The sequence below is a fragment of the Orcinus orca genome, chromosome 9 (genome assembly GCF_937001465.1).
Source record: "Orcinus orca chromosome 9, mOrcOrc1.1, whole genome shotgun sequence".
Classification (NCBI taxonomy): Eukaryota; Metazoa; Chordata; class Mammalia; order Artiodactyla; family Delphinidae; genus Orcinus; species Orcinus orca.
In genome coordinates, this window is record NC_064567.1 from 49,661,164 (window position 1) to 49,733,252 (window position 72,089).

At 41.4% G+C, this 72,089-nt stretch overlaps 1 long non-coding RNA gene across 1 annotated transcript; it reads right to left on the reverse strand.

The window, feature by feature from the left end:
• Window positions 1–11,909: 11,909 nt before the first annotated feature.
• Window positions 11,910–57,264, reverse strand: LOC125965384 (uncharacterized). Its single transcript, XR_007479197.1, has 2 exons — window positions 56,989–57,264; window positions 11,910–12,503 (listed from the first exon to the last, which is right to left on the reverse strand). It is a non-coding gene; the product is annotated as an uncharacterized LOC125965384 (long non-coding RNA).
• Between the last annotated feature and the right edge of the window lie 14,825 nt (window positions 57,265–72,089).

The following is a 72,089-nucleotide window of genomic DNA, read 5'->3' on the forward strand; positions in this document are numbered from 1 at the left end:
TCTGATTTCAGTACTTAGAGATATTTAGCAATTATATTGGCAAGTATCTATCATATGGCAGATAGCTCCAAAATTTAATTTGCTTCCTTGGCTTTAACCCTTATCAGCTCACATTTTTTTTAGGCTATATAATTCAAAACAGACCATTACAAAGGGATTATTTGGCAATCTACTTGGTGGTTTTTCCAAATTTGCAAACCTTTTCAACTCCTTCCAGAAAATGCGATCTGCGTAGCTTTTGGAATTAGGGTAAGCTTCCTAGACACAAAGCCTTGGTTTGGTGATATTTCTGGGAGTGGGGTAAAGGATTATTTGTGCCACAACTCTTAAGTCCAGGCTTAAAGCCAAATTGTACCACAGACAATATATAAGAAATCTCTAAAACACGTCCAATTTTCCTTATTCTTTGAGATCCTTATCAGTCTTGGTTTAAGATGAAGTTATAAGCCAAGGAACAAAATTGACATTTACTAATTATGACACTCCGCCCCCAACAAAAACATAAGTAGAAAGAATGTACATTCATTATAACTTATTTATTCATTCATTACCATACATTAATTACCATGTACCCTGCTGGGTTCATTTATTCATTCAACAGACATTCACTGTGGTGCGTACTGGTTATTCTCCATGTGTTGACTCCACTCCCTTCTCCCCACGCCACACAGATCCATATCTCTACCACTGCTTGAGTTCTGATTGTGCACAGGTTTCTGTGGGTGGTTGTTTCAACTTGCAAAGATGCCAGATTTTCTAGATCTTATTGCTGGGTGATCATTTGTTAGCTCATTTGATGAGGCAATGAGCAGCAGTAAAGATTCTGGAGATTATACATATAAACATTGCAACACAGACAAACACTAGGAGAAGGGTTACAGTCAGAGTTTGCAGTATACTTCTGTGTCAGGAGCCAGGAGTGCCCAATTCAACCAAGAGAATAGATTCCTCCCTTGTCCAAGAGCCCTCAGAACCAGATATGGTGATATTACCCAAATCACCTAATTTTACTTTTTGTTTGTTAGTCTGTTTTTGCTTTCTGGATCTTTTTTAGGAACAGCAAAGATCCCAGAGGCTTCTATGGGGAAGTAAAGATAACATTCTTCTGCTAATACAGCTCCCTTTCCCCCTTGATAGGCCAGTATCATATCTAAAGTGTCTCTACTTGACAGATGATGGGAGACAACCCCGTTGGAAAGAAACAGAAGTGGAAAAAGTGGCATAAGTGGGAAATAGAAGGGGCACAAGTGGGAAAAGAAGGGGCTGTAGTTTGGTCTGGAAATACTACCTGGATTTGATTTAGAAGCTGTTTTCATCGGTGGCTCAGAGACTCTAAAGTTGGCTGGAAAATCTTCTTAACTTTCAATTCTAATATTTGCTCCTTTAGTCCTAATACTTTTAATCTGCTACATGGTTAGCTTGTTTCTTTACATTTTTAAGGCATTTTATACTCACCTCTAATATGGCCCCCCAAATAGTAATGTGATAACATTTTATTATAATTATATATTTGCTTACTGGTCCGTCCTGTAACTGGACTGTGAGGTCTCAAGGGCAAAAGGTGTACCTTAGTCATCGGTTATCTGAGGCATTTAGCACAATGCCTGCCATGTACTATGTCTTAGTAAGGCAGTAAGTTATGAACACTGGTATTCTTCGATTCCAGTAACCCAGGTATTAGCCGGGGCTCCAGGGCAGGCTCAGTTCTTGGCCTCTGCCCACCATGGAGAAAGAATTTGGTACTTTTATTGATTCCCCTAAAATAAAACCATAAGTCACCAGTGAGAAATGAATGTTTTCTTGCAGATGATTGCTTTCGTTGGTGGGGAGGGTTCACTGCATCTCTCTCTCTTTCTCTCTCTAGTTTTATATACATGGAATCACAGAATATGTACTCTTTTTATAAGGCTTTTTTCCTCTCTATACTGTTATTTTGAGATTTCTTCGTGACATTGCTTGAATCAAAGTTCATTCCTTTTTATTGCTGAGTAGTATTCCATTGCACGGATATAGCACAATTTGTTTATCCAGGCTCTTGTTAATGGACAGTTAGGTTGTTTACAGTTTTTGGCTATTACTGAAAAAATTGTCATATACAAGTCTTTGTATGGACACATATTTCCTTTTCTTTTGGGTAAATACCTAAGAGAAGAATGGCTGGATCAAAAGTAGGTATTTAACTTTTCAAGAAACAAATTCTTTTCCAAAATGGTTCTTCCATTTTACGTTTCCTCTGTAGTGCAAGAAAGTTCCAGTTTCTCCACATCCTTACCAACACTTGATATGTCAGTCTTTTTAATGTTAGCCATTTGAATAGATGGGTAATGATATCTCATTGTGATTTTATCTTGCATCTCCCTAGTGGCTAATGATGTTGAGCAACTTTTCATGTGCTTATATGCTATCTGTACATCTTCTTTTATGAAGTGTCTGGTCAAATCTTTTGTCCACTTTTTATTGGCTTTTTCCTTATTGTTTAGTTTTGAAAGTTCTTTATGTATTCTGGATATAAGTTCTTTGTCTGATATGTGCTTTGCAAATAATTTCTCCTAGTCTGTGGATTGCCTTTTCATTCTCTTAACAGAAGAGCAGAAGTGTTTAATTTTAATGCAGTCCAATTGACCAATTTGTTCTTTTATTAATTATAGTTTTGTTGTCATAAGAAATCTTTGCCTAACCCAAGGTCACAAAGATTTCCTCCTATGTTTTATTCTAGAAGTTTCTTTTTTTTTGAAACTATTATTTTATTAAGGAATCCACTTCTATGACTCATGAAGCCCAGGTTGAGTTAACAGTGACAAGTTCTGGAGGTAATGACACCCCACTCTGGACTTTCTGGTTATAACCACTGTCTTCTCTCTCTCCCTCAACTGAAAACCCAGACTCATGAGGCCTCAATCCTGCCCTTCTTTTCCTGGAATATGCCAAAGCCAACTATGTAAGAGGCTTTTTCAGAAGAGAAGACGAATTTGTCTTCCCAGAAGACAAACCCTCTGCTTTATGAGGCAGATAGCAACCCTAAACCATAGACATGTTGGGACCTGCACAGGCCTCAATTAATAGAAGTTTTATAGGTTTAGATTTTATATTAGGTCTATGATAAATTTTGAGTTAATTTTTACATGTAGTGCAAGGTATAGATCCAAGTTCACTTTTGTTTTGCATATGGATATCTAATTGTTCCAACATCATTTGTTGAAAAGGCTATCCTTTTTCTGTAGCGTTACCTTTTTGCACCTGTCAAAACTCAGTTGTCCATATATGTGTGTGTCTATTTCTAGATTCTGTTCTTTTTCATTGATCTATTTGTCTGTCTTTATGCCAAACACACTATTTTAATCACTGTAGCTTTATAACAATTTTTACAATCAGAGAGTGTTATCCCTTTAAATTTTAGATTTATTTTGGCTATTCTAGGTCCTTTTCATTTTCATATGAATTTAGAATCAGTTTGTCAGTTTCTACAAAAAAAGCTTGCTGGGATTTTGATAGAAATTGCATTGAATCTATAGACCAATTTGAGGAAAATTGACATATTAACAATATTGAATCCTCTGATCCACTGTCTATTTATTTAGGTATTTAAAAATTCTATCAGGAATGTTTTCCATTTTTAGTGTATAGGTCTTACCTATCTTTTGTCAGATATATCCCTAATTATTTCACATTTTTATGCTATTGTGAATAGTATTATTTTTCAATTTCCATTTCTGATTGTCACTAGTATATAAAAGTACAATTGATTTTGTATATCGAATGTAATGTATTCCCAGGATAAACCCAACTTCGTCATGATGTATTATCCTTTTAATATATTGTTGAATTAAATTTACTAACATTGTGTTTAGAATTTTTACTTCTATGCTCATGAGGGATTTTGGTCTTTAGTATTCTTTGTTTTAATTTTAATTCTTTTGTTTAATCCTTCCTGTTTGATTTTTGGGGAAGGATTTGTAGGATTTGTCTTATTTCTTCCTTAAATGTTTGGTAGAATTCACTGATGAAGCCATCTAGGCCTGGAGTTTTCTTTGTGGGAAGATTTTTAACTACAATTTCAATTTTTAAAATAGATATAGGTACTAAGATTATTTATTTCTTCTTGACTAAGTTTATGTAATATATGTCTTTCAAAGAATTTCCTATTTCATCTAAACTGTTGAATTTATAGACATAAAGTCGTTTGTAATATTCCTTATTGTCCTTTTAATATCTGTAGAATATATTGTGATATTCACTTCTCCCATTCTTGATATCAACAACTTGTATCTTCTCCCTTTTGGTCCTGACCAATATGGCCATAGGTTTGTGAATTTTATTGATCTCAAAGAAACTTTTGGTTTCATTGATTTTCTCTATTGTTTTTCTGTTTTCTGTTGGGCAAAACAATTTTTTTATAGGCAGAGATAAGGGAACGAGTGAAATATGTCCTGATGATATTTTTGATTTTTTGATAGATTCTGACCTTGATTCTGATTCTTCTTTTTTGCTTAGATTTGTGCTTAATGCATAGCAGGTACTTGGTTACGTGGTGGACCTCTTCTCCTTTTTTTGATTTTCCTTTTAATTTTTAAGGAATTGATTTAATATACCCAACACACCCTATTGGCCATCCCCCATTTAGTATTTTGATTGAACAGAATCATGTACTTGATAGGATATTTTATGCTTCTCATGATTATGTGATTACCTTGAACTAACCTTAATCAAGTTATTTCCCACAGTGTCCTCTGATTTTCCCATGTTTAAGGTGAGGGAGCTGGGATTTTTTTAGTGGGTGATGATCCATTAATGGGTCATGAAACAAATAAGGTAGGTCACAACCATTTTTAAAAAAATGAAATAGAATAGAAGTATCAGATGTCTTCACACATAGTAAGGATAAGTATTATCTTGTGAAAGTATTGTATTGGCCAAAAAGTTCGTTCTGGTTTTTCTGTAAGATCTTCTGGAAAAAACCCGAATGAATTTTTGGCCAGCCCAATATTTATGGGGGGTCAGGAGAAACAAGTTTACAAAACACTGGATTAGATCATCTCTAAGGACCATTCCTTTGATTCTCTAATTCCTGTAATGGATGTGTTTCACTTTATCATTGCATAGTATAAATTTCTACATGCTTCTGAGCAATGTTCTACATGTAAATAAAAAAGATAAATAGTCTTGTGGTTTGGAAGGTTACGTTTGCAAGAAATTGAAGTGCTTCATCAGACTGGTTCTTCTAGATTTTCACCACAGAACTTGGATTTTAAAATATTTGGTCTGATTAAAACCATAGAAACTTTCTTTAAAAGTTTATAAACGAGCGATTTTCTTTAAAAAATTTTAAACATGTTTACTTGCTTTTCAATTTTCTTCTCATCGTTCATGTGTACATACACATTTTATCTGGGTTTTTTTTTCTTTTTCTTTTTTTTTTAGCATAGTGGATACAAAACGTACTTAGTGGTTTCCAGATTTTAAACTATAAGTTAGATGGTTGTGTCTAAGTTTTTGTTCTGTTTCAGCTTCTCTTCCATTATGGTTTATTACAAGATACTGAATATAGTTCCCTGTGCTATACAGTAGGACCTTGTTATTTATGGTTATTTTTTTAAAGCATATATTTATGTTCATGGTCACATTTTCTTATAAAGATTTCTACATAGTGAAAATCGACCCACTTTAGGGTTGTTACAGCTATATAGTATTGAACTGTGTTAATATGTAAATAGCTTGATTTAAAAAGACACAGTAATTTATACAGTCAGGAATTTCTGCATTGACCATCTGTGACAAAAAGGTGAATGTTTTCTTCGGTTAGGCACTGTGCTAGTTTTAACGACTGGCAATCTATGATGTTAGCTGAGTACAGTGTTCAGAAGAGCAGGGATCGATGCCCCTACCCTCAGAGCCATGTAAATGGTTTCTGTCAAGCTGGGATACAGGCCGTGGCAGGGCCAGGAGGGATGCTTAGATGAGGGCTGTGGCCAGGAGAACTAGATCTGGAGGGGAAAAGTCCTTTATAGCCACAAAGTATCAGAGCTAGAAATTGTCTTGAGTACCTCCTAACTGAATCTAACACCCATTTTTCAGATAGGAAACAGGCTCAGGTGGTAACTTTCCCTGTTTATATAGTGCAGGTAACAAAACTTGGATCTTCTGATTATATGATCTTAGCTTGAAGTTTTAGGAGGTAAAAACCATTCAGACACTGGAAATGCAGAAGAGGCAGGAGAATACAGAAGGTATGCAATTAAGAGAAGTCAGACATAAGTCAGGGACTGGGCCATTTTTCCTGGTCAAAGAGAGGGAGGCAGTTGGGAATACAGAGATCTCTCAACCCAGAAAGTAAGGATAGTAGATGTAAGATGACCATCAGTGAGCTTAGCATTTAGGCAACACGTTTTGGGGCTAGTTGCTCCCTCTATACCAATAGGAGCTGGGGTCATGGCATGAACATGCCCAAGTCTGCAGGAAAAGGTGAATCCTTCTGCTGTATGGTTCTGACAGAGACTAAAGCAAAGAAAGTTCGAGGTGGAGAGAGGGAGCAAATTTCTTCTTTCAGAGAAAATATAGGACACCCTGTTAAGCTGGAATTTAAGATAAACCACAGATAACTTTTTTTTTTTTTTTGCGGTACGCGGGCCTCTCCCGTTGCGGAGCACAGGCTCCGGACGCGCAGGCTCAGCAGCCATGGCTCACGGGCCTAGCCGCTCTGCGGCACGTGGGATCCTCCCGGACCCGGGCACGAACCCATGTCCCCTGCATCGGCAGGCGGACTCTCAACCACGGCGCCACCAGGGAAGCCCCACAGATAACTTTTTAAGTGTGTCCCATGTATTATCATAATAAAAGTTTATATATAATAGGCTCAAAATCAGGTTTTTTGGTGCCATATAAAGTATCCTGACACCCTTCATGCTTGCACACAACAAATATACAAACCATTGCTGGAGTTTCATTTCCCTATTTGAATAAATAGCTGATAGTTTTACGAAGGACGCCATTACTAACATGGTCTTGAGGCTGAATATTCAGACTTTTATACATCTCTGTTAGTTTCCAGAATAGTGAAAGTTCACAAACCAGTTATAGAGCCTGCAAATCGGGAAAACTGTTCCCAGTGTGGCGAGGCCAGGGGATGATCAAAGCTTTGCAGGACAAACACTTCCTGGGGCACCAGTTCAAGATGGAAAGCTGGCTTGCAGTCTGTTGGTACTCAATGGATGCAAAAACATGCATTTTAAAAAGGAGGGATAGTAGTTTGCTCCAAGATATTTCTATGCTCTATTAAAGTCAGTTCTAATTATTTTAAGGAAAACTGATATGAAAAAATCTAAACTTGGGGAGTAAGCACAAGAATTGCTGGCCCTTGAGGAAAAGCATACCAGAATGCTTCTTGCAGCATTGTTTGCAGTGGTTAAAAAAATTTAAAAAGACAAGGAAAAAACAGAATGTCTATCTAAAGGGGCACGGTTGAGCAAATCATTAGATGTCCTCCCTGTGGAATATTTGGTAACTATGGCTGTTAGCAAACATAATAAGATAGAATCATGAGTACTGAAGTGAAGGGATGACTGTACTATATAGGTAGGTGGAAAAAAAAGGAATAAAGTGTAAAATAGAACTTGTTTTAATCAAAAGAGTGAAAACAAGAACTAAAATTCCACCAACCCTCAGTAAGTATATGTATGTATTTGTATATATTGTGATGAGTAGAGTATGGAAGGATCCACATCAGAATTTATTAATCACCTGGGATGAAATGGGAGCTGCCGGGAAGGTTATTAGCTTTTTTTTGTACCTCTCTGTATTCTCTGGCTTATTACAACATGTGTGTATTACTTATGAAATTAAGAAAAAGATACTATCAAATAAAATTTTAAAAATATATGACATGTAGATTAAAAAAAGATTCACTGATGGGCTTCTTTAGACAGTGGACTCCTTACCAAACTGCTTCTTTCTCATTTCATCATACACCTCTAAAATACAGGTCAATTCATAACATTTCAGTTGACATACAAGTATTCTAGGAATGGACTTTTGCTCTGTGGTATACCTATACCTTTTATCTAAGGAATTTAACCAGAAGTAGATTTTGGCTTACTGGGAAAAATGCTAGATTTTATGAGAAAACTGAGATGAGTTAATGGTAACAAACTGAGCTTTACCAGGAATCCCAGTACAAAAGCTCTGGCTCAATTATCTGTGAAGCTGCCCAGACGCTCTACATATCTTTATGGCAATGAAGGAACAGTACATGTTTGCATATATTTGTAAAGTCTTATTTTTAGGGATGTGTCCATTCTCTGTTTGTACCATCTTTCAACGAGCCAGCATCCACAGGTCCCTTTTCTCAATACGGAATACTAATTTGGTATTTTATAGGTTAACCCATCACTAAACATCTGCTGTAGAAAGTTTTATGTACTCAGATCCAAAACCAAAAAAGTATTAGATGCTTTTTTATATCTTTGTATATTTTATATATTTACATTAAAAATTATGTATTTTTTCTTTGCATGTTCTACAACTATCACAGATTCTTTTTGGAATAAGAGGCATAAAAGAAAATAAATATGAAACGTATAACAATGTTGTTAATGGGGAAAGGGAAGATGTTCAAGGCGGTTGATAGGTAAACAGAATGAGTGTTATCACCCTTGTAGCTCCCTCAGTTCCCCACTGAACTGAAGTATTGAGTTGGTTTCCAGCTAATAGGCGATTATGGGGAAGAGGAGGTTTTTGCTTCTAACTTACTGCAGATCACTAAGTTTGTCAGGCACCTGCCCCGTCCATAGGATTGCAAGGGGGGGATGTCAATGCCCAAACCAAAAGTTACTGTGAAGACAATGAGATAACAGGTATGAATTGTTCTGAAGTCCTTGGAAATGGCTAGATTGGTCCAAGGAACACTTGTTAATTAGCTGCCCTGTTGGCCTCAAACCCCAATCAAAACAAAACACCCATAGGTATGTATTTAACAATATTCTATTTTGCATTCATTAAAGGTATTTTTCGGTTATATGAGATTTATTAAGACACGAAAAGACTCTGGGCTCCCTCCAGGTTAAGTGCTTACAGCTCTAGGAATGAACTCAATGCACTGTAGCACTTTAAACAATGCAAAGCAGAGCATTTCCTGCTTTGCTTTCCTTCAACATGTGAAGGGACTTGACCCAATCTGTTCCAGGTGCAGAGATGGCTCCTGTCCACGTAGCCCTTTTCAGCCTGAGGTCCTTTCCACAGCTTCCTGGAGGCCTTGTGACTGGACCACTTCTCAGTAGATCCATATGATTTCTAATATTTTGAAGCCATGGGAAACAAATTATCCTTTGGACTTGAACTTTTGGAGGAAATTAAAATATATGCAACTTTTAAAATGCACTTTACATACCTGAAACAGTTTTATGGACACAAGAGAATAATACTGGAATGTACATAATTTGGTTTCCCCATAAAGTTTGGTATTTTTGAGACTGAAAGAGCTGAAATATTTTTTTGTGAGATATGTGAGCTTTTCTTGTAATCACAAGATTTAAGAAAACATTTAATTTATTATTCCATTTTTCCAAAAAACAATCACCTTCAGGATTCCTTTCCTCTATGAGAAGAGAAAGAATTACAGCAAGGACGGCCCTCCTTTAGCAGAGGGTCTGCTGGGCTCATTGCGTCAGTGTGAAACAAGCTGCACGTGTCCGTGGCTGTATCTGTTCCCTAGCTCTGTTGTCCACTGTTGTATATTCTGTTCTGCACCCTTTAGGGTGGGAGGGAGAGGTGGTGAATACATTACCCAAACCATCTTACTATTAGCCAAATAGTACACACATGGACAAAGTCCAGAAGAAGGAACAAAACAGCTCAGGTCTATTCCAACCCATAAGGGTCTACAAGGCAGAGATTTGAGAAGGTCTCCTTTGCTTTGCTCAGTTCACACAAGCTCCGCAGAGGGTCTGGTGTAGGCCTGCCAGATATAATACACGACACCCAGTTACATTTGAATTTCACATAAACAAGGAATGCATGCAGTATTTGGGACATATACAAATTTAGTATTGCATGCATTCCTTGTTTATCTGAAATTCAAGTGTAACTGGGTACTCTGTATTTGTATTTGCAAAATCTGGCCACCCTAGTCTGGGACCTTACTTCTGGACTCCTGAGAGACCCCGCCCCCCGCATTTCTTCATTCACTCACTCATTCATTCCACAAACACTTACGGAGCATTTACTCTGTGCCAAGCTCTGTTCTTGGCTCCAAGAAGAGAGCTGCAAATAAGACAGGCAGAGTCCCTGCACAGTCTTAGAACTTTCAGTCTTGTAGGAAAACAGACCAAAAAAAAAAAAAAAGTTTTAAGAAAGAAAATAAAGAATCAGCAGGATAACTTCAAATGGTGATGAGTGATATAAAATAATGAAGAAGAGTGAGTCTGGCCCAGGTGGTCAGAGAAGGCCACCTGGGAGCATTTGCACTGGCTTGAGGCTTGAAGGATGAGGAAGAGACAGCCATGGTTGGAGCTGAAGGGAGAGCAATCCAGGCAGAGAGAACAGCGATTGGATAGGCCCTGAGGTGAGAGCATGATTTGATTTACAAACAACAGAAAGGAGGCAAGTGTTGCTGGATTTGTGAGCTAGTGAGCAAGTGGTTACAAAAAAGGTTGGGGAGGAACTGGGTCAGAGCGGGGAGGGCAGATCACAGAGAGCATTGTTAGTGCTGGGGAAATTGGTGCTGATTCATGGTTTTAAAAGGTCACCGTGGGACTTCCGTGGTGGCGCAGTGGTTAAGAATCCGCCTGCCAACGCAGGGGACATGGTTCGAGCCCTGGTCCGGGAAGATCCCACATGCTGCGGAGCAACTAAGCCCGTGCGCCACAACTACTGAGCCCACGTGCCACAACTACTGAAGTCCATGCCTACAGCCCGTGCTCTGCAACAAGAGGAACCACTGCAATGAGAAGCCCGCACTCACTGCAACTAGAGAAAGCCCGTGTGCAGCAACAAAGACCCAACACAGCCAATAAAAAAATAAATAGATAAATAAAATTTATTAAAAAAAAAGATCACTGTGACTGCTCCATGGAGAATGCATTTTAAGGAGGAAAGAGCGGGAGCTGGGAGACCCTTCAGGAGACTCTGCCTCTACTGGGTGATGATGGTGCATTGGACCGGGGAGAAGAGGGGCACACAGAGGATCCAGGGTGATTCCCCAAAGTTTCTGGAAGGGAAAACACTTTCTCTCTTCTCCTTTCCCCCTCCCCTTTATTCCTTCCTTTCTTCCCTTATTCACTGGTTTTGTTTGTCCCGGCCCTGGCTTAACTCCCTGATCCTGCTCTTCTGCTGGCCTCCAGGCCAGGTTTTCATTGCTTGAGGTCCAGACCTGGCTTTTGTTGCTGGTCGGGGCTGGAGCTGGGGGAGAGGGAGGTGCTGGATTCTAAGGTCAGAGAAGGAGAGGAGGAAGGGGGGCCCCCACCACAGCTGGCCTTCCTCTGGAATCATCCTTTGTGTGGCCTTCTGAATGTATTGGGTCTTTCTCCCCTTCAGCTATTGTAACTTCACCTATCATTCCAGGCTCCAGAAAGGGGCAAAAGATGCAAACTTGTCTGTTTCATATTTCGCCAAAGACTAGCTACATTTCAAGTAAAAATTCCAGACAAGAGTGAGAAAAGGGTCAGTGGCTGGCACTCATCCCTTCAATCCTAAGCTTGTAGTAGTTCTGTTTGGATCGTGATTCCAACCAAGACATTTCTTTGTCATTCCCAAGGTTCAGGAAGGATGGTAAATATGGTAAAAAATGGTAAATATCCCAGAGAAATAATGTATGGAGGAAGGAAAAAAGGGAGGAAGGAAGGAAGGGGAAAGGAAAGGAGAGAGGGAGAGAGAGAGAAGGAGAGAAAAAGAGAGTAAGAGCAAGTTTTCCCACAATAATATCTGAGCAAAAATTTACTGCTTTATTTTCTTAATCTAATGGTGACCAAACCCCACCAGCACAGACATAAAGCAGAACTAGTCTGAGAGCCAGTACTGATTCATATCTGGGAGAGAGGGAGGCAGTGACTTAGCAGGAAAAAAAAACCCAACAAGATGAGAACAAAACCAAAACCACTCTGACTTGGATTTGATAATGACTCTGTAATGGCTGGTGTTGAGAGCCCAGGAGGGCAGGGCTGCCAGCGTCTCCCCACCTTTGCAGCCCTGTGTTTCGTAGAGGATGGTCCGAGGCCAGCGTTCACTGCCTGTACAAGGGAAAAAGGAAGGAGCCAAGAGCACCTCTCTGGGCCCCATTACCTCATGTTTAAGGGAAGAGGTTGGACCAAATGAGCTCAAAGGTCTCTTTCAGCTTCAACACCGTGTTCCCACACCTTTTCTGTTTTCTCTCTCCTGCTTCACTCACACATTTCTCTGTAGCCAGCACTGTTCTAAAAACTTTCGTCCTTTTCCTTGCCTCTCTTCTGTGCTTCAGGCATTGACCAGGGTTCCAGCAGTTTCCGACTTCTGATGTTGGCAGCTTATTATATTTAGACCTTGGGGGAGACAGATAAATAAAACAGTTTGCTTGGTGGGTCAGAATCATGTACACTAAGATCTTCATATTAGTATATAATCAAGTACCAGAGAAAAGATCTGTGAAATTTAGATTTTTAATATTGGTTCCAAAAATGCAGCAGACTGTGATTATCACATCAAGCTTCCTTCTCCATGAAGCCACAGAAAGTTGCTTTCAAAGACAATGGCTACCAAGTTCTGTGTGGTTTGGAGACTGGCAGCTGGCCAGGGAAATGGCTCCCTCCCCACCATTTACAGAACTCAGGGTAACTGCGTATGTGTTACTACATAAATGAATCAATCCTCTATTGCCTGACCAGGCCTACTCCTTATTTACATCTTGAAAAAAAAGAGAATAGAAAGAAAAAGCGAAATAGAGTATTAGTCAGGGAAGGTATTATCCTACCAAGCCATTTCAGCCACTGAGGATTTTTGTTTTTCCACAGACATGAAGGATGGTGGTATTTGGGGATAGATCAGAAAAGGATTATCCAAATATTTCTCAAATGTCCTCCTTATTTTTCAGATTATAAATGAAGTAGAGAGGTACCATACATGGAGATAACAGCCTTCCGACACTTTGTCGCTAGATGAACCAGTTAGAATACCTTTGTCTACAAGGAACAGGAAATCCATTTATATTTGGCTTTAACAATATCTTTATTTATTTAACATTAAAACCATAATTTTAACATAAAAACTCTGTGGGTTCAGAGGCTCAGATGTGTCATCAGGGACACAGTTTTTCTCTATCTTTCTACTCTGATTTATTTTCTGAAGCCAGATGCCCTCAAGGTACCAAAATGGTTGCCATTGTTCCAGGCAGCACACTGTGATGACAGTATATGGCAGAAAAAGGAATGTCACTTTCTGTCTTATGTTCTATCTGAAGAGAGAGGAAGAACCTCCCAGAAGCCTTGCCACTGACTCCCTCATTTTCGTTGGTCGTAACGGCATTATATGCACACACCCTCCTAGATCCTTTACTAGGTAAGGGAATGAGACCACCATGATTGGCTTAGACCTGTGTTGTCTAGTAGAAATATGTAAGCCACATATATAATTTTAAATTCTCTAGCAGTCCTATTAAAAAAGAAACAGGTGATATTAGTCCTAATAATATATTTTATTGACCCCAATATATCTAAAATATTATTTCAACATACAATTAATACAACAAATGAATAATGTTATATATTACACTTTTTTTAGGAAGAAGTTTTTGAAATCTAGTGTATATTTTACACTCACAGCACATCTCAATTTGGATTGGCCACATTTCGAGTGAGTAAGAGCCACATGTGGCCCATGGCTACTGCATTGGACAGTGAGGGTCTAGATCTAACAAGATTTATTGTGTGGGTGCTGGGAACGGGTCCAGCCTCCCCTGAAGTCAGAGCCCCTCAAAGGAGGGTGAACAAAGTTGGGGTCCTCTTAGCAAGGAGGACGAAGGGAAACGGCCACTGGGGTGGCAGCTAACCTCATGTCTCCAGACTGCACCTCTTCCCATGGCCTCTTGTTTGGAGAAAGGTACTCCCACCTACTTAGTCACCAAGAGAAATATGGAATCATTCTGGACTCCTGTCTTTCCCTCATTCCTTCGACACAACCACTCAGTGAGTTCTAGCAATTCGACCTCCTACATGTCTCTTGAACATGTCTTCTCCTCTCCATCCCCTTTGCCATGGCCATGATTCAGGACCCTCTATCAGAATCCCACCTGGATCTGATCACGTCACTGACTTCTGTAAGGCTCCTCAGTGGCCCCCAAGCTTTCAGAACACAGTTCAGACCCTGTAGCACAGCACATATCAGCATGTGTGGCCTTATTCTCACAAGTACTCTCCGCTCCAGCCCTGCAGTGCCAGAATTCTTGGAATGTCTTTGCTCTTTGATGCCTTCATCCTTTTTCACATATGATTCCCTGTCTTTAGATCACCCTCTCCCTTCTCCTTCTTCCTCTCCCTCTTCCAGGGTCCTCTTCTTGGGAGTCTTCCTTACCCCTCCCCATCCAGGTAGGATTAAGCACCACAAAGCCATGCTCATTTTCTGCTCTAGCACATGTCAAACTGAATTGTGCTCGCTGTGCCCTTTTTCCATTAGATGGTGAGCTCCTTGAGTGCAGGGGCTGTGCTTTGATTTCTAGAACTCCACTGCATAGTACACGGTGCCCACCTGGCACACAGGGAATGCCTAGTAGGCCACCTGGCAAAGTAAAGCCTCCACGTCTATTGAATGGATGGATGGATGGATGAGTGGAGGAATTCTATTCTCCTTCCCAGTCTTTCCTCATCCATGATTGGAAAGCAGCCCTTTCCATCTTCCTCTTGCCTTTGGGAACCATATCATTTTCCAAGGGCTGCCAAAACAAAGTACCACAAACTGAGCAGCTCAAACAACATAAATGTATTGTCTTACAGTGCTGGAGGTTAGAAGTCCAAAATCAAGGTGTCAGCATGGTTGGTTCCCTCTGAGGGCTGTGAGGGACAGTCTGTTCCGTGCCTCTTTCCTCACTTCTGGTAGCCTCAGTCATCCCTTGGCTTGTAGATGGCCACCTTTTCCCAGTCTTCAATATCATATTCCCTCTGTAGATGTCTGTGTGTCCAAAATTTCTCTTCTTATAAGAACACCAGGCAAATTGGATTAGGGCCCACCCTCATGACCTTATCTTAACCTGATCATCTGCAAAGATCTTATTTCTAAATAAAGTCACATTCACAGGTGCTGGGGGTTGGGACTTCAACATCTGTTGGTGGGACACAACTTAACCCATAACAAGAGTCACAGGTGAAGGCAGGTGTATTTATTTTTTATTGCTGTGTAACAAATTACCACAAATTTAGCAACTTAAAACAATACATACTTTTATCTCGCAGTTTCCATGGGTCAGGAGTCCAGGCATGGCTTAGCTGGGCCCCCTGCTTGTTCTCACAGGCTCTAATAAAAGTGTTGGTGGATGTGTTCTCATTTGGGAGGCTCGGGGAAAGAATCTGCTGCAAGCTCATTTGGGTTGTTGTCACGATTCACTTCCTTGTGGTTGCAGGACTGAGGGCCCTGGCTTCTTACTGGCTGGCACCTGGAGGTTGTCTGCAGTTCCCTGCCCGTGGTCCTCTCTGTAGGCAGTTCACAATGGGGAAGTTTGCTTCTTCAAGGCTGGCTGGAGAGAGTCTCTCTGTGGCTCCAGATGGAGTTACTCACTCTCTTATGCTCTCTTTCTCACTCTCTCTCCTCTTTCCAGTCATGGGAGGGACATATTCTATTACCCTATTCAATTGATCATAAGCAAGTCACAGGTGCCTCCCACCCTCAAGAGGAGGGGATTATATGGGGAAGTGACTAATTGAGGTCACCTTAGAGTGTGTCTGCCACAGTAGGTGTGTTTCTTTCTTGGTCTCCCCAACTTGCCCATAGAAGCTTTACTCAGCTTTATTTCAGGCTTCAGATTCTAGAAAATCTAAGGAATAGGGGGAGGAAAGGGGTCATGTTCAAGAGAATCCAGTGGCCCCAAAGGAGAGCATAATTAAAAAAAATTAAACTCTCATTAAATTGATTTTAATTTAATATTAAATGATATGAAGTATTTAAATGCATTCAAATTGCATTTATTAAAAAGCATTACTTGATATTGAAATAACTATACAGACATAATAATGACAACAGCTGATATCGAGGGCTGACCATGCGCCGAGCACCATTCCAACACAACTTAGCATATGGTACTCATTTCATCCCCAGAATTGGCCTGTTATTCCCATTTTACAGATGATGATACCGACATATAGAGGGGCCAGTGGAATGCCCTAAAGTCACACTGCAGTAGCAGCTAGTAGCCATGAGGTTCAAACCTCTGACCCCTAAAGGCTGCTTCATGGCACAGCCCACATACTTAACTATTAAGCTTGATTGGTTGCCCCTGGAATGGTGTTTCTCAAAGGGGTGATGTGAACCTGCCAGCATTTGCCACTGTGATTCTCTTTTCCTTAATCTATGACTGATCTACTCTTCATGAATGATGCCCTCATTCAGTCAAACTATAGAAAAAAGTATAAACAACTTACAAGGCAAAAGGGCCTAGTTTGTATTTAGATATTTGTCAGCTGGTCTTAGAGAAATTCAAATGGTTCTCTACAGTGAGACATCTTTAGTTTTAACTTTATCCAACGTCAACTTTCCTGCCTTGTTTTGCCTCTGTCCACTCAAATTTGGAAATATTTAAGAGTACTGTCAGTCATACCACTCAGGAGTCTAAATCTCTGTGAACATATAAGAATATTTTATTTCATTTTAGAAAAATGAAGACAAGAAGCAAACATTGGAAGGCATAATTTCCACAAGGATGTTTGTGACACTGGAATTTTTCGAGAGCACTTTGTATTTATGAAGTATGTGTAATGGTCACATAGGTGGCTGAAGATTCATTGATACCCAGAAGATAAACCACAGGAAGAGAGGTCAGGAACATCTCTATGCGGGCCTACTTTCCCCAGGCCCTGGGTATCTTACCTGGAAATTTGTGCTTTGACTCAGATCCTAGTTCTAAGTGTGAAATCTCACAATAAAAGAAATTAATCATTAAAATTCTATGTGAAGTTCTAGTCTTTTTAAAAAATCATTATTATTTATTTATTTATTTTTGGCTGTGTTGGGTCTTCATTTCTGTGCGAGGGCTTTCTCTAGTTGTGGCAAGCGGAGGCCACTCTTCATCGTGGTGTGCGGGTCTCTCACTATCGCGGCCTCTCTTGTTGCGGAGCACAGGCTCCAGATGCGCAGGCTCAGTAGTTGTGGCTCACACAACTACTAGTTGCTCCTAGTTGCCTAGTTGCTCCGCAGCATGTGGGATCTTCCCGGATCAGGGATCGAACCCATGACCCCTGCATTGGCAGGTGGATTCTTAACCACTGTGTCACCAGGGAAGCCCGAGTCTATTAACATCTTACATATTGTGGCTACAGTGATATAATTCAGGATCTTCTTAAGAATGGGAAACTTTTGCAAGAAAAAAATATTTTTTTCTCTATCTAGTGACTGGGAACTTTCTATTTTCAATCTGATGAGGTGTCATTTGAGGTGCTATGAGCTTTACATACTCATTTACACATCCCCTGACAATTAAAACGAAAAATGTAGAGGAATTAATCAAAACACAAGGTTGATTTTTTTTTCTTCTTCTGAATGTCAGCTTTGAAAAACTCTTACTGCTAAAGGCCAGAATAAATGTTAATGATTCAAAAGAAGGAAGAAAGAGTTGACACATTCATTAATTAGGTTGTATTTGTAGCTCTACTGTGAAAAACACTTGTTAGCTTGAGTGATATCCTTAACTTGTCACAAGTTTTTTCTCTCCAAATGCAAATATCTTTTTCTTTTTGCTAATTTTGAAAAGTGATATATTACACTCTTTCTCAATCCTCCCAGAGTTTCAGAATCACCTTGAGAAGTAGTAAACCTAGTAGTAGATTACTAGTCCCAGAGTTTCTGATTTAGTAGGTCTGTAGTGGGACCTGAGGTTCTGGATTTCTAATAATACAGAATGATAGAGCTCCAAATGATACAAAAGAACATAAAGGAGAAGGTTATGGGTCACTTAGAATACTATCCCTAAAGACAAACGTTGTTAACTGTTTGGTGTACGTTCTTTTGATACACTCCTGGGGCAGACACTGCCAGGTACCTGGTCTGTACCATTGACTGCATTCAAAACAACAACAGTGTCCAACTGAAAATCAAATCACACAGCCTCCCTTGCAGCTAATCATGTCACAACAGTAATGGACACAATTTTGGCAGTGAAGTATAAGCAGAAGTGTACATGGGGAGGACCTTCTGGAAACACTGTCATCTTCCTGGTTAGAAAAAGAAAGATTCAGCTGGTCTATGCTTTTTGTACTTTGCCTTTCCTTCTTCACGCTGCCTGGAGCTTAGATGTGAAGCCTGGAAGGACAGCTGTCATCTTGTGACCTTACATGGAGGATGATGGTCTGGGGAGATGGAAGGTGGTTGGTTCTTTGAGCAGCTGCACCAGCTCTATACTGCCTACCCTTTGCATGTGAGAAAAATACTTTCCACGTCAATTCAACGATACCTTCTACATTTGTTTTAATGTCTACATAGTACTTCACTGTTTGGATTTACTATAACTGAATTTTTTAAACCAATCCTTCATTGATAGATATTCAAGTTCTAATTTTTCCTTGTACATATGAAAAAGAACACAGTTCCTGAGGTTTGTTCTGGGAAGAGGAAGACTTGATCATTTTCTGCCCCTTCTGCTCACAAAGATTGTCTGAAGTGTGTTCCCTTCCTGTCCCAGGATGATCAACTACAGGAACAGGGAAATATGCACCTGCAGTATATGGTCTTGCTTTTTTGGCTGGAATAAGGAAATCCCAATAATTGGGATATCTAAATATCTAAAAATTGTGATATACCTGAATTAGGGGAGATGTGGAGGGGGGAAGGGTAAAATGATAAAATTCTGGGTCATTTTAAGAACAGTGTGTGTGTCCCTTGTAAATTCAGTCCAGACAAGTTTAGTCCCTTTTCACAATCTGGCATAAAGAGGTCAGAAGGATAGGCCTCCTGGCAACATCCAATCTTATCTCTCACAGGAGCAAATACTTGTACAAGAAGACACACATCCATCCCCAAAACCAATTTTCAGAGATAGTTTAGTCTAAACCCATATAGAAAGGAATTATAATTAAAAAATTCTCCAATAACATGATATTACTTAAAATGAATCCAATTTCCCTCCCTAAACACACCACTTAATCGAACAGCATTCAGAGTTAATGGCAACCTCACAGGGTGTTGTTTTAAACCAATGAGTGGGTATTGCTTTACATTTGGATAAAGGGATCATTTTGGTAATTTTTACCCAAACAAAGGAAGCAGGCTACAAAGGCAAATTGATCTTTTCTTCAGAGAAAAGTTTTGTCAGCAGTTAAATAGATAAAATGAAATTTCTTCAGTTTCAAAACATTTTAAGCCCCACTGGGCACCCCAGTAAACTTATAACCTTTTCTTTTTCACTTTGGCTTCTATAAACTCAAACCAAACTTGAATCCCTCTTTTGAATAATCATATGAGACTTTGTGACACAAGATTCTGTAGACTAATTAGCCCTTAACTACATGTAAGGAAAAATTTTGAGACTTTCAAATGGGCAAAAGCGATTACTGGATATCCTTTCAAAGGAACACTAAAACCTCTGGGATTATCTGATCCTATAGGAATGTATATCCCTGTTTATCTTTGACTAGGCTTATTTTACAACTCCTTAAAAATTTATAGAAAACTGATAGGAATGTGAATAATTCTTGTCCATAAAAATATAAATAGTTTGTCTGTAGAATGTAATTGATTCTTGCTCTATGGAGAAACCACTTTTTGCAAATTCATTTCAACAGTTTTTATTGCATTTGTAGTTTGTAGTTCTTTGACTTCTCCTTTGAACCAGCTGTAATATCTTACTGGTTCCCTCATTTAATTAATCTTTGACATGTGTCATTTTATATTTTTATAGGAGTCATGATTTTACCTTTTTTGGAAAATCATTTTTTAAGCTACATCAAACTACACAAACTTTCTTTTCACTTATTTTTATTTCATTTCAAAAATAAAATGTACTTTCTAAATTATAAAAGTAATACATATTATTTATTAAAAAATTGGATAATATAGAAAAGAATCCCGAAAGAAATTAGAATCATCTATAATCATACTAGCCACATATAACCGCTATTAATATTTGAATTATTTCCCTCTATTCTTTCTTTTTTTAAGTTAAAATTTAATTTTTATCAAAGTAACAGATATATGTGATTTTAAAAAGTCAAATAGTACTAAATGAAAAACTAGAAATTTCCTGTTTTGTCTCTCCCCAGCCCACCAGTCCCACTTCTCAGAGGAAATCACCTTCAGCTCTTTTAGCTGCATCCCCAGGTGTTTATCTCCATGTTTAGAAATAACTTGTTCTGCTTGCTATTTCTTTAATTGTCAGTTTTATATATGAACTATTGACTTTAACATCTTGGTAAATGAGGACTGAGCTCTCTCTCTCCACTCTAGTCTTACCCCTTCCCTTCTCCCTATTTCCCTAATTCAGTAATATCACAATTTTTAGTTAGCATTTACATCATTTTGCCTATACAAATCTTATTTGCTTCTGAGCAAGCAATGATTATGACTATGACTATGTCCCCTTTCTTGTATGAATGACTATGACTTGTCCCCTTTTTTTTTCCTGGAGTTGAAAGCTGCTTATTCTTTTGAATCTGCCTGATTTTCTGTTTTTACATTCCCTCCCTTCAGTGAAAAATTAATCAGTAGTCAATCTAAGAAAGAAACAGAAAATTTCATTTGAGCCAACTTGAGGATTATAACCCGGGAGACAGTCTTTCAGAAAGCTCTGAGGACTGTTCCACCTGTTTGAGGTCAAGGCACAGTTATATAAGTTTTCGAGACAAAGGGTAATACATCAAAGTAACATATTGACAGTTTACATAGTCCAACAAGGCAAGTAGTGGATTATTCTGACCCCTTACAGGATTGAGAAAGGAATGTTATCTCCTAAGGAGTTACCTTGCTGGCGCCAGGAGAAAATTGTGTGTGTGTGTGTGAGTGTGTGTGAGTGTGTGTGTGTGTGTGTGTGTGTGTGTGCGTGTGTGTGTGTGTGTGTATGAATTCCTATGTCTTCTAAGGGGATCTAGTTAATGTGTAATGCAGAGGAAGGGGTTAGTGGCTCAAATGGGCAGAGAGAGATTTTATGTTTAAAAATTATTTTGTCCTGCCTAAAAAAATTTTTATTTCATCAACCACTCCCCTGAATGCTCTGTCTCTACTGCATGCTTATCAATAATATTTTCTATATACTCAGTTATAGCAATTCAATTTTTTCCCCTTGGGGTCTGTCTTCTAGAGCCCATATATACGGAAGGATTCTTGTTATCTCTATTTTAGAGATGGAGAATGGAGGCAAAAGAGGTCAAGTAACTTACCCAAAGTCACACAATTAATAAGTTGGGTTACATGTCCAGGTAGCTGTCTCCAGAGTTTATACTCTTAACTACACTACGTTACCTGCAGTGTCATTCTCTTTCCAATATTTTCTATGTGGCCTGTATTGTCTTTCTGGGAAAATTTAGGTCTCCTCTTTAGTTCTGGAGGTCTCAAATCGCAGAATGATGAGCCTTGGTTGTGAGCATTTCATTTGTCGTGCTAGGTTTTCAGTGGATCATTATTACCTGGAGACATGTTTCCTTCAGTTCCAGAAAAATTTCCTTGATAATTATTATTACTGTTATTATTGCTATTTGATAATTTTCTTTCCTCCATTTCTCTTATTACTATTTGGCAACTCCTATTATGCAGATGTTAGAATTCCAAATTGATCCTTTTCTTTTCTCATCTCTTTATTTCCTTATCTCTTCTTTCCTATTTTCTAACTCTTCAACACTTTGTTCTACTTTCTAAAAGATTTTCTTGTCTTTATCTTTTAATGTTTTGAATGAGTTTTAATTTGTTATATTTTTAATTGCCAAGAAGCCTTACTTATTCTCCAGTTGTTTTCTTTCTATCAAATTCTGTTCTTAATCTCCCTGAGGATATTAATTACTGATTTTTAAAAAATGGTTTTTGGTTCCTTTCATTTTCTCTGTTTCCTCCTGGTGCCTTTGTTTATTCATGTCATGTCCAGCTTTCATAGGTTTTCTTCTAGTGTCTGATTGTCCTTTTGTATTTAAGAGTGAGATGTTAAAAGCTCACTTGAGTTCTATAAACACGGGCAAGAATTGGTGACTGGTAGGAATCACTACAGTATAGCCAGGAATGAAGACAATCTTTTGTTGGGGAAACTTAAATATCATCACAAGATATTCCCCTGATGCTGTTTGGGTCTCCAAGTGTAGAATCTTCCAGCCTCCTGTCTTTGTATTTATATTTCCAGTTGCAGGTGTTCTAAGATCTGGGTAGGGGAAGGGGACTGATAGTTCACAGGGCCTATGGGCTTTCACTAATATCCCTGGTTTTAGCTCTGTGCCTATCCCCTATCCCAGCCCTCTGATAAGCCTGGTGTCCTCTGAGTTGGGCCTTTCCATCTCGATCTCTCCAAAAATAAATCTCCTGGTTCTTTTAGGAGGCTGCTTGGGAAACATGGTCATCTGGCTGTGTGGGGTGGGGAAGAGGCCCAGTGCCTCTGAATCCAGACTGTAAACCCACGTCTGTGTCGAGCATCTCGCCTGACCCCTGCCTTCCCCGGCATCTGGCACCTCCCAGTACAGGGTCTCTGGAATGCTGTGGAGTGATAAAATGCCTCACATTTTATTGGCCTTGAGTTGTAACTTCATTCTTTTCTGCCAGGTCAGTTCCCTCTCCTCTCTCTGCTATCTACCCTCCATCTCCTATCGACTGTTGTCTTCCCTGGAGCTTCTTTCTGCACATGGATAAATAACTTTTTATTTTCACTTAATTAATTTAGTGAGGTTTTAGGAGGATGAATAGATAACTGTGTGTGTTCCGTCTGCTGAGAATTCCCCCATGCTTTCTTCATTTCCCTTTTTGTTATGGGTTGAATTGTATCCCCTCAAAATTCGTGTGTTGAAGTCCTAACCCTCAGTACCTCTGAATGTGATCTTATTTGGAAATAAGGTCATTGCAGATGTAATCAGTTAAGATGAAGTCATATTAGAGTAAGGTGGGTCCCTAATCCAATATGATTGATGTCCTTATATAAAAGGGGAAATTTGGAAACAGACATGCACACCAGAAGAATGCCATGTGAAGATGGAATTATGCTGTCAAAAGCAAAGGGGCTACCAGAAATAAGGAGAGAAGCCTGGAACAGACACTTCCCAAGCTCCTTCAGAAGGAACCAACCTTGCCAAAACCTGATCTCGTACTTCTAGCCTCTGGAGCTGAAAGACAAGAAATTTCTGTTATTTAAGCCACCTAACTGGTGGTACTTTGTTATGGCGGCCCGCAGAAACTAGAACACTTTAAATATCTTATTTGATGTATGTATCTTATAGGTCACCACAAATCTTTTGTGGAAGGTGGGGAAAAAATAAATTAAAAAAAGATTGAGGCTTTGATTACATCCACCAGCAGTTTCTGTTCCTAGCTGGAGAGCGTGCCAGGTAGTGTGTCAACTGTTTCATAGGTTAGCATGGTTCCTGGAACAAACTGTGTTCAATATATTTTAATTGCCGTTGGTGGTAGTATTGTTATTATAATTAATGTATTTGGTAGTTTTCAATTTCTTTCAAAATTTAATTTAGAGAATTGTTATAACTTCTCTGAAGGGACTATTTCATTCAACAAATATTTGAGTCTCTGGGACAAGCAGGCACTGGGCTAGATTCTTGACTATGGGAAAGGGAACTTGGGACAAATACAAATCGGGTGTGGTTCTTTCTCTTAAAAGGCTAATAAATAGCATTGTTTTCTTGTTGGTTTTGTTAAGGGCCTCAACCTCATCCTGGGCTGGGTGAGAGGTTTTATGGAGACAATACAAATCAGAAAACGATTGCATGTTGCCATTTTCTCTGCTAAAGCACCCCTCAAAAGGAGAAGGTCTGGTACACTTAGACATAGAAGGTCACACTAAAAATTCCTACATTAGAGCTGCTGTATGGTACCTAACAACTGTACACATTGGTTATTGGTGATTTCTTAATGCGTCTTTGAAACCAGCTCAGTGGTTGGGACACTTCCACAGGCAGTAATACTGGAAGCACAGGCTCTTTAGGGCAATTGTTAGGGGCAGTCTTACGAAGGCTTACTACAGTGGTGACCATCCTCTCCCCACTCAGTGGGTCTCCCCTCTGGATGGCAGCCCCCGCCCCTCTGTGAGCTGTGGGTTTAGCCAGGCAGAATTTGGGTGGCAGGAACGTGTTGTGTGCCAGATGCGCTCCAGTCCTTTGCTGGGCAGCTGAGGCCATTTGCATAGGCCTGTGCTATTTATGACTGCATATTTGCTCCAAAGAACCATCTCATTTTCTGACTGCAGCTGCCCACACTGGTCTGGCTGCCGCTGGGGTTTTCCAGCAGGCCAGCACGCTGCCACGTCACTTCAGAGCGTTGGTCATGTGTCCTCTGCGGTTCTTCTGCTCTCCCAGTGTACCCAGGTTGCACCCTCGGCCCATTCATTCGTTTAACCACTATGCAATGATCACCTACTGTGTGCTAGACACTGTTCGAAGCCCCGGAACTACTAAGACAAATGAGGTGCAATTCCTCCCCGAGTAGCTTGCAGCCTGCTGGCGGCGGGGAGAAGGGGGCAGGGTTGGGGGAGAGTGGAGAGTGGTAGACGGTTTATTGTGCAGTTTCTTGGCCGCAGGTGTTAGTCTCTACTATCTCTTTCCTCCACTTTAGAGCCAGATCCTTTGCGGAAACCTGTCACCCTGAGAGCTTCTTTTTGTCTTTCCATTCATTGTCAGACTTTACAATGTGATGACACCTAGTCATTAAGAACAGTGGGGCTCCAGCCTAGACTAGGGTCATCCTGGTAAGATCATGAGTCACTCACCTGCTCTCCTCCCCCACCGAGGAGTCCAGTGCCTTTCCCCGGGTTTCACTTATCTTTTGACTGCAGGTATGTGGTGTTTGACCCAGTAAAACGCCTGTTTTTCTCCATAGATGGTGCCTGCTCTGCCCTGGAAGCCTTGATTTCATACTGATTTTCCTTCTTTCTGAAGAAGAACCCAGTCATTTCCAGGTCAACATGGTCTCTCCCCTCTCATGATCATTCATTTGGCAGGTGTCCTGGTTTCTCTTGTGGCATCCTTCATATTGATGTCTTGTAGTGTTATTTTTGTTGTATCTTAATTTCACTTTCTATGTAGATCATGCGTGATCCTTGTTCTCAGAGCTAATAACATCTGCAACCCCTTCTTGTTGAATCTGCTAGGACTGGGATTAGGTTTTTTCCTTTTCTTTTTAGTTAATTGGGTAGTGTGTCGGGTCTGGCTTGTGAATCCTCAGATCCATTCCTTGCCCTTCCCTGCTCTGCATCACAGGAGGCTGATCTCTGCAGGCTGAATTTCCTAGGATCCTGTGTCAGCTGGTTTCTGGCTGGGTTAGGTCAATGGAAGGCATCATGGTGGGAGAAAGGGAGAAGCCACGGTATTTCTTCTGTCCTTCCCTGAATCCATAGATTCTTCTCTGATGGCAGCTATGGCAGCTCCTCCATGGCTCCAGTCCTCAATGGACAGGCCCACTGTGGTTCCAGCTTCCACAGGGTGATCTGGCTTCTGGCTTCTGCTAACACCACCTCCTCTTTTTGACCCTCCATTCCAGGGATAGTAGTAACTTCCTTCTGCTCCTAATTTCTGAGTTGCCTCACTACCTCTTAGTAGCTACTCAGCATTTTTGTTTCTTGAGAAGTCAGAATACTCCGAGTGCTTTCTGTTTCTTGGTTGGACCATGGCTGGTATGGTTATTCCTTCCTCTTTCTTTTCCTCCCTTCCTTCCTTCTTTCCATCTTTCCTTCTTTCACTCCTTCCTGCCTTCCCTTCTGGAAGTGGTAGAAATCATCAGGAGATTGTTCTGGGGTCTTGTGCCACAAATTGTCTTCCCAGGTGTGACTACTACTCTTTGAATCCTCCATCCTTCTTTGTCTCTCCCAACACCATCAGCAAAACATGAAGGAAACAGATGTCTATGGGTTGTTCCGGGAACCTATCAGTTTTATATTGCTTAGACGAGCACCTATACTTGACACTCTGTAATCCAAATATACAGTTGAAATTTTTGGACACAATCCATTTGTAAATGACCAACTTGCTGGGATAACAACAATCACAAGTCTGCTTTTTGGAGAACTGTTGATTATTAAAATTGGAGAGATTGTTGTGCTCTTCCTGGCTGGGTTCATTTCACCCGGGACTGACATTAAAGGAAGTGTATTGTTCACAGTACAGATACAGGCTCTTCACTGCATCTATCTGTTGGGGATGAACTAGAGCATTAAAGTCAACAAAAAGACAATATTATTTCTTTAAAGGTAACTATCCTTTTGGAAATGGTACTTAATTTTTTTTTTTTTTTTTTTTTTTTTTGTGGTACGCGGGCCTCTCACTATTGTGGCCTCTCCCGTTGCGGAGCACAGGCTCTGGATGCGCAGGCTCAGCAGCCATGGCTTACGGGCCCAGCCGCTCTGCGGCATGTGGGATCTTCCCAGACCGGGGCACGAACCCGTGTCCCCTGCATCGGCAGGCGGACTCTCAACCACTGCGCCACCAGGGAAGTCCCTTAATTTTTTTTTAATGTCACTGAATTGCTACTGTCATCAGTAGCGGATCTGACCTCTGGGACCTCCTCTCCTCCATACTAGTAGTCATTCCTGTGAAATGCCACCTCCTTGATTGTACTGAGTTGTGATGAGTTACATTGCATCACTCAAAGAGTAGGTGAGAAATGAAACAAACATTACAGATACCATACTTTTATTCAGGTAGAAGAGTTGGTATTATGTTTTCTTCTGAGTATTGATTATTCTCCATCTCATGGCAATTTCTACGTCTGTCTTTGAAAAGAAATAAAGCAACATAATGAGAGGGAAATGATAAGTTGTAAATGTTGATCCCTTCATAGACATTGGGATGGATTACATTCTGACATATTTGTCATAAATACGGATATGGAAGACTGCCCATTGCAAGAGTCACCCATGTGTCTGCCAAAACAAATGTAAGCACTATTTAAGATGTCTGTCTTTAGAAAGTGCAGAAACATACCAGTTTTTAAAAATTGAGTTTTAAAGATTATAATCAAACCCTCTGATTTATTCTTCCTATCCCGTCAAAAGGGAATCATTTCTTACACAGTTGTCCTAGCATTTAGGGCTTGGAAGAGACATGACATTTACTGTGCTATGCTGAGGTAAGACCAACGGGAGAGGGTATAATGTTGCCTAGGGGTTTTATTAAAGAAGTTGCGTAGCTTGGAAAGTGAGCCAGAAATCCACACTCCAAGGTAATTTCATAATGATCACAGCAGGAATTTTTGTGGTAATTTTGCATAGATAACTTTCATACCTAATTTTTAGTGCTTCTGCACATGTGGTCCACATGTTTATCCCAAAGTGGTTTTTTGCCTCCAGCTGGAACATGCTCAGAAGGGACCTGTGACATTTTCACATTCACAAGCTAAAAGGACCTGTATCTATTCCTCAGTGTCCCTTTACTTCTGTGTCATTTTCTGTTCTGTTGCCATTTCACAGGAATAGGTTGAAAGGTGCCCTTAAGGTGATCTTCATGGCTCCCAGTCAAGTGCAGAAAGCCAATGTAAAGACAGAGGCCAATTGTTGGAAAAGGTCATTGCTGCTTTCATCAGCTGACACATGAACCAAGGAACAGGTACCATATCAATGAAAAAAAAAGCCACGGGCAAAATCAGCCCGCTGCATCTTCAGTTCCGTATCCTGGGCAGGCTGGAGACCAGTCTTCCTTCTAATGAGAGAGATGGAGATAGTATTTGCTTTGGCTGGAGTAGGCTTTTTTTAAAAAAAAACAAAAAACGAAAAAACCCCAGGATAAAAATAGGTGGAACAGGAAGGCACGCATGCCTTATTGAAGGAAAGTATGCTGGTTGCTGAAATTTAGGGCTTTGTTTTTAAAGACTAACTTATCTTAATGGAAATACTACTCTTAGAGAGGTAATGAGGTCAGAGTCAACTGCAGTTACTGTGCATGCAGCCCTTGAGGGTAAACCATCCAATAATGATGGGCTGTGAGGTTGCTGAGCTTTGCTGAGCCTGTTCTAGACTCGTACTATTACCAGATGTCTCTAGATCCCAGCTGCAGCCCACCCTCTTACTCATACCTCCATAGAGTCCCCTAGTGTAACTGAGATCACAGAGATGCCCACCGGCGCTTCTTTGACCAAGCAGGCTTCACTAAAGATCTTTGGAAGGACTGGTTGCTCGGGGTTTTTTCTATTGCATTATAGATTTCAGTGAGAGGAAGTGTACATGAGCCAGCAAATTGGAGCCAAGCAGCAGATGTAATTTAAAACATTCGTAAAACAAACAAACCCACTACACACACACACACACACACACACACACACCCCCCACACACACAGATGTGTGTGTTTAAATATGTAGAAAGACTTAGCCCTCTAGACAACTGGAGTTTGCAACTGAAAAATGATATGTGTGTGAGGATTTGGGGGGTGACATTCTATTTAGTTCTTCTTTGAGTGACTTTAATTTTCCACTGTTCAAAAAGAAGATCTATGTGTTTTGTAATAGCACGCACCCTTCACAGTACTAGCACAGCACTTGCTCATCCTTTTGCAAGAAGAGTGTTTATCATTAATAATTAGCTAAGTTAGATGATTTCGCTACCTGGGTTTTGGCCCTGGTTCTGCCAGCAGGCAGTGGCTCTGTAAGCTTGTCCAGATTGCTTAACCTTTCTTGACCTTGATTTCCTGCTCTACAACATAGGGGATTAAAGCAGATCGGTGATTCTCAAACTGTTGGCCCCAGCCCATTAGTGAATCATGAAATCAATCTAGCGAGTTGTGATCAGAATTAAAAAATATATATATATATAATAGCATAGAAAATATTAGGGTGCATTGCATGTCATATGACTAAATATTGTTTCCAAAAAAGCTTTTTAGTTAAACTTATGTTTATATAGTTATGTGTGTACACATAAACTATAGTTTATATAAACTATATAAACCTATGTTTATATAGTTATGTGTGTACAATGTTGCAATGAGAGGTGCAATGCTTCACCTCTTACTATGAGGTGAAGTCGAAGAAGTTTGAAAACACTGAGATAGATTATCTCTAGGGTTAAAACCTAAGATTCCCTGAAACAGGCACTCCTGGTCATACTAGTATGCATACTAGTATATATCAAAGTGCTTCAAGCTTGGTTGAGAAAATGGGACTAGAAGAGCTTGTGCAGCTCTCCCCTTGGTCGGGGTAAGCCTTTGGCCTACCGAGAAGAGGACTCTCCAGAGAGAGTACACGTTGGTGGCTATCACCATTACTGGCCAAGATCAGGGAGAAAAGCAAGCAGTATTCCAAGGCATCCAGACTGTGTTGTCAGGATATTGTTGAGATCCCAGTAGGAAATGCCTCTCAGCCCCTTCTCACGCCTCTCTTCATTCCCTCTCCGCGTTCCGAAGAGTGTGCAGGAGGGAGAATAGATCACGGGTATTTTTAGACAGTCTCAGGCACAAGAGAAAAGCACCGTTCCATTTTTCCCTCTTGTTTTCGTGGAACGCCCAAGATAGAAGACCAGGTCCAAAACAGTGAGAGGTCACTGAATAGCTGACAACCAGCAGGGCACACACTTGAAAATCATGTCTTGTCTCTAAAAAAATCTCTCTCATGCAAAATGTTGACCGGGTTCCATTTATTCTGGAAGACATTTGGTCTTTACAGGAAAACTTTCACTATTGTTAACAAGATAGTGTTATATCTCGCAATTGAACTAAGCAATGAAAAATATTGTTGTTGACGGATCCCTCTCCTATTTTGTGGTGGAAGTGTGGGCACAGGAATAGGGAAGATGAGTGTCCTCTCTGCCCTAATTTTTCTCCGGAACTTTATAAAAATACATAGTTGGTGTTATCCCATCTTTCTCTGACTCTCCCAGAGGAATGGGTGTCTTTTTCTAATTCATACAAAGGTGCCCTATGGGCTAGCAGTGATCCTGGATGTAAATTATTGATCTCAAAACACTGTGATAGGTGCTCTAGAGAGATTTGTGAAAGTGTTACTGAAGCATAAAGGAGAAAGCAACTGAATGGTGCCTGGTAATTCAAAAGAAAGTTGGAATTCCAGGCGGGAAGAGCAGAACACTGGAGCAGCTGTGTTCTGCCTAGTGTGAAAGGCTTTCCGCCACTGGTTGGAGTGTTGATGTCATTGAATCTTGCAATCAAAATCCCATCAGTGGGTAGAAATAAGCCTGAGGATCAGTGCCAGCTCCAATAGTGCAACTCATACTTAATATGCAAAATTGAATCCAGAGCAGAGTTATCCCTGCTGTATAGGTTAGTAAATTTGAATGCAGCTACATTTATAATGCCCTTATCAGCTTTTGATTTAACAAGAGATTCCTTGATCCTGAGTACATCAAACACTTTAGTGTGGCATTGACAGTGTATGGGGAAATAAAATTATAAGAGGTGAATCATTCTGGAAGCTTAAATGAGGTTGTAACATATTCTTCTTCCTTTCCCTCTTCTTTCATTTTTTTAGAGAAACAAGCTTTCTGACTAGTTCTGAACCTTTTAGAAAGTACCGTATGATTCTGTAGCCAATAGTTTAAAGGATATTGCTTAAAAAGTCACATGTACTCTTCATATGATCTTTGGTGAAAGTGACTTTTCTCCAGAAAGATAATCAAATTACTTTAAGAGGTATATCTGGTTGTTGGTGGTTGAGGTATTCAAAGAAAGAAAAACTCATTGTTTGATAATATTACTCCATATTCTCTGTTTTACATAACAATGCTTCACATATTTGTCTAAAGATTATTTCTTTAAAAAATAAAAAAATCCCCGCAAAGAATGTCAGGCTACACTATATGTCTGAAAGCAAAAGTCCCTTTTTTCCCTGCTTTGTTGAGGGATGGGTTCAGAACGTCCTTGACAGTTTTAACACCCATTGGGTAATTCTATAACACTTTGCCAGATATTCATCACACTGTTACATGAAAAAGTACTGGAAAAGTTGTTTTATGTAAGTTTGTTCTTCACTCTCTTCATTTATATCATCCAATCTAGCTACATTTATTCATTCATTCAACAGACATTTATAGATTGCCTACAATATGTGTGTATTGGCCTCTGGCGACACAGCAATAAAAGACAAGTCCCCACCCTCAGGCGGCTTACAGTTTTGGGAGAGTGGGGAGAAAAAACATTGAGTAAACATATATTGTTAGATGATCAGAAGAAAGGTAAGAGAGGTGGGAAGCCCGAGTGTGGAGGTGGGTATGTTATTTCATAGAGTTCCAGGCATTCTTCCAGAAGGGTGGCTATATCATTATTTTATCACTAAAGGAGAAGAAAAGCTCTTTGGAGCAGAGAGAAACAGAGAAGAGGAAAGTTATAAAGGCCAGGAAAAGGGCGCTTGTCCAGACCTCTTAGCCCCAACGGAAATCTGAACAGGAAATGAGGTATCCAGTAGCCTGAAAATCAGGGGAGAGGGTTCTAAGACCTTAGAATTGGCGTCTCCTTTTACACGTCTGTGCTCTATGGCTTTCCTGAGTCCTTGGAGTTTCTGAGGTCTCCCAGAAAGAAGGGCTTCTAGAAAAACAGTCTCTCTTATGTTAGAGCAGGAGGAACTGAATTGAGGGGAGGGAACAAAACAAGAGTAACCAACTGGGGTGCCCAGTAAGGGTCACCATGCTTTGTAGGATTGCAAGCAACTGAAGATAAGACTCTGCAAGATACCCCAGCTAAGAGAACTGATCCCCCAAATCTCTCTTCCCTTGAAAAGAAAACTCCTGAGAACCTGGAGAAAAGGAAGAACAATTCTATTAGGAATGTACTATATTTCCACAGACACAAAATTGAGAGATTTAAAGAGAGGTTGAGGGTACTTGTATGTGTGGTTTTTGTCAGGGTGGGAGGTTGATCTTCAAAAGGTGCTGTTAAGGAGGCTTATATTAGGAAGCACATGGTAGATTCCACTTTATAAGATCAGCATCTGAGGGGTAACATCCATACTGATTATGAAGTTTAAAGACTAGAGGCTGAGTTTTTTCTATGGTGTTAGAAAAGTTAAATCGTTTGAGATTTGTAACAGAATTTCCCAGTGATTTGTAAACGCAAGATAACACCTGACGCCATTTGATCAAAGTTGTTTGAATTTAGGGGGAACTTTTGCCCTTCAATTTGGCTCTGCTTTCAGACCTTGGAAGCGAGGATTCTTTGTGTGCAAATAGAAAGTTAAGCGATTCACAGTCTAGTCCAGCTTCTCTACTTCCTCTACCTTGGAAATAATTATCTCTACTGAATATTTAGTTCAGAGCACTTCATTTTGCAAAGACTCTTTAGGAACGATCTTTCCCACTAATAGGTCTGTTTCAGGAGAGTCAGCAAGCAACAAGCAGGTCTGAGCTGCTTTCAGGAACAAATCATCTCTTACAATCTCCTGTTCAATTTAACTAAGCAAACATATGGAATAAGAGACTTGCTGGGCAGGATTTTGAGCTGTGTTTCCATCTACTTTAAATTCCGCTTCTCCTTGAACTGTGATTCTTGCGTACATGTAAACTCCTCACTGGAAATTTGGCGGTGGCTGCAAAGTCTGGGCTGCACGCTACACACTTTACTCATGCTGTCTGAGTCACTTGTTCACTGCCGTTACGTAAGCTGTACAAATGACGGCCACCCTTGGGGGCTTAGCTTTGGTGCTTGACCCTCTGTGGAAGCAGCCCTGGTCAGCAAGAAGGTTCCCGGGTGGGCAGATCTCTTTGGCTTTATGAGGGACACTGACGTCAGCTCCTCTTTTTCCTCTGATTGGTGACATCATCTCTAATGTGACACAGACCTAACTATTAAAATTTCCTAACTTCTTGGTTGAAAGTAGCTAAAAATGACTTCTTACCATGGAGAAAGAATCCTCTATGAAACACTGTATCAGACATCAACTACTGGATAAAGTTTATCTAATTTTCTCGTTTCTCTTTCTTCCCCTTCATTTTTGATCTATTGTACTGAGCTTTCCCTCAAGTTTATAAACCTGATTTGAATGGAATTTGTGCTTCTGATTTGACCTCAGGATCAGATTGCCTGGATAATATTCCTTCCATAAACAACCTGTAGACAGGGCTTTATGTCTCTTTCTCTCGCTCTCTCTACACATAGTCTACAATATGCTAATATATATGTATATTACAGATACATATATGTACAATATATGTATTGGGTTGGCCAAAAAGTTCATTTGAGTTTTTCCCTAAGAGCTTATGGAAAAACTCGAATGAACTTTTTGGCCAAGCCAATACATGTGTATATATACAATATAGTATAATATTTACATACATATACATATATTCTGGTTTAAATTCTGTACAACATTGTTTGTAACCAAACAATAGTCCCGTACACATCTTCTAATGCCTACTTTAATGTCTTTAACAGTGGTGTACTTGAATTTTAACATTAGTCAATCTCTGTGTATTTTAATTAAATACCTTAAAATAGGTTGAAACCATAATTAATTGCCATTTTTGTAGGTCAAAAAGGGACAAATACTGGCAATTTGATATGGAAAAACCTAGTATAATATCTACTCATTCCACAAATACCCAAGTGCCTAAAGTGTGCATTCCGCCAGTTGCCATGGGAGATGGAAAATGAGAATGAGAGGCTCCTCCTTGGAGCCTCTAGTCTATACACCACAACTTGAGTACTAGGTAGAAAGTGATTTGTTCTTTAGGAGGGGAAGAGCAGCACACTGTCTTGGAGGAATGGACCATGTTTTCAATGGTAATTCCCTACATCCCTGCAGTACCTGGGGTACCACAGAATCCCATGACAAAGCCCCATTTTCAAGAATCTTTGGTGCCCCAAAGCCTCCTAAGTCAAGTTCAGAGCCCTTAGTCTGGCATTCAAAGTACCTACCTGACATTATTCCCTTCCCCTTATGTTTGTACCTCTGCTCTCCTATCTGTTTCTGCTATTCCTGCCTCCTGGAAGGTTCTCTCCTCTCACTTGAGACGCAAAAGGTGTGGGAGCTAAACGTATATCGTCTGGGTTCAAATCCCAGGTCTCCACTTCTTAGCTGGGCAACCTCTGGCACGTTGTTTGATCCTGGGTACCTCAGTGTACTCTCCTGCAGAAGAGGGGTAATAGTGAAGCCTCATTGGACTGTGTATGCTACATCATTTATTATATGCAAAGCACTAGGGCAGAGCCGGATGCAGAGTAAGCACTCATTAAATGTTTATTATTATAATTTCTGCATGTCCAAATCTCACTCATTTTGTTTTCTTTTTAAAATTTTATTTATTAAACTATAGTTGATTTACAATATTGTGTTAGTTTCAGGTGTACAGCTTCAGATTCTTTTCCATGATAGGTTATTATAAGATACTGAATATAGTTCCCTGTGCTATATGGTAGGACCTTGTTGTTTATCTATTTTATATATAGTGTTTGTCTATTAATCCCATACTTCTAATTTATCCCTCCCCTCCCCTTTCCCCTTTGGTAATCATAAGTTTGTTTTCTATGTCTGTGATTCTGTTTCTATTTTGTAAATAAGTTCATTTATATCATTTCTTTAGATTCCACATAGAAGTGATATCAAATGATACTTGTCTTTCTCTGCCTGACATACTTCACCTAGAATGATAATCTCGAGGTCTGTCCATGTTGCTGCAAACGGCAATATTTCATTGTTTTTTATGGCTGTCTGTCACTTATTTATTTATTTTTGGCTGGTTGGGTCTTCGTTGCTTCACGCAGGCTTTTCTCTAGTTGCAGCGAGCTGGGGCTACTCTTTGATGCAGTGCGTGGGCTTCTCCTTGTGGTGGCTTCTCTTGTTGCGGAGCACGGGCTCTAGGCGTGCAGGCTTCAGTAGATGTGGCTCACAGGCTCTAGAGCACAGGCTCAGTAGTTGTGGTGCACAGGCTTAGTTGCTCTGCAGCATGTGGGATCTTCCCAAACCAGGGCTCGATCCCATGTTCCCTGCTTTGGCAGGCAGATTCTTAACCACTGCACCACCAGGGAAGCCCGAAAAGCAGCTATTCTGGTTGTCTTTAAATCCCCTCCCAAGTCTAGTACAATGCTTTGCACATAATAGACACATTTATTAAAGGAATGGGCAAAGTTGTGCTCTAGGAAGATAACTGTACGTAGGATGGGTTATAGAGACCAGCTAAGGCTACGGTAATAGACCTGATGTTGTTTCATTGACCCTTTCAATACTCTGTTGATGGTGAGAATGAAGAAATAAAAACCTTACAAAAGTTAAATCTTTCTCTTGCTCTCCCCACTCCCTCCGACTATAAAGTCCTGCAGTAATTCCCTGTATCTTGAATTTATCCAAGATAGTCCTCCACTGAGAAGTTAAAAGTAGTCTTAAGTGGAAGAACTCTTGCCTCTCATTTATTTAACTGATTTTAAAAAATAGCTTGCAATAATGTTGCAAAGAGAGTTGTACACTATATTGCCATTAATAATGCATAGTAATGTTATGTTACACATCAAAGGAGAATTAAGGTAGCAGATGGAATTAAGGTTGCTAATGAGCTGACCTTAAAATAGGGAAATTATCCTGGGTTACCTGGCTGGGCTCCATGTAATCACAAGGGTTCTTAAATGTAGAAGAGGGAGACAGAAAAGTCAGTGTGAGAGTGATACAGTCTGAAAAAGACTCCACCAGCCGTTGCTGGCTTTAAAGAATAAGGAAGGGGACCATAGCCAAGAAATGCAGGCAGCCTCTAGAAGCTGGAAAAGGCAAGAAGACAAATTCTCCCTTAGAGTCTCCAGAAAGGGCCACCACCCTGTTGACATCTTGATTTTAGCCCTAGGTGATAGATAGAATAATGGCTCCAAAGTTGTCCCCATCCTAACCTCTGGAACCTGTGAATCTGTTACCTTACATGGCAGCAGGAACTTTTCAGATGATTAAGAATCTTGAGATGGAGAGAATATCCTGGATTATCCAGGTGGGCCCAGTGTAATCACAAAGATCCTTTTCAAAAGGAGGCAGGAGGGTGAGAGTCTACCGAGAGATGTGACGACAAAAGCAGAGATTGGAGTGCTGTGCTCTGAAGATGGAGGAAGGGGCCACCAGACAAGGAATGCAGGCAGCCTCTAGAAAAGGCAAGCAGACAGATTCTCCCCTTGAGGCTCCATAGGGGAGATTTTGGCCCAGTGAAAGCCATTTGGGGACTATCTCCAGAACTGTAAGATAATACATCTGTGTTGCCTTAAGCCACCAAGTTTGTGGTACCTTGTTACAGCAGCCATAGAAAACTAATATACTTAGTTTATAGCTGATCACAGCCACATGGCTAGTTAGTGATAGACAGAGATTTGTGTGGTGTGCTCCAAGGACAAAGAACAAGATAAACTCAAAGGGCCAATATTGCTGGAACAAACAGTTACAGGACTCCTATCGCTCTGTCACGATGTGACCATTGCAATGAACCAGAGCCCCCCTCCCAAGCAGCATGCCCTGTCCCTTTCCCATCCCATATAAGGAAAGACATTTGCCCTGTTTTTCTCCCGCTCAGCACACTGAAAGTATATATACTCTGCCCAGTCAGCAGATGTCTTGCAGGTTCCCTGGCTATTAAAAACAGACAAGCAACCCAAGCTCATTGTCGACCTTCCCTGGCTACCAGGAAGTCGGCCCACAGAAAGGTTCTTGCAGTGACCCTTCTCTTTAATAAACTCTATCTTCTGCCTTGTGTCTGGAAATTCTTTTCCAACCCACACTGGGACCACAACAATTTGAACTCAAGCCATCTGGCTCCTTTACCATGATGAGATATACATAGATAGAGATTTAAACAGTACATGCATTTCAATAAATGCAAATCTTTGATATTATTTTAATATCCATTCAACACCACCATATTAAATAGTTGTGTCCCACTGAATAAATACCATATTTTATCTAATACATCCCCTATTATTGGATACTTACATTGTTTCTAATGTTTCAGTATTCTAAAATTGGCAATGATAAACATCTTTCCAGTGATATTAATAATTTCTTTAGGAAAACCTCTTAGAAATGCTAGGTCAAAAGAAGTGCATTTTAAAAAATGGCCAAATTACCCTCATAAGATTGCACTGGAATATAATTTAAAAGAAAGTAAAATACACAGCTAAGAGCAGGAACGTATCTATCTTCTGTTTCTGCAACACTTCTGGTATTAGTCTATTTTTCTTATCCGTGAAATAAGAAAAATATTTTGTTTTTGAAGGTTTTAACTATAATATATATATATATATATATATACTTTTTTTTTTTCTGTAGAATCTTTGGTGTTAGAGCTAGAGAGTATTTAGAGGTCATTTAGTATAACCCTTTAATTTGTAAAGTCCCTGAGGCTCAGAGAAGTGAAAAGATTAGAAAGGCATCCCCAGTGGGCCATGTCTGGCCAGAACCCACTGGCCTGACTCTACGCCCAGCATCTTTTCACATCTGCTGCAAATGTCATGAGGATGGCCCCTAAGTTGGTACAATTATTTTTTTTTCTTCAAATCATGCCAGAAATCTCTTGTCCTCATTAATCAAAAGCATATTTTAGGGGCTGTAGATTAATACTGATCCGTATATCCAGTATTAAAAGATGAACTCTAGTCCTTTCCTGGAGTGAGCCTGTTTTTATTTTCTCATTGCGAAATTTGGTAGGATCGAGGCAGACAATAACTTCCCCTTCTCCAACGTCTTACCGTAGGAGTTCTTAGAGTGGATAATCGGACGTTTCCATCACATTTTTGCCTAAGAACATAACTTTCTAACTTGGTTCGCATGTCACCCAACAGCACTGTTACTCTGTCCTGGAATTTGATGTACACAACGGTATGCAAATTCCTTCCTTCTCTCTGAAGCAAACAATGAAATAGGAAAACACACTGCCATTTTCTGACTGATCTCAATCGCTGAGGGTGGACCCCACATGTTACATCAGCAGGCCGGCTCCATTACACTGCCCTGCGCTGTGCTCGAGCTACTGAAATATTGATTTTTACAGAGCCGGCGCGCACACACTGAAAAATCAATATTCCAGTGCACACAACAGAGCAAGCGGCAGAGCCGGGACCAACTCCGAGGCCCAGCAAGCACTGCCGGCAGGCCTTGGCCGAGGACGGGAGGCCGGTGGGGGGGCGGGGGCGATGCTGGACGAGACAATGCCAGGGGAGAGGCCCCTGCAAACCTGGGAAGGGTCAGATAAACCAAGTGTGCAGAGCAAAGAGGAGAGTGGAAAAGATCCTTGAGGATAAAACAGTTGGAAGGAGCAATGATTTATCTTTCCATGGGGGAAATGGGGAGAAGGAGAGAGTAAATTAAGAAGAGAGGATGGGAAGAATTTTACAGGTAAGAATCTTCCCATGAAAATGTATCTTTTGCTTTTCTGTATCATTCGGTCAGACTTATGATAGAAACACGATAAAGATGATACAGATATTTTATTATAGGAAGGAAAAAATAACTAGGCCAATTGTGAGAAAGATTTATATTTTTAAAAATGCAGCCCCTTTCCTTTTCCTTGGTGACTAAAAGCTGGCAGATCTTACAATAACCATCAGAGTCAGCATTTATAATATGGGCTCTACCTTTGCGTTGCTGTTACTTTCTTTTCCTTGGGGAAGGGGGAGGGAAGGAAGAGGTCCTGGTCATGTGGGCCATTCATCGATTCCCTTTCTTTCTAGAAAAGCACCTTTCTTGGCATGCTTGGGGAACCACGTTAAGAATTGATTCCTTTTACGTGCCCCGTGACTTCTCACGAAATTCTGAGCTCCTCAAGTCACAGCTCCACCCAGATGTAGAGAGGAGAACGCGTCCTGTGTTCCACCCTCGGCTGCCCAGTACTCAGCAGAGGACGGGGTGGAGATGGACCGGCCTTTCGGTTAGTCCTTGTAGACGTGTTAAAAAAAAAAAAAAATCAGGAGTGGTACTTTTACTTTTAGTATTTTGGCCTCTTTTTTATTGGGGGTGGGGTGGAAGGCAATTAAAAGGGAGTACTTTTAACCCCGATGAATTCTTGATTTTGCTTTGTCCTAGAATTCTCTTACCGGGAATCTCGCTATTAGTTCTCTCAACTCCCTGCCAAAGGAGGAAACTGCCCTCCCCGAGGTTTCCATTTCGTTCTCTGCCCTGCAGGCAGCCTCGCTGCCTCCTCTTTCCCGGCCCAGGAGACATGAGGCCCAACAGGGCTCGGGTCTGGTGGAAGGGACTCCGGAGGAAGCCGGCAGTGAGGGGCACCTTACAAAACCCGGCTCCTCAGGCCCTGCGGGGCGGGCCGGGGACGAGGTTCTGCAGACTCACTAGAGGTATAAAGGGTAGGGGGTCCGGGGTGGAGTGGGGTGGCAAGGGGGGCGGGCCGGGACGCCGAGCCAGGTGGGCACCTGGAGCACCCCGCCCCTCCCGGCCCCTCCCCCGGTCCGGCCGGCGAGCCGAGGCCCCGCCCCCGCCCCGCGCGCCCCCGCCCACTCCCGCCTCCGCCCCGCCCCTAGCCCCGCCCGGCAGCTCTATTTGCATAAGGAGGTGGCTCCAGGGCCTGCCCGGGGCGCACGTGACCCCGGGGAGGCGGAGGGAACCTGCTGACTTGACACGAGCCGCTGTGCGGCTCCCCTTGGCGCGGAATAGCGAGAGCAGCCGTGACCTCCGACCCCGCCCGCCGGCAGCCAATAAGAGCGCAGGTCGTCTCCAAACCCAAAATTTCCACGTCGGCAAAAGTCAAGATGGAAGGGAGCGGAGCGGAGCGCGAGGGGGGGAGCCCGCCCGGGAATGCCTGGCTGCCGGTGCTGGAGGGGCAGGCTGGGGAGCTTGCGGCGGGCGCAGGAGGGGCCACGCGGGAGGGCGCCCCGGCCCTGGGAGACCGGAGCCCGACCACCCGCCCCCAGTCCCCGGCGCCTCTGGGCACCCCGCACTTCGGCAGCCGCCTGTGCACCCCACTGCCCCTCCGGCCCTAAGTCTCGGGGGTCGTAGGGTAGGGGTCGGTGGCGAGCGGTTGGGGGGGAAGGTGGGGAAGACACTTTCCAGACCTGTTGCACGGGTGCAACAGCTGTTCAGGTGCGGTAGGTAGGGGGAGTGGGCTGTCGGAGTTGGGAGGGAGGATGGCCGCAGAGACTGCAGGGGCAGGGGGTACAGGGCGGGGGCTCAGAACGGAGGGGTGGTGTTGGGAGCTGTGTGCAAGGGGGAAGGTTGTGTGCATATGGGGTCCGCGGGGAGCTCGCTGCCTACTGGGGCAGGGAGAATCCCACAGAGTGGGTGGGTGGAGTGGAGGAGAGAGGACTGCATAGACTCGAGTTCTGGGGCTGGGCGCGGGCTGCGGGAAGACCGGGAATAGAGTGTTGGGAATGGCTGGGGGAAGGGGAGCCGCTGTGGAGGCCCCGCACCACCTTGCTTTCCTGCGCGGTCCCGTCCGCGGGGCATTTCCCGGGCCTGTGTTCATCTCCCCCCACACCCCCCCCCCTTAACTCTTCCAGCTCCGAGAATTCGTCTTCGTGCAGCCCCCCTCCCCCACCAGCTTTCCAGATGGGAAGGTAAAAAGTTGCCACAAGTTAGATGGAGTGAGTTAGCTGCTTGCAAAAGTTTAAATAGCAGGACCGAGGAGGAGGTGGGGTTCGATCGGGAATAGGTTCTAATCTGGGATGGGTTGGAAGGCAGGGGGAGGGTGTGTGATTGCTGCAGCCAGCTTTCTGTGACATTGCGACCAGAATTTGTCGTACCGGGCTGTTAAAACACCATTTCTGTTGGGCATTTGCTCCTGCTGACTGCGGCAGTAACTTTCCGTAATTAATGACCCGTTCCATTATCTGTCGCATCCTGAGCTAAATTGCTTTTAACAAGTTATTCTTCTTTGTCTTAGCTGGGGGTAGGGGGGAGCACACCTGCAGGAAGAAACTTCTGGAGGAAGACGGGCTGTTTGGTCTTTTGAGGCAAAGTTCTGAGACACTCCGACTCTGAATATGATAGAAGTCAGTGCACTACAGAACTTTGTCTCTAGAGACTGTGATCGCCGCCGCCGCCGCCGCCGTCACCACCACCACCACCCGACGCGAGGGCGTCCGCCGACAGCCGACACCCGACGGGCTAGACGGGTAGCCCTGGTGGCCACGTCGCAGCACGTTTCCCTTGGGGGAGGGGCGACACCAGAGGGGGGTGTCCAAGTACTGCTCGGGGAACGTGGCCAACTCCCTTGAAGCTAGTGGGTTAAACCAAAATCCGAATTTCCCTTCGTTCATCTTGCCCTGGTGGACTTCTGACTGCAGAGTTCTTGGTTTAAAAAAAAAAAAGGTTTGGGCTTTTCAAGGTTATTTAAAAGGTGCTCAAAAGATGGACTTCACTTACTGAGCGAGGAGAGGAGAGCCACAGGTTTATAACTGGGTCTGTGGGTGCGCAGTGCCTTACAGGAATTTAAACTCTCTACACTTGAAAAAGAAAATGTATTTGTACAAAAGCCACGGATAATGGTCCTTTTACTCAAGTGACCTGTCAGATAAATGAGATCCTGCAAGGATTGAGTTTGGCGATCTAGTCTCAATTCTGTTTCCGATTCAGGTCCAATTCACTTTTATTTTTTAAAATAGGTTTTATTAATGGAAAGGAAGCACTTTTTTCAAGAAAGAATTTTGAAGGGCAGCTGGGTGGGGGGCAAGTGGGGGAAATATTTACTCGTTGGGGCTGTAGAGACACTTTGCACTGGAGACACTGCTCTTCTCATTACTGGAATGTGGGCTTTGGTTTGGGGAGTTCCTATCAATAGCGTGCCCTTTGCAATGGGCCATTGGTTTCTAGTCCTGTTCCATTGACACTGCCCTATTTTGATTTTATGAGCTTTTGGCTGGAGAGCTGATTGCTCCAAAGAATTACAAAAACTATATTAACAAAGTCATTTATCTAACAAATATGCTTGACGTGCCTGCTTGGTGCCGGGCACAGGGTGGTGAGTAAAAAGGAAACGGTTCCTGTGCCTTGTTGCTGACAGTCAAGTGAAGGAGGGACTCACTTTTGATGTAGGATTCTCCAGAAGCCTGGGGGGTTGCCTGTTTGTGTCTCTGAGAGGTCCTTGATTTTATAAAAGCCACCATCTTTTTACCTGTGTGTATTCCATCAGGAGAGGGTGATAATGGAGGGAGGATCAGTGGGGGTTGGGGGGTGGGAAGTATTCAGTTGCTTGGTATCAGAGCTTAATGGTAGGACTTAGTACTTGCTTTTCACAGGAATGATGTCTCCTGATCCTAAGACATCCTGGATTCTCTTTTACATGGCTCTTAGCCATCCTCTCACCCACCTTTCCATCATCAGTGACCGTTTTACTTCAGTTTCTCAATCCTTTACTCAAAAGATGGCTGAATTATATCTGTGCAGTAAAATAAAGTGTTTCGAACTCATGTACTTGCATTCATTTGAGATGTAAGATGTGCTTACTTGTAAAAAGGATTCTTGCCCCTGTTTTTGTGTCTGAATATGTCCACGAGATATTCTGAAAGTACTAACCTCCAACAAAACTTAAACCAACCTTGCAGGAGAATGCAGGTGGTTCTTTGAGGGTGGGGTTGTGGAGTGGTTGACTGGGAGAGCAGTCATCCTAGCAATGAGATGAGATCAGGGTCTCCCCTCCAAAGAAGTGTAAGGTTTGGAGTCCCCTGATGGGATTATGTCTGCTTTCACTTTATGCTTAAATGATTTGCTTAGGAATCTTTTGCCTTGTCTCCTGCCTGTGATTCTCGGTGAGTTAAAGGACTGAGTAGACAGGAGGGCTGTGGTATACTCTGGTGATGACGTTGATGGGGTAGGAACAGGAAAACTGGCATTCTGGGGGTTCTGACCATAAACTTGGCGTTTTCTCATTGACCTTGGTCATTCAGCAACCTGTGTCTTGTCACCTCCTGAGTATCAGGTGTTATTCTAGATGCTAAGGATTGGGCAGTGAACAAAATAAGCCAGAATCCCAGATCTCTTGGAGGTTATCCTCGTGCCAGAAGCAGACAATAAAAATATAAAGTAAAACGAGAGAAAGCACGCCAGGAAAGGGAGAACAGGGAGCGCTGGGGAGGCAGGGTGCTAGTGGAACCTGGGTCGCCAGGCTGAAGAACGCCACCACCAGCAGCCTACTTGGCATGGCCCAGGCCTCCCGTCTTTATTTTCAATTTTCAAGTGAATGAACCAAACAAGAGGTGCAACAGAAACTGTATATTATTAAACATTGGTACCTTTCACTTTTTTAAAGAGCATTTTACTTTCAAGTGCAAAGGTTGGGAAATGTGAGGGTGCTAGAAAATCTTCCCATGAGGAGCTGGGGAAACACAACACTAGGCCACACCGATTCCGCACCTGAATGTAGTATCTAACCCCATCTTCCAGCAGCAAAGTCTAGGATTCTAGGTAACCTTGCATTTCTAAGAATATGTATTCCAAAGAACTCCTAAGTGCTCCCCCAACATGCTTCGAACAGTGGCGGGGAGGGGTGGGGGGTGGACACATGTTTTTTGGGATCCCCAGGAGCCAGAGGAGTCTACCATCTAGGCCACAGGAGATTTCAGGAGTGACGCTTGCTAAACTTCTGTTACTTGACTTAGATTTTTCTTATTCATGTGGGCAGTACACACAGGGTGCTTCCATGGCATAACTGCTACAGACACAGAGAAACCTTACACAAACAAAAGCTGTGGACAGGAAAAGAAAAAGGCAGAACTCATTGTTCACACTGCTATATGTGATGTGTCAGGAATAGAAACCTGTGTCGCTTTGGTCACCTTGGTGGAACCAGATGGAAGGACGGTGTGTCTTCAGCAGACCCCTGGCAATATTAGACACACGTCTCATGATTCTGACCTGTGACTTAATTAAGTGGGCGCTAGGAGAGCTAGCTTTGACTTCAGCACAGCAAAAAGCCACTCTTGAAATGATTTGTCTGCTTTGCTCCTCAGACATGCCTCTCTTTTTGCCATTTAATAGGGAAAATCTAGTAGTTAAATAGTACTTCATTTGTGCCAGGTGCTATTATAAACATTCGCATATGTTAGATCATTTACTCTGAGGTCAATTCTGTTAATATCATTCCCATCTTACAGATAAGGAAACTAAGGCACAAAGAGATTAGATAACATGCCCATGGCACAAACTCAGTGGCTGAAGCAAGGCCCAGGCCCAGGCCGTCTAGATCAGAGCCTATAATCTTAGCAGCGGTGCTGTACTGAGTATCATTCAGTTGCCTAATTGGTTGCAGCATAGGACAAAGCCTGGGAGTCTAGGTTCAAAGTTAGAAGCATTGAATATAATCAGGGTTTATAGCTCAATGCAAATCTTCCGGTCTGTCTTTAGCATGTGAGGTCGGTTCCCAGGGCTCTGTGGTAGCACTGCTTTGAGGATTATTTTACAGTCTTCTGGTCACTTTTGCCACTGGGCAGAATTGAATGCCGAAAAAAAGAGAATGGCAGTTTCTTCAAAGTGTGCTGGGTGATACAGTACAAAATAAAAAATTGAAAATAACTAAGCTGTATTAATGCATTCATTTAACAACTTTGAGTTCCTACCATGAGTCAACCCCTGGATGCGAGCAGCTTCAGTGTAGTGTGAAATGCACAGAGTGCTGGGAACCACTGCTCACTAACCTGGAACATCCAGGAAGGCCTCCCAGAGGAGGTGATAACTGAGCTGAATGGTGTAGGATAAGTAGGAGGTAGCTGAATGGAGGGAAGGGCATTCTAGTTCAAAGGCACAGCAAGTACAGACTCATGGAAGTGTGCAACAGTATGATGTGTTTAGGAATCTGTAAGTCCTTATGTGTGGCAGGCATAAATGTCATGTGTGAGTGACAGGAAATGAGGCTAAGGAGATTGGCAGGGGTAGACCATGAAGGGCCTTGTGTGGTGTGTTTAAATTTTTGAACTTCAGCCTGAAAACCATGAAGCAACTAAAGGATCTTAGGCCTGATGAGCTCTGCTTTCTTAGATAGATTCTGGAAGCAAAGGGAAGAGGGTGGATTGTGTAGACGTAGATGAGCCAGTTAGTAAGCTATGAGAGTAGTGCAGGAGACAGAGTGAGAGCCAGTGGGATGCACAGGAGGGGCGTGCATGGGTTTAGGATGAGAGCAGGAAGGCCAGCTGACCTGGGGCAACCGTCCAAGGCAGGCTGCTCCTGAGGCCCTTGCATACATTTTGTTGGTCGTACTTACCCAGGGAATAAAATTGGCACTAAACTGCACTGTGTGTGATATTTCGAAATATTGAATTGCTTGGCTATAATCTCAAGTAAATTCCGGAAGTGTAATATTAGAAACATCTCTTTAACCCTTTATGGCATATTGGAAATTTTACCCTAGTTCAGCAAATCTGAGAAGTCAACAATTTCAAGACGCACCATCATTTACGTGTCACTAAGAAAGAAAAAGTGCTGCCAGTTAAACTGACACAGTGCTTATGTAACGCTTAGATTTTCAAAGAAATTTTAAAAGTCTCTTTTAGATTAAGATATAGATTAAAAAAAAAACAACCCCAGCCAGAAACAAAGAGCACCCTCAAAAGGTGGGGGACTGTAGAGGGTTTGATGAAAAGAATACTTACAAGGGATATGGGCAGGGTTGGGGGAAGCCAGTAGGGAAGAATGAAGCGGCCTGGGGCTGGTAGTGGTGGAAAGCAGGTACCAACCACTCCCAGGCCGCAAGGGGTGAAGGACAGATCCTGGGCTGAGGCTCTAGCAGACAGCTGCCCCACAGGAGCTGGGGCCTTTGGTGAAGGAATGCAGCTATTACCAACCCACAGCCCGGCAGGGAGGGAGCCAGGAGAGTAAACACTCAGAATTAGGAGTCAGTCCATAGAGGTCAGCCTCCCACGGGTAGGAAAGGGTGGAGAGTGCATCTGCGGGGTCAAATAGGGAATTTGCCAGAACAAAGTTTTGTTGTCTCATGTCCTCCTGTGCATACATAACAAAAAAAACTATCAGAGAGATAAATTGCTTAAAGTGTTCCTGGAACTTCATACTCAGGGTCCTCAGTGGCTAATGTTTTCACACAGTCTCATCCTCTGTGCCAATAAGAGCACAAATCAAGATGCAGTGTTTCTGAGAACGGTGCCCCACTGTGGTCTGTGCATCCAAGCCGCCGATACCCTTTGTGCAAGGTTGATGCTGGGCCTTTAAAAATGTTTTTTTTAATTTAAATAACACGAAATTTACCATTTCATTTTCAGTACACATTTTTAAGTGTACGCTTCAGTGGCATTAAATACATTCACACTGTTTTGCCACTATCACCACCATCTGTCTCTAGAACTTTTCATCACCCCAAACTGAAAATCTCTTCCCATTTAACAGTAACTTCCCATGATGCTGGGGTTTTCCTGACCTTACCAGAAGGGGCCAAATGAAGATTTTCAGATTGAATCTGTGCAAAGGTAGAAAATGCCAATGAAATGATGCCTGCTGCTTGGCTGACAGCGCTTATAACGTGTTACCCGTTGTCAGATGCATCTTAATTTCAGAGATAAAATGTGAAAAAATACGTTGCTTAGAATCAATGAAATACGATGAACCTCTCTAGAGTATTACAACCAGTGTTCCATGAGTGGGCTTCAAGTGGGCCAAATACTGCTCTCCTCTGCCCTCAGGGACGCCAGGCAGCTGGAACCCCTAGTCTGGAAACTTGGCTGTGAGCAGCGTTATCCATTTACCCCCCTGTACCCTAAAATATTATCATTTACTGTATGCAATATTATGTGAAAAAGGCTAGGAAGCACAGCTCTGGAAGGTTCCTATCTTTAGTCTGGCCAGATTTCTGATTTTATTTTTATGACAGTATCATCTGTGTGCATAAGAAGGCAGGGGATACTGATGGAAGAGCTGTTTAAATACGCTTGGATGAACGTAGCGGTAAAGCTCCCCTTCTAGAGGATGGAAGATGCACCCAAGCCAATGAGGTCCTTTCCGTATTTTTGCTATGAAAAGCTTAAACAGAAATGACTTTAGGGTACTTATCAGAATGAAACCCCTTTCATACCCTTTCAACCAGCAATCCCATTTGCATTGGTTAAGATAGTTTGGGCTCTAAGTATTACAAACCCAAACTCAAGTGGCTGAAAGGAAAAATAACTTCTCTCACTTGACAAGAAGCCCAGAAGGAGGGAGGCTTCAGGGGTGGTTAATTCAGCAGCTAAACAGTGCATTAAGGATTTGGGTTTTTTCATCTTTCCCCTCTGCCATTCTCAGCTCCTTTGCCTCATTCTCAGACTAGGTCCTCTCATGGCTGTGTGAAGGCTACAGCAACTCTGGATGTGACCAGAGAATGTCCCTGAGCCCCTTGTTTTCTCAAAGGCCCAGCCACTTTCTGCTGTTTCCCATTGGGCAGAATCTAGTTGGATGCCCAGCCATTAACCAATGACTGCCAGTGGGAATGGGACCATGTGACTGGCCTGGACCAATCAGGACTTAATTCGGACTCAGGAGGAGTTGAGGTGGACCCTGATCCAAATCTATTCCGTTAGCAAAGAAAAGATGGGGGAGGGTGTGTCTCTTGGGTAGGCAAATGAAAGTGTCTGTTGAACCATTTTTAGGGAGCAGTCTTACAAAGCTGCAACTCCATGGTGAGTGTACACTTGTTGCAATATTATTTTTAAAGGCAAAAATTTAGAATTAACCAAAATGTCCATCAGTAGAGGACCTGATAAACTACGGTATCGCCGTACAATGAAATAGCTATTGGGAGAGAGTAAGGTAGATATGCATGCAATCAACATGGAGGGATCAATGAGATGTAGTTTTCAGCAAAGAAAATGTTATAGAACAATAAAGGGAATTGATTCTATTTTGATCCTTCTAGGTGCACTCATCTACATATACACTCAAAACAGGCGTAGAGTTGGTATGTTCTGGTCTGAAGGGGATTAGGATGGGAGAGGTGGAGGTGGTGGAGAGAGGAACTTTCACTTAATAGGTTTTGATTTTTTAACTTTTTTAACACAATATAATGCTTTTGTGATTAAACATTAATTTGCCACGTGATAAGAAGGCAAATAGAATATGACCATGGCAATAGTATATTGCTAGTAATGAGATCATACTCTCTCACATCACAGCCACATGTATCAATAAATTAATCACTATTTTATTACTATTTTTTTTGAAGTCTCATGTCCACACTGGATGTACCTAATCTTTGGTAGTTTACAGTGTAGCCTCTTGAGCTCAACAGCTACACTGTTGGGCTGTCCAACACAGTAGCAACTACTCACGTGTGGCTATTTAAATTTAGATTAATTAAAATGAAAGAAAATAAAAAATTCACTTCCTCAGCCACACTAGCCACATTTCAAGTGCTCAGCAGCTACACGTGGCCAGTGGCTGCCGTGTTGGACAGCTTGGGTTATAGAACATTTCTATCATCGCAGGAAGGTCCATCGGACTGTACCGCTCGAAGCCTGGCAGCTGGAGTTCAAGTGTAGGCTTAGCCTCTTAGTTCTGTGGCTCTGGGAACGTTCTTTAACATCCTTGTTCCTTAGCTTTCTAGTCATTAAAACAGGGCTAATAATAGTACTTACCTCACAGAACTGTTGAATAGATTAAAATTCTTAGTGCCCGGTATATGGTAAATCATCAGTAAGGTTACGCATTCTTATGAGATTTGTTGTTAGGAACATTTCTACCCACAGTGATTGAGCACTTGCTGAGTGCTGGGCACTGTCCTCACACCATCATTTTATGGATAAAACTGTGGTTTGACAAGTGAAGTAAAGCTAGCCTGTCTATCCAGTAGAGGCAGGGCAGAGTCTGAGCCAGGTCACGTACCAAAGCTTGTGCTCCTAGGTGTTTAATATGTAAATGACTTCTTTTTAGGGGGGTGGGGACGACTGAGTAGTTAACCCTGCCTCTGGCATCCTTGCCCCCCTCCTGCCCTCCTTCTCCCTTTCTGAACAAGAGCTGACTGATTCCAAAGGACTGTAAGATTTTAGATTTGTGATTAGCTTTTTTATTCTTTCTACTTTTTTGATGGCGTAAGGCTTGGAGATGAGAGAACAATGAAATTTATTAGCAGCTGAGTACCCATTTTCTGTGGTGTGTGAATATTCTGTTTCTTCTTGTGGGTTTTCCAAAAGTCAAACAGTTCTTTTAAAAGGAAACCACTTTGTGACCAAATTAAAGAAGGGGAGATCTTGTTAGAGGATGAAACAGGAAGAGACAATTATCTTCAAGAGCTCCTAATCAAAGTTTAAAATCATCATCTATGTCTGCTTGAAGGTTCAGTTACACATCCCTTGCTTGGGGATGGGAGGTCTATAGAAAAGAACATGGATCACGCAGACATTTATTATGAAGACTCACGAGAAGCGGCTATAGGTGTCGTTTTCACTTCATTTGGGAGGGGACTTGTGTCTGTCACAACTTCTTGCGCTGGACCTGGGTTCACCTTCATTGGTGAAAATGGCACCCTTAATTAGAGGACCTTTAGAATTGTTTTCCTGATTATGCTGCATGCTGTCAAAAAGATGTGTTCATCTCAATGGTGAGGATAAACCCCTGTAAGCAGCACAAAAAGGAACTAGTATCTGCAGATAAGGTCTTGCTTTTTATTTCATTTCTTAAGCTACAATTCCAGTTGGCTACTGTTTCCCTGTGAGTCAACATTTATATTGAAGTTATTACCATAAGCTGAAGTGCTATGGAAAATACGCCTTCAGTTTTTTCAGTCTTCCTAAGCTGTGTGTATGTGTGTGTGTGTGTGAGAGAGAGAGAGAGAGAGAGAAAGAGAGTGTGTGTGTGTGTGTGTGTGTGTGTGTGTGTGTGTGTGTGTGTGTGTGTTAGGGGAGAGGAAAGACAACTAATGCAGTTTTGAAAGGCCATTGAGAATTGGCTTCTTAGGGTGTCATGATGTTGTCTGGGGATTAGAGAAAAGGAAGAGGATGGTTTAGCAAGACCAGCTCAGGCTGTTAAACCATCTGATGTTAACAGATTTATCTGTACCCTGTGAAAACTGAAAATTCAATTCAGTTCATCTTTCTAGCTTCCAAACACTGAATTTGAAATTATCTGAGGCACTTCACTGTATAATGAATTGTAAATAATTTATCTTGAAAAACTGAATTTGAATAGAAAAGCAAGAAATAGTAGAAAACTTTTACTCTCTTATTTTATTTCTTCCTCCCCAATGCAAATCATGAGTTTTCTTTTTGTTTCTGAAATATGATTTCTTGAAAACAAATTATAGCACAATGCCTAGAGCATTGGCTACATTGGCTTGATTCTAAGCTCCATGAGGGCGGGGCCATTTGTGCTTGATTTGTTGCTACATCCCAACACCTATCACTGTCCCTGGCCACTCCATAGAGATTTGAATGTGTGAATGAGTTTGTGCATCTTAACCTTATGTATGTGTGTGTTTTAGTATCTTGAGAGTTAACATAATTTCAATTTATCTTCACTGATGTGGGCTCCTTAGATGTTTGATATGATCATAGGTGAGATAACCACATCCTTCCATATATTTGCTTTCCAAGGTTTTCTTTTGTGGAATTAGTGAAAGCATACATTTCTCTTCCAACATTTCTTTTTAGGTTGACCCTGGATTCGGAAGTTTCCAGCCTGAAATGATTATAATCGAAAGAAGCTTTTCTCCTTATTCTTCTTGATGCCAACACACCCACTTCTCTCTTTTAAAACAATAGCATGACATCTTTGATTAATATTATGAAGCCCAGAGATCTTCAGACTGGGTCCTGCATATCCAGGGAGGTATATGAAGACTTTGTAGGGGTTACTTGGGAACTGAAATGTCAATGGAATCGATTCTGTGTCCTCAGCTTCCCTATTGATGATTTTCTGAAACTGACCTGCTCATCTGGGTTCTGGGTGATTTATCCTCTCCTATATCTCCTATTCCCAGCATCCTTCTCCCACTCTACAAAAGAAGGGCGCTTTCTTTCTTTTTCCTTTACCCCAAATCTTACTGAAGTGCATTGCCTGTGGTATAAAAGCCTCTGAGGCATCAAACAAAAAAACAATTTCCTTTGACAACATATATTTATCGAATACCTACTATGTGCCGGGCACAGTTCTAGATGGAACAAAACAGTAAAGAGTCTTTCCTCATGGGGCTTCCATTCTAGAAGGAAGAGATGGCCAAGGAACACAAAAGTGTCACCTGGGTTGCTTCCTTTAATCAAGGCCCTACAACTTTCTGACTAACCTCATTGAAGAAATGGCTTCCAGAAAACGTTTGCTTCTTATGTTTAATAATTAATAATCAAAACTTATGTTTAGGGCTTCCCTGGTGGCGCAGTGGTTGAGAGTCCACCTGCCGATGCAGGGGACACGGGTTCGTGCCCCGGTCCGGGAAGATCCCACATGCCGCGGAGCGGCTGGGGCCCGTGAGCCATGGCCACTGAGCCTGCGTGTCCGGAGCCTGTGCTCCACAACGGGAGAGGCCACAACAGTGAGAGGCCCGTGTACCGCAAACAAAAACAAAAACAACTTATGTTTACATTAGTTTTGTACTCATAATAATTGTAATGAAGGCTCAATCTAGAAAAAATATTTAACACTTGGAAAGTCATGGTCATGGGAAATTAAAACCAATTTAAATCACAATTCATATATGCATCTTAATTTCTGAGAAGTATGACAGGATAATCAATAAAAATGTAAAAAATTATATCAGAAAAATTCTTTGGGGAAAGTGTTATTAATTACAGTTTCAAAAAGAACAGTATAAATATTCTAATTATTAAATAAGAGGTTGTTCATATATTTTTCAAATGGGTAATTTGTTGGTATCAAATTGCTATGACTTTTAAGTTTCATTGGATACATATAAAAGAGTAATGTCACACTTTAAAAAAACCTCAGTATTTCCAATGACCAGAAATTACATCCTTTGTAGTTACAAAGTTTAAATTGTTGTTTAAACTTATGAAAAATGTTAAGCATCTACTTAAATTTGTGCTTGGGGCACATAGTTTTTCAAAGTTCTTGAGGTGAAAGGGGGTCGGGGGGATATATAAATAAACTTGTGAAGACCAAACTATAGGTTATGTTTTTTGGAAAGGGAGCTGGAGGTGGAATGGCACAATATATACATGACAATATTGCCTGGTTGTAACTGATGCTTCGTAGAATCATACTAAAACTTTTCCTGGAGGGCTAGAAAAAAAACGTTCAGATCACTTACAAAATATTGACTTAATAATCACTGGTTTTAAGTGACCAACATATAAATATGAATATTTACATTTTACAGTCACTTTGGACTGTCAAGTCTAGAGGCCAGAAAGTGGTGATAACGTAATTAAGATACTGTTCTTGCTTGATGAACCACTCTGAGGCTATGATCCTAAAACAGTTCATACTCAGGCACTAGCATCGGTGGATGCAGGGTACCCTTCACAAGAAGCTTGCACAAACAAAGTTAAATTTCACAGAAACTTGCTGTAGGAACAGTGTGCTGGTTATGGACTGCCCCCTATGTTGTGCAACATGGTTGTCCTGTTATCCTTCATGCCTGGAACAAGTATTTATTGAGCACCTACTACGTGCCAGGCATTGTGCTAAGGGATAGTAATATACTGGTGAGTTAAGGGATGTGACCTGTCCTTGGCTGGGCTCAGTGTCAAATTCCTGGGGAGGATCCAGGGAGCTTTGCTGGGGAAAAGATAGGCAAGGAGAAACTTCCAGACTAGCATGAATGCCAGCATAGAGCTAGCATGCAGTAAATGTCAGTTGTTTTTAATTAGTAAAAAGTAATGCTGCTGCTATTGCTTACTAGTACTACTAGCATTAACTGTAACCCTCGTTACTGCCACCAATATTACTACCTAGGTCCTGTATATCTTACTTGTAAAAAGCTCTGTTGGAAAGAGCACCACCCTGAAGGCTTCCTTTTTCATGTGACAGGTGTTGTTTTAAACACTTTACAGACTTGCCTCATTTATTCCTTGAAACAACCTGATATTACATCCCTTTTACAGCTGAGGTAACTGAGGCACAGAGAAGTTGAATAACTCGCTCGAGGGCAGACAGGTATGAAAGAGTGGAACTAGGGTCTGACCCCAGGCAGTCTGCTCCATAATACTGACTCTTCTCTCTTAATCATAAAAGAATTAAACGTTAACATTTATGGAGCACTTAATGTGGACCAGGCCTTGTGCTAGCCACTTTACATAAATTATCTAATTTAATTTTCACAATAAAGTAACTCTGGTGTATTGTCTCCACATTATAAGGAAACGGAGGCATAAAGCAGTGGAGTAACTTGGCCAACCTTGCAAAGCTGGTAAATGGCAAAGCCATGATGGGGAGCCAGGATTCCAATCCAGAGCCCCCAAAGACCACTTTGTCAAGCTCCATTGCAGCTGGTCTCCATGGGTGCTTCTGTACCTGATGACATCACTTAAGGGCTCCTTCCTGAGAGCCTCCCTGACCACCTTTCATCCCCTTGCTTACCCACCATCAGAAGCTGTCACAGGGTCTTAACACACCATTTAAATAACTTCAAATGCCTCACCCTAGTGTCACTTTACTCAATGGATTGAAAGAGTGCCAAAGACTGCTCAGGGCAGGAGGCGCAGAATTCACCTGGAATCTGAATCTTACTAGCTGATATCACAAACCTCTGTATGTTGGTGTTTTCACATCGGTACATTTCAGGGTGGGGTCACCATTAAACCTCATGGTAAAATCTAAAGCTGGATCTTGCATCCACAAGGGTCATAATTTGACTGTGAAATGGTAAGAAATGGTGGCTTGTTTTACAAATGAGCGCTCAGAAGGAAATGGATGTGCCCCCCAAATAGCTGTCTCTTGGGTCAGGCTGCCTGAGTAGTGCACAGCACAGTTCAAGCAGAGATTCTGGCCAAAGAATCAGCCAGCTGGCACTCAAGAGCAAAAAGACACACGAGTGCAGGCGTGCTTGTGTGCCGCAGGGGCTCCAAGCTCAGGGAGAGTCTCCCCATCAGCAAAGGATTTGTTTAGTTAATAGACGTTTACTGAAGACCTGTTATTCACTAGATGCTGTCAAGCACTGGTTCCACAAAGATAAGTAAGATGCAATTCTTGTCCTACAGAAACTCAGAACCTGATAGTAGAGAGAAATGTGTAATCAAATCCCTGGGCCATACTGTGGCAGATGGGTATTTATAAGGTTGGGATGGCAACAAGAGAGCAGTGATCATCTAGTTCCAGAAGTGAGGGTCCAGGAACACTTCCCAAAGATGGTTCTATAGACTGAATGTTTGTGTCCTCTCAAAATTCATATGTTGAAACCTAACCTTCTAGGTGATGGTATTAGGAGGTAGAGCCTTTGGGAGAAGATTAGGTCATGAGGGCAGAGCGACATGAATGTGACCGTGTGAGGGCACAGCACAAAGATGACTGTCTATAAACCATGAAGGTGGCTCTCTCTAGGCACTGAATCCGCCAGTACCTTAATCTTGGACTTCCCAGCCTCCAGAATTGTGAGAAATAAATGTCTGTCGTTTATAAGCCACTCAGTCTATAGTATTCTGTTATAGCAGTCCAAACAGGCTAAGACAGATGGATACTCTAGATCTGGGTCTTGAAAGATGAATAGGAGCCCAAATGGAGAGAAAGGAGAAGGGCACTCCCGATAACACAACATGCAGAAATGCATGGAGTCACTGAACTGCATGGTGGGTTTGAGACCTCATGTAGCTGTTGTGCAATAGTATGGGCTTGTAAGTGTAGGAGACTGACGACAAGGCAAGAGAGACAGATACGGACCACACATCATGGGTGGCCTAATATTCAATGCCAGGATATTTGGACTTTATGCTGAAAGCCAAGAGGAGCCCCTGAAGGGCTATAGGCAGGAAGAGACATGGTGAGCATTTTGAAAAATAGCTCCTGCTGCAGAGAGAAGTATGATCTGGAATAGGTTTGTGGAATATTGAGCAGGGGGTACGGGCAGTAAGTCTGGAAGATGGTAGACGCAATAGGAAGTTATGGTAGTAGTAACTCTTTTTTAAAAAATTTATTTTATTGAACTATATTTGATTTACAATGTTGTGCTAATTTCTGCTGTACAGAAAATGATTGTTATACATATATATACGTTGTTTTCCGTATTCTTTTCCATTATGGTTTATCACAGGATATTGAATAGAGTTCCCTGTGCTATATATACAGTCGGACCTTGTTGTTTATCCATTCTATGCATAATGGTTTGCAACTGCTAGTCCCGCATTCCCAATTCATCCCTCCCCCACGGCAACCACAAGTCTGTTCTCTCTGTGAGCCTGTTTCTGTTTCATAGATAAGTTCATTTGTGTCGTATTTTAGATTCCACATATAAGTGATATCATATGGTATTTGCCTTTCTCTGTCTGACTTACTTCACTTAGTATGACAATCTCTAGGTCCATCCGTGTTGCTGCCAATGGCATTATTTCATTCTTTTTTATGGCTGAGTAGCATTCCGTTGTATATATGTACCACATCTTCTTTATCCATTCATCTGTTGATGGACATTTAGGTTGCTTCCATGTCTTGGCTGTTGTAAATACTGCTGCAACGAACATTGGGGTGCATGTATCTTCTGAATTAGAGTTTTCTCTGGATATATGCCCAACAGTGGGATCGCTGGATCATATGGCAACTCTAGTTTTAGTTTTTTTGAGGAACCTCCATACTATTTTCCACAGTGCTGCACCAATTTACATTTTCATATGGTAGTAACTCTTATGTGAAATTGCTCAAGAGACATTTAGGAGGTATGAGAAGCCAAACTTACTTTTGGCCTGAATGTGGAGAATAAAAGAAAAAAAATGAAGCTTAGGCTGACACTGAGATTTCTGGCTTGAGAAGTCTCTGGACTACCACTTTTGGAGGTGTTGGTGATGGCATAAAAGAGAAGGGAATTTGGAAGGATAGGTGGCAGAAATTCCATACAGAATGCTGGGATGAGGACCATTAGTTCTCTCCTAAGTCCAATCTTCTCTTCTTCTGGAGCAGTAGAGACTCTGATTTTTAGTTGAGCTAAATAATTACATTGTTCAGGTTTCTTTGTATCTAGGTATGGCCACGTGACTAAGTTCTTGCCAACAAGGATGAAACTGAAGTGTCATGTGGTAAATCTGGGAATCATCTTTGAAAGACAGCTGATACACACTTCTTACTCTCTTATTACTTTTTAAGAAATATTTATTTACTTCTCTCTAGTTGTGGCACCCTGTGGCATGTGGGATCTTAGTCCCCCGATCAGGGATCAAACACACATCCCCTGCATTACAAGGTGGATTTTAAGCCACTGGACCACCAGGTAAGTCCTTTACTCTCTTATTTTTGTTCCCTCCTCCATCCTGCTGCCTGAAACATGGGGACCAAAAGAGGATCTTGGGATAGCTCAGCCTGAGCTCAGATGAGCCTGGATCCCTGAGGACTCAGTGGAGAATGCCATAGCCGCCCCGGACTGCCTGCTTCTAGATTTCACTTACATGAAAAAGACGAAGCTTTTTACATTGTTTAGGCCGCTGTTAATTTGATTGTGAGCCAAACCTAACTCTAATGAATTCACAACCAAGGGGGGAAGCGGGGGTGGGGTGGTGGTGGTGGTGGTGGTGGTATGAACTGGGAGATTGGGATTGACATGTATACACTGATGTGTATAAAATAGATAACTAATAAGAACCTGCTGGCTTCCGGGAAGATGGCGGAAGAGTAAGACGCGGAGATCACCTTCCTCCCCACAGACACACCAGAAATACATCTACATGTGGAACAACTCCTACAGAACACCTACTGAACGCTGGCAGAAGACCTGAGACCTCCCAAAAGGCAAGAAACCCCCCACGTACCTGGTGCGCGAGGAGAGGGGATTGAGAACGCTGCTTAAAGGAGCTCCAGAGACGGGCGAGGGCCGCGGCTAAAAGCGCGGACCCCAGAGACAGGCATGAGACGCTAAGGCTGCTGCTGCCGCCACCAAGAAACCTGTGTGTGAGCACAGGTTACTATCCACACCCCCATTCCGGGGAGCCTGTGCAGCCTGCCACCGCCAGGGTCCCGGGATCCAGGGACAACCTCCTCGGGAGAACTCACGGCGCGCCTCAGGCTGGTGCGGCGTCACGCCAGCCTCTGCTGCCGCGGGCTCGCCCCGCCCTCCGTGCCCCTCCCGCGTCCGCGGCCTGAGTGAGACAGAGCCCGCCAATCAGCTGCTCCTTTGGCCCCGTCCTGTATGAGCGGGGAACGGACGCCCTCTGGCGACCTGAACGCAGAGGCGGGGCCAAATCCAAAGCTGAGCCCCTGGGAGCTGTGAGAACAAAGAAGAGAAAGGGAAATCTCTCCCAGCAGCCTCAGGTGCAGCGGATTAAAGCTCCACAATCAACTTGATGTAACCTGCATCTGTGGAATACATGAATAGACAACGAATCATCCCAAATTAAGGAGGTGGACTTTGAGAGCAAGATTTATGATTTTTTTCCCCTTTTCCTCTTTTTGTGAGTGTGTATGTGTATGCTTCTGTGTGAGATTTTGTCTGTATAGCTTTGCTTCCACCATTTGTCCTAGAGCTCTATCCGTCCGTTTTTTTTGTTTTTGTTTCTCTTAATAATTATTTTTAAATTTTAATAACGTTATTATATTTTACCTTACTTTATTTTATTTTACTTTATCTTTTCTCTCTTTTTCCTTCCTTCCCTCCTTCTTCCCTCCCTCCCTCCCTCCCTTCTTTCTTTCTTTCTTTCTTTTTCTTCTTCTACTAATTATTTCTACTTTTTCTCCCTTTTATTCTGAGCTGAGTGGATGAAAGGCTCTTGGTGCTGCAGCCAGGCATCAGGGCTGTGCCTCTGAGGTGGGAGAGCCAACTTCAGGACACTGGTCCACAAGAGACCTCCCAGCTCCACATAATATCAAATGGCGAAAATCTCCCAGAGATCTCCATCTCAACACCAGCACCCAGCTTCACTCAACGACCAGCAGGCTACAGTGCTGGACATCCTATGCCAAACAACTAGCAAGACAGGAACACAACCCCACCCATTAGCAGAGAGGCTGCCTAAAATCATAATAAGTCCACAGACACCCCAAAACACACCACCAGACGTGTACCTGCCCACCAGAAAGACAAGATCCAGCCTCATCCACCAGAACACAGGCACTAGTCCCCTCCACCAGGAAGCCTACACAACCCACTGAACCAACCTTAGCCACTGGGGACAGACACCAAAAACAATGGGAACTACGAACCTGCAGCCTGCAAAAAGGAGACCCCAAACACAGTAAGATAAGCAAAATGAGAAGACAGAAAAACACACAGCAGATGAAGGAGCAAGATAAAAACCCACCAGACCTAACAAATGAAGAGGAAATAGGCAGTCTACCTGAAAAAGAATTCAGAATAATGATAGTAAAGACGATCCAAAATCTTGGCAATAGAATAGACAAAATGCAAGAAACATTTAACAAGGACCTAGAAGAACTAAAGATGAAACAAGCAATGATGAACAACACAATAAATGAAATTAAAAATACTCTAGATTGGATCAATAGCAGAATAACTGAGGCAGAAGAACGGATAAGTGACCTGGAAGATAAAATAGTGGAAATAACTACTGCAGAGCAGAATAAAGAAAAAAGAATGAAAAGAACTGAGGACAATCTCAGAGACCTCTGGGACAACATTAAACACACCAACATTCGAATTATAAGGGTTCCAGAAGAAGAAGAGAAAAAGAAAGGGACTGAGAAAATATTTGAAGAGACTATAGTTGAAAACTTCCCTAATATGGGAAAGGAAATAGTTAATCAAGTCCAGGAAGCACAGAGAGTCCCATACAGGATAAATCCAAGGAGAAATATGCCAAGACACATATTAAACTGTCAAAAATTAAATACAAAGAAAACATATTAAAAGCAGCAAGGGAAAAACAACAAATAACACACAAGGGAATCCCCATAAGGTTAACAGCTGATCTTTCAGCAGAAACTCTGCAAGCCAGAAGGGACTGGCAGGACATATTTAAAGTGATGAAGGAGAAAAACCTGCAACCAAGATTACTCTACCCAGGAAGGATCTCGTTCAGAACCTTAACAAACTGAAGGAGAAAATACATATGATCATCTCAATAGATGCAGAGAAAGCTTTTGACAAAATTCAACACCATTTATGATAATAACCCTGAAGAAAGGAACTTCCCTCAACATAATAAAGGCCATATATGACAAACCCACAGCCAACATCATCCTCAATGGTGAAAAACTGAAAGCATTTCCACTAAGATCAGGAACAAGACAAGGTTGCCCACTCTCACCACTCTTATTCAACATAGTTTTGGAAGTTTTAGCCACAGCAATCAGAGAAGAAAAGGAAATAAAAGGAATCCAAATCGGAAAAGAAGAAGTAAAGCTGTCACTGTTTGCAGATGACATGATACTATACATAGAGAATCCTAAAGATGCTACCAGAAAACTACTATAGCTAATCAATGAATTTGGTAAAGTAGCAGGATACACTTTTAATGCACAGAAATCTCTTGCATTCCTATACACTAATGATGAAAAATCTGAAAGTGAAATCAAGAAAACACTCCCATTTACCATTGCAACAAAAAGAATAAAATATCTAGGAATAAACCTACCTAAGGAGACAAAAGATCTGTATGCAGAAAATTATAAGACACTGATGAAAGAAATTAAAGATGATACAAATAGATGGAAAGATATACCATGTTCTTGGATTGGAAGAATCAACATTGTGAAAATGACTGTACTACCCAAAGCAATCTACAGATTCAATGCAATCCCTATCAAACTACCACTGGCATTTTTCACAGAACTAGAACAAAAAATTTCACAATTTGTATGGAAACACAAAAGACCCCAAATAGCCAAAGCAATCTTGAGAAAGAAAAATGGGGCTGGAGGAATCAGGCTCCCTGACTTCAGACTATACTGCAAAGCTACAGTAATCAAGACAGTATGGTACTGGCACAAAACCAGAAAGATAGATGAATGGAACAGGATAGAAAGCCCAGAGATAAACCCACGCACATATTGTCACCTTATCTTTGATAAAGGAGGCAGGAATGTACAGTGGAGAAAGGACAGCCTCTTCAATTAGTGGTGCTGGGAAAACTGGACAGCTACATGTAAAAGTATGAGATTAGATCACTCCCTAACACCATACACAAAAATAAGCTCAAAATGGATTAAAGACTTAAATGTAAGGCCAGAAACTATCAAACTCTTAGAGGAAAACATAGGCAGGACACTCTATGACATAAATCACAGTAAGATCCTTTTTGACCCACCTCCTAGAGAACTGGAAATAAAAACAAAAATAAACAAATGGGACGTAATGAAACTTCAAAGCTTTTGCACAGCAAAGGAAAACATAAACAAGATGAAAAGACAACCCTTAGAATGGGAGAAAATATTTGCAAATGAAGCAACTGACAAAGGATTAATCTCCAACCTTTATAAGCAGCTCATGCAGCTTAATAACAAAAAAAAAGACTACCCAATCCAAAAATGGGCAGAAGACCTAAATAAACATTTCTCCAAAGAAGATATACAGACTGCCAACAAACACATGAAAGAATGCTCAATATCACTAATCATTAGAGAAATGCAAATCAAAACTACAATGAGATATCATCTCACACCAGTCAGAATGGCCATCATCAAAAAATCTAGAAACAATAAATGCTGAAGAAGGTGTGGAGAAAAGGGAACCCTCTTGCACTGTTGGTGGGAATGTAAATTGATACAGCCACTGTGGAGAACAGAATGGAGGTTCCTTAGAAAACTAAAAATAGAACTACCATATGACCCAGCAATCCCACTACTGGGCATATACCCTGAGAAAACCATAATTCAAAAAGAGTCATGTACCAAAATGTTCATTGCAGCTCTATTTACAGTAGCCGGAGATGGAAACAACCTAAATGTCCATCATCGGATGAATGAATAAAGAATATGTGGCACATATATACAATGGAATATTACTCAGCCATAAAAAGAAACGAAATTGAGCTATTTGTAATGAGGTGGATAGACCTAGAGTCTGTCATACAGAGTGAAGTAAGTCAGAAAGAGAAAGACAAATACCGTATGCTAACACATATATATGGAATTTAAGAAAAAACAAAATGTCATGAAGAACCTAGGGGTAAGACGGGAATAAAGACACAGACCTGCTAGAGAATGGACTTGAGGATATCGGGAGGGGGAAGGGTAAGCTGGGAGAAAGTGAGAGAGTGGCATGGACATATATACACTACCAAACGTAAAATAGATAGCTAGTGGGAAGCAGCCGCATAGCACAGGGAGATCAGCTCCGTGCTTTGTGATCGCTTGGAGGGGTGGGACAGGGAGGGTGGGAGGGAGGGAGACACAAGAAGGAAGAGATATGGGAACATATGTATATGTATAACTGATTCTCTTTGTTATAAAGCAGAAACTAAAACACCATTGTAAAGCAATTATTGTCCAATAAAGATGTTTAAAAAAAAAAGAACCTGCTGCATAAAAAAATAAATAAAATTAAAAAAAATTCACAGCACATTTATGGAAATGACTGATAAATACTCTACTTTGAAGACTTCCACGTATTATTAGCTCAAATGAAAGGTTTTATTGTTATTCAGTGAAAAGTCTTAGACAAGTAAGATTTCATTTCTATGCTTCAGTTTTCATTTCTACGAAATTCTCAGAGTCTTCCTGGGTTCAGGAGAAGTGAGGGGGTGAAATGCATGTTTGGACCTTACCTCTCACTTCCTGTTTAGTTCCAGATAATTACAGTTGGTATGTCTATTAGTCATGTCTTTTTATTCCGCATTTTTGGTCTTTGACATCTTGGAGCTTTGTTGACCCTGGAGAGGCTGCCCTTCCGAGAGCCAGCTAATGCTATCGCTGGTGTAGCGAGAGCAAACACCTCACCTGCGAGCCTGCCTTTCATACGCAAACCGACCAATCCAGAGACCCCATCCCCAAACAAGGCCTCTACTGAGTTCTTACTCACTGAGCCACTCTTCCCCTGCCCTCATCACCGCAGAGCCAGACAACTAGAGACAGCCCTACACCCTCGAGACCACTGAAATTATTCAAACTAGCCCATACTAAACCTGCTTACCTTGTCTTGTCCATTTCTTCCTGCAGAAACCACAATAAAGGCTCTTGCCCATGTTTTTCCCTCTCTGTGCTTCCTACTGACCTTTTTGTATGGGTGTGTGGCGGGGGATAAATTCTTTATCGATACATAGGTTACAGTGAAATAAATAGAGTGATGGTCTTTAGGGGAATACAAAAAGTAGTATCTCAATCTCTCTCCACCACGCCTCTAGCTCTCGGCTTCTGCCTTCTTACTGGCCACCTGGGATGATTAGGACTTGGTGGGAATGCCAGGCCTTCTCAGGCCCTTGGGGGCCTCTGCCTTCCTGGCCAGTGGTACAGGCGCCATCTTGGATGCAACACCCTCAGGAGAAGCAGGGTCCTTGGCTTTTGGCCCCTCCCTGGCCCCCTGGGCAGCAGCCTCTTTGTTCTCCATCTTCTTTTTGGCTGGGGAAACAGCACCATTCTCGCCCTTGGCTTCCCCACGTGGCCCTGTATGGCATGCTATGCCTCCTGTTTCTAAGCCTCTGTAAGTATAAAAACCTTCTTCCTTTATGGCAGTCTTTTCTGTGTCTGCCTGCCTTACCATACTTGATGGTATGGTAATCCCAGGTGCCCGTAAAACAATGTGTGCCTCGATTTACCCCGCTGAAAGACCAGTGTACAATTCTTCAGCAGGACACATTGATAAAATGTTTTGGAAAGAGAAAGATGCAAGAGGGAGAGGACTCAATAAAATGATGTACATTCATTCATTCATATTTATAACATTTGTTTTACTGAAATGTTGATGCAGTCTGGCTGAGAATTTGTGTTTTAGATGTGATGCATAATTAGTTATTAATAAAGGAATGTTATTGAATCCTTAGAGTAAGTACATAATCTTTTAGGTGCTTACTGTGTTTTTTTGTCTGAATATTTGTTCTGTTAATTCATGTTTACGTAACACTTATAAACTGCATGTCGTACTTTTACACAGGTAAGTTATATGCTTAATAAGAAATAAAATATCTGTCCCTGGGAGCCAGTAGTTAAGAAAACTATGTTATTTGAAATTAATGTCATATACTAGGTGGTTATAACTAAGATGGCCTTTCGTTTAAACAGGTGGAAATCCTCTTCTTGAGGACCACAATGGAGTGTGTTAGAATCCTGAGTGAGTCATTGCCACACATGGCTGGAGGCCCGATCCACTGCCTTCCTTCTTAATCCCAATTGCTTCTGTCAATGCAATCATGCATTGATAACAGCAGTTCGTTAGCTGAAGTTGAGGAATAAAGCACTCCTGGGGCCCCTTCAGTTCAAGTATATATATAGTTCAAGCAAACCCAAAATATAAAAATCTGTATTTACACAACAGATAGATTAAGGATAATAATTCACTTTCCAAAGGATTCACTGCTGCAGGTTCTTTTAAAATGAACTAACCCTATATATTTAAAATGTGATTTGATTTTCAAAATATCCCTTCTATAGGCAATTTTGGAGGAAGTATCTATCGTGTAAATGAAGGCAGTCAGGGGTGGTAGGACTTATAGGCTAGCCATGGAATGTGGCATGTTGTTTTTTAGTTCCTTTGTGAGTTTATCTCCATGCTCTGTCAACTTCAAAGTTGAGACATTCTTTAGAAAGTGTCGTGGTGTACAGAGATGGAGGCGTGAATGCAAACTATTAAAAGATTAATTGAATATATAAAGTTCTAGCATTCCTTAATGTAATGTGAATGCTAACAGTTTTTGCAAAGGTCTAAATAACTCTGCCTTCAGTAGAGCAGTTTATAATTGAGCACATTATATGCATTATCTTATTAGCTCTTCAAGCAATGCTATGGGGTAGAAGGCAGGGTGATGTTTTCATCTCCATTTCACTGATCAGAGTCCAAAATCAGATGGATCAGAAGAGGTGGAGCTGGGTGGTGAACACAAATGTTCTTTTCCTAGTCTATGGCATGTTGCATTACCCTAGGAGTACCCTCTCTAACTGTGGTTGGTTTTAGAGTGAGCCAGTGGCCCCTGATTTATCATTTTAACTCCTTGATTTCATAAATTCTCATCATCTCAGCAAGAAAACCAGTCCTCCTTACTGCTTCATTGGTGTGTCTTAATCAGCTCTGCAATGCAGATTTAATGATTTCTGGATTGCATTTGTGACTGTAGTTATTGATAGTGGAAAATATTTATTCCTGAAGCCCTAAGGGAAAGTAACATGAGTTGCACTGCTTTCCTGCCAAATACTCATTAGCTTCTTCAAAGTAAGGAGAAATGTTGAGAGATCCCTTTATTTATTTGTGGTAATGAATGTTTATATAAGATGAGAATTTGAAAACTACTTGGATAATAATCCAAATTTTTAGAGAAATTATATTAATAGTGTTCTCTTTAGTAGTACATGGCAAATACTTTCATGAGAATGGAAAATTCAATGCAATCATTATAAAATAATTCTGCTGCAATAAAACTTATTTTCAAAAGAAAGACTTTTAAAAAGTCAGATACAGTTATTGTCCAATAAATGCATAAGTTAGGACAGGCACCTTGGGAAGGTCAACTTTGCCTAGAGTAAGATCTTTGGGAAGAACCATCTTCACATCCTCAACTCAGAAGGAAATTCTCCTCAGAGTAATGAACAGGTACTGAATTCAAATCAATTTGACTCAAGTACAGATAACAGCAATTACCCATTGGTAGCAAGAACCTTCTGGCGTTTCTCTTTTTAGACAAGAAATGGTCCCCTGGGACCCAGCAGTTGAATGCTGACAATAGAAGGAGCATCATGACCTACTTGATTGCAGAGGGAAAAATTGTTGATATCATGATGATTCTCAGAACAAGAACTTCTCTGAACGCATCACAAGTTTTCAAGACAAACAATTATGTGTCATATGTGACCTTCCTACTGACTAAATTTTGTTGAGCTTTATGCATAAAACAGCCTTGGAATTTGTGGCCAATATCCCTTTGATTTCTGTTTTTTGACTTTGTAAACATTCTTAATTTTTTGAACAATCTCTTGACTTCTTGACCAAATACACTCTAAATGTAAAATGAGACAATAAAGTAGTACCTATTCTGTAATTAATTAGCATAATGCAGTGGCAATACAATGTGGTAGAAAGGCCATAGGTGTTCAAATCCTCACTTTGCTTCTTTCTAACCATGTGATCTTGGATAGATTATATAGATATTTATGTCACATTTTCCTCGTCTTAAACAGGAATAAAGATACCCGATTTGCTAGATTGTTGTGAATAGTACATGTGGCAAATATGTGTGGTGTTAATGTCAACTTGGCATATAGAAGGTGCTCAAAAATGTAAGTTTGTAAAAGCTAGAAGTAAGCTTCAGCACGAGAAGATTCAGCCTTGATCTATCTACATATTCTAGCTTTAAACCATAAACTCCTGAGAGCTGACAATGAGAAAGCTTTTATTTGCTGTATATTCGACATGGTTTAGCCAAACCATGCAAAAAAGCTGTTCCCTCAGACAGGGATGTGAAACTTGTTTTATCTAATGTGCCCTCCCAATCCATTGGTATACCTGTCTGGGAACTGTGAAAAGGGTACTGAGACCTTGTGTGGCCTCAGAGGGAAACAGTGCTATCATTGATTAGTCATGCCTGCTGTGGAGTTGGGAGTAGGGAGTGGTGGCATGTGTGCAGGCATTTTCTGTGCCTGGCCCAAGATGCTTTTCCTCGTGTCTTTGCCCAACACCAGAGAGAAAAATACCTAGTTCTACTACTGCTGAACTGCATGCAAGATGCCCAGAGGTAATCCTTCATTATATTGGAAAGGCAGAGAGCAGGAAACCTGTCTCACTGGCTTCATCCCTCCACACTCCATGCCATCCACCTAGTGATTCAGCCACATTGAAATGTCTCCGATTTCCCAGGATGGACCCTGCCCTTTCACAGCTAAATACCTTGGCACCTGCTGTTTCTACTTTTAAGAAAGCTTTTCCCCATCTTTTGCAACTTGGCAAATTCTACTTATCCTTCAAGATCTAGCTCAAGTGTACCTTCTTGTAAGGAAAACTGATAGATTCAATCCCTGATTTTCCTTGTATCCTGATGCCCAGCTCATAATTGTCACTCAATAAATGTTGATTGAATAAGGTACACGGATATAAAGAGGAAGATGTTGATGTGTTAGAGGTCAGGAATTTTCCTGAGAAAATAATCCAGGTTTGGGGACTATATTGTTTCTGTCTGGAGTTTGTATAAACATCTTGTTTGGGCTCCTCCATATTTTAAAGGAGTACTAGCTCTGATTAAGGGTCAAGGCAAAAAACAAAGTAAATATTTGAAATGGACTTATTGAATTACGATGATTGAGTCTTATAGGAACTAAGACTTGATTTGAAGCTTTAAAAAATTGTAATAAAATACACCTAACATAAAATTTACCATCTTAGCTATTTTAAGTATACAGTTCAGTGGCATTTACGTAGTTACACAACTATCACCACTATCCATCCCCAGAAATCTTTTTCTCTTGCAAAACTGAAACTTTGTATCCATTAAACAGTAACTCTCCATTCCCCTACCTCTAGCCCCTGGCAACCACCATTCTACTTTCTGTCTATAAGAATTTTATTACTCTAATAACTCAGATAAGTGGAATCTTATGTCTCCTTGTGATTGGCTTATTTTGCTTAGCATAGTGTCCTCAAGGTTCATCCATATTGTAGCATGCATCCAAGTTTCCTTCCTTTTTAAAGCTGAATAATATTCTATTATATGTGTATTTCATATTTTATTTATCTATTCAGCTGTCCATGGACACTTGGACTGCTTCTACTCCTTGGCTATTGTGTATAATGCTTCTATGAACATGGGTGTACAAATATCTCTTCAATATCCAGTTTTCCCAACACCATTTGTAGAAAAGCATGCCCTTTCTCCATTGAACTGTCTTGGTATCCTTGTTGAAAATCATTTGGCCATAAATGTTAGAGTTTACCTCTGGGTTCTCTATACATCTCTATATGTCTGTCTTTATGCAAGTACCACAATTTTTTGAGTACTGTCACTTTGCAGTGAGTTTTGAAATCAAGAATTTTTTTTTTAAGATTGTTTTGACTATTCAGGGTCCCTTGAAATTCCATATGAATTTTAAGATGGATTTTTCTATTTCTATTGGAATTTTGATAGGGATTGCACTGAATCTATCTTTGGATACTATTGAATCTTAATAATATTAGGTTTTCCAATCCATGAACATAGTTTGTCTTTCCATTTATTGGTGTCTTCTTTAATTCCTTTCAGTAATGTTTTGTAGTTTTCAGTATACAAGTCTTTTACCTCCTTAAGTTTATTCCTAAGTATTTTATTGTTTTTGATGCCATTGTAAATGGAATTGTTTTTTTAATTTCCTTTTCCAGTTGTTTACTGTAGGCATTTAGAAACAACTGGTTTTTTGAATGTTGATTTTGTATCCCGAAATTTTTTGGAACTTATTTATTAGTTAAAACAGGTTTCTGGTCCCAAACTTTTCTTTGTTGGTAGTTTTTTTGATTACAGTTTCAATTTCCTTAGTAATTATAGGTCTGTTCAGATTTTCTATTTCTTCATAATTCAGTCTTGGTAGCTTTTTTGTTTCTAGGAATTCATCCATTTAATCTAGGTTATCTAATTTGTTGGCCTACAAATGTTTAAAGTACTCTCTTATAACCTTTTTTATTTCTATAGAATCAGCTGTACTGTCTCTTGTTTCATTTCTGGTTTTGGCTGAGTCATCTCTCTTATTCTTAGTCAATTTGGCTAAAGTTTTGTCAATTTTGTTGAATTTTCGAAGAACAAACTCTTGATTTAGTTGATTTTTCTATTCTTTATTTTGTTTATCTCTACTCTTTATTATTTTCTTCCTTCTGCTAGCTTAAATTTTAGTTTATTCTTTTTATAGTTCTTTCTGGTATAAATTTACGTTGTTTAGATCTTTCTTCCTTTTAATGTAAGTGTTTTGTACATGTTTAAATAGCACTATTGACATTTATTTATTCTGGTAATTTTGCAGGAAAAAGTAGTGAGCTGTTGGCATCATTTCACCCCAGGTGTGATACCATCAGTAAACACTTTCCCACTACTTGTATTTCAGTTTCAGACTTCTATGCAACTTTTGCATCTAAGACTTTGGAGGGACTCTTCCTGTCTATGTAACTCCATCAAGTTTGCACTAATCAATTTTATTTTAGACCTAAGTAATTTTATTTTATTGTGATTATGTCTATATTTAACAATGGACTCATTTTGTTTGAAACAGCACTTAGAGGAAATGAGTCTACTTTTGCTTCTAAAATATTAAATATGAAGTGCTACCTTAACTTCGTTAAGAACAGATCAACTGCAGTAGTATTTAAACAACAGTAAAAATAGTAACTCTTCAGGGAAATAGGTGGCTTAGAGTTTTATTGGCTCTCCCAATTTATAACCCGGAGGAGAAATGTGTTTGGCTTGTATCCATTTGCTTGGAAGGGCAAGTAAGTCCATCACACCAAGGGCTGGAACACTCCTTTGTGGCAAGAACATGGGTGGGAGGGGTATGTAGATTAGCATGTTTTTGCTGCATTTAACAGACAGGCAGACTCAAAATGACTTAAGTAATAGAGGAAAAGGATACAGTCTGGATTACCTCATGGTCCTAAGATGGCTGCCAGCAACCACAGGGGTGATATGTTTTCTTATCATAGCCTGGAATACCCCCTTCTGTCCATCCCATTTTAAAACATGGGATTAAAGTCCTACCCTCTAGCCTTATACTGTCCATTATGGTAGTAGTAACCACATGTGGCTATTAAATACCTGAAATATGACTATTCCAAATTGATATTTGCTATAAGTGTAAAAAGCACGCTAAATTTTGAAGACTTTGTATGAAATAAAGGAATGTAAAGTATCTCAATAATTTTTATATTGATTATGTGTTTGAATGATAATATTTTGGATATATTGGGTTACATAAATATATTTTAAAAATTAATTTCACCTGTTTCTTTTCACTTTTTAAGATGTGTCTACTGGAAAACTTAAAATTACATTTGTGGCATGCTTTATGTTTCTACTGTACAACACTGACTCTAGTCTTTCTTTTTTTGGCTGTGCCACGTGGCTTGTGGGATCTTAGTTACCTGACCAGGGATCAAACCCGGGCAGTGAAAGCACGGAGTCCTAACCACTGGACTACCAGGAAATTTCCTGCACTGCTCAAGTCTTATGGGACAAACTTTGGACACAATTTGGGCTGGACAGGAATGCCATGTGCTAAGTGGCTGAGGGGGTGAGTGGCCTGGGGGTGAGTGACTATTGGGAAGAGTCAATCACAACGTCCTGCACAAAGAGAGAGGAATGGGGGGCAACTATGTGTCTCTGTGCTCATCCAGTTCTGGGAGAGATGAAAAACCACTTTTCAGTACATTGAGTGTGTTCTGGGATGTGAAACAATACCAACCCTCCCAACTCAACTTGTCTTTTCCTTCTTTCAGGCCTGTTTTCTAGTCTACAGGGAGCCATTCTCTACTCTGGTCATAGAGAGGATAAGATGGATTAAAGAGTGACGGGAAGAGGAGGGTGGAGTGAGGGTGCTGGCAGCAGAGGGTTAGCTGCACAAATAGCTAAGGTTCCATCACAGGTGAAAAGACACATTGGAAATGCCATGTTAAAACTGCTTTGCATTAAGGTTGTCATTTCCCCCTTCATATGACGGAACATTCCAACAGATACGGCTTTTCTGCTAGCTGTGTTTGGCTGGCTTGAAAAAGCACATAGAAGGACTTGGTTAGTGGGAAGGGGGTGGTCGCTGGATTATTTCCTGGTGCCCTGTCTGCGAGTGGGAAGAAGCTGGGGCTGGTGGTGCTGCACTAATTTCCTGTACAATCCCTGAGTTCTGATTGCTTCCCAGGGTTGCCATCGTAATGCTTTCTATTTCTTTTCTACTCTCTTAGCCCTATACGTACTAACCATTTTTACCCACCACATTCTTTACTATGGAGTTTCTCCAAATGCTCTCTGGCTTCCTCTCCATATAAAACCTAGTGTGTGTTACTCACCATCACATGTTCTCCACCATTTCTGTCTAGTCTAGTCAACTGGTTTTTCAAAGTGTCATCCAGACTGCCTGCTTCAGAATCATCTGTGGAGCTTGTTTGAAAGCAGCCCATCAAAGCTACTGGATTAGGACCTCTGGTGGGCCTGCGGGGGTGGGGGTGGGGGACAGGAACTTCCATTTCTAACAGACTCTGCAGGCAAATTCCATCCTTGCCAAAGTGCAAGAGCTTCAGAGACTCTTATGGAGAGAGTGGGTGCAGGCAGGTGTGGAAAGGATTGTTTTCCAGTGTGGATCCTTGTGAGGGTTAAGTCCTAAGTTGGTGATATGGGCATCTCTGGATTTCTGTCAGGAAAGCAGGGCTAGCATCTGGTGGACTGAGGGGCAATGGTGCCCAGTAGTGTGGCCGAGAAACTGTGCTCTCTTGGGGGCACAACAACCGAGGCCAGGAGGCAGCTCGTCTCTCTAGTGGCTCAAGGGCTCCCACAAGGATGCCACACCCTGGAAAACCCGGGTGTGTTTGTTTCTGAGAAAATGGGACACTAATTGGGGATTTTCAGAAATAACTATGGAGGTAGGGGAGGACGTGAGGCCCTTCAGTTGGGCAGGTAAGTTTTCACAGGGTTTCTGGGCTCGGTAAAAATTGTAACCTGCAGTCAAAGTAGTAAGGCTGGACCACAGTTAAGTCGCAATTAAAAAATTTTGCAAAATAGCAGGAAAGCATCACTCATAATGCGTCTCCCCCGGCACTTCTGTGGCTTCAATCTACACATTTGGAGACACATCTGTCTGGTAGATGTGGGTATAAACATTCATGCTTGTTTTCCCAGCTCTGCTCAGATCTCTGTGCCCCGCTTTCCACTATACATTAGAGGACTCAACCTTTTCCTTTGAAGGGAGGGCCAGAGCTCCCCAAAGCTGGCAGAGACATTGGAGTTGCCCCCAGAAGGGAGTATCCTGGCATTTCCTGCTTCCAGGAGAGGCTGGAGAAGCAGCAGGCATCGGAGTCAACTGCCTGTCCTGGAGCCAACATAGGCCTCACCTCTGTACTTCGCTGCTGCAGCTTTTGGGGAGAGACCCAGAAGAACTGGGAGCCACAGGCCACGCTGTGAACATTTCACCGTTCCCAGAGAGCCCAAGATCTGAGTCTGCTCCTTGGGGTGGAGGTGAGCAAAGAGAGCAGCAGCCTGGCAACTTCCCTTCCATGTGTGGAAAGGAATCTCCTCTGCGTCAGCAGGAGGATTCGGCCTCTAATCTTCAGGCTTCTCCCTTGTAACTCCTCCACCCAAGAAGCCTTTGAAATTGCCACAGTACCATCCAGTAAACTGAAGTTTCAGAGCTTCGGACTTCCAAAAACTGGAGGCTCCTGGAAAACCAAGTCCACAGATGGGGATGCCTATGTGTGAAGGGAAGGCTGTTGTGGGATAGGAAGCACCATGAGATTTGGAACTGTGGGTGGCCCAGTGCAGGTCATTCCCTATTGAAAACACATTTCTGTCCAGTCTAGTCAACTGTCTTTGGATACATACATTTTGGCCTTTGACAACATGAATTATTAGAAATACTCCTGCCTATTCTCTATTGACCTTACCTGTGAATAACACTTTTTATTATATTAAAATTCAATTGCTAGAGAACACGTTGGTATCCTCTAGATATAAAATGCAGGAGCTGCTTCTGTTTGGGTGTTTAAGGCAGTTGGGGTCACCATTCTATGCAGGCTACATCCGATGAAACGTATGGGATTTATTCTGCCACTGGAATGTCTAAGAGTTATTACTTTTCCCACAGAGCACGTTTATTTCTTTTTGAC